Source organism: Aulonocara stuartgranti (assembly GCF_965226115.1).
Source record: "Aulonocara stuartgranti genome assembly, chromosome: 5".
Taxonomy (NCBI): Eukaryota; Metazoa; Chordata; class Actinopteri; order Cichliformes; family Cichlidae; genus Aulonocara; species Aulonocara stuartgranti.
The window spans coordinates 40,639,281-40,711,369 of NC_138943.1; the positions used below are offsets into that span (position 1 = coordinate 40,639,281).

The following is a 72,089-nucleotide window of genomic DNA, read 5'->3' on the forward strand; positions in this document are numbered from 1 at the left end:
GGAGTTTTAGGAAACATGGACATGTCTAAAAATTGGGCCCATTATTTTGTAAGAGTGCACTTAAAGAAAACCTGTCAGGTGATTTTGATTTTGTTTTTATGAGCTAACAATCAGCTCTATTTTTTTTTTCATTTCTGTTTTAAGCAGGCCTGCAAGAGTGAATAACGGCGCTGAAAATTATCGGGAAGAGCAAATATAAGGGGGCTTTCCAGATTACAATTGGCTGAGGAGAAAGCTACCTGGGGACTATTCAGGTCGTAAGTCCCTGTAAAAAGGATTTTATGCGAGTCAATCCAGTCCAAAAGCATAAAGAAATATTTTCCTATGGAAAATAAAAAATGACTGAGCTCATTTTGCTGAGGGTGGAGAATCTGACGCGGGAAGCTCCACTATTAGCAAAAATATGGAGTGAATGTGTGAGTGAATGTGAGGATGAATAAATGTGGACAAACAATTTGCTTTTACCAGAGAAAATTTCTGTTTTGTTTTGTTGACTGGGGTTAGATTATGGGATTATAGTATATTGTTGGGAGAATGCCAAATGCTAAAGGGGAAATATTTTTTGATGTAACTCAGTTACCATTAATTGAAGAAACACATGACTGATAACTGTTCTGTTTTAAGTTTATTTTTATGACATAGATTGGAACATGAGTGGGGAAAACTGAGCATTTTTAAGTTTTGTATAGTATCTTGACACATGAAATGTATCAAGATAAAGGGGGGTTTAGGGTTTAATAATTTAATTGTTTAATAATTTAGGATCATTTTAGGACTTTTGGGGTTTTTGATCATTTGGATATGGTATAACTGAAACTGTTATTTTTATGTTAAGGTTAAAGGATTAAAGAACTGAATCCTGTTTAGAAGATACAATATCAGGGTTCAAAGCTGTGAATAAATCTTAGAGGGAAAATTAGTGAGGGTTGAAGGAGTAGAACAGGTTTGATTTCTTTTTTGATCTTTAGAAGAAGTGGTTATAATGTAGGCTTACACAAACAGATATTACACAGAAACACACATGACAGTATTGATTCCAGGCAAAAGGCCTCAAATTCATTTAGCTTTTAACTGAACTTAAAGAAGGACCAAAGAGGAAGGAAAGCATATATTTTGGTTAAGTCTGATAAATTAGAATTAGAAGGTATTGTTACATTAAAGGGAGCAAATGAAATAAAAAGGCTATACCAAAAACGGGTTATAACATAGGAAATGTGAGGTTAAAATGAAGTTAACACATAGGAGTTGTTTTTAGGCAGCATTTAGCTATGATGAAATGTATACAGGAGTAATTGCTTATATGCTTAAACTTAATTGATTAAAGTGGTTGTTTTCTTTTGGATCTTTTAGAGTAGAGGAACTTGCAGCAGCGACAATTTGTGCACAGGATGTTGATGATCAGATAAGGGAAAAATAGAGCGAGCAACCGGACGTGAAAGCAGGGCTTAAAGAGTTTTAAAGTGATGAGGAACGTTGAAGAATATATATAAATACAAGTCAATAAGTTAAGAGCATAATTAGGATCAGGCTTTTGATTAAAGAGTCCCAAATAGGATAAGTTAGGGAGATGCAGGAAAAGGTGTTTTGTTTCCTTTGCAGAAGATCGATCTCGGCGACCACAGGAGGGGCGAGGATCCTGGAGATCTCGAGGCCTGCTGAACCACCAGAGAGGGACTGAGAAAACCAAAGCTTACACATGGAGTGTTCTCGAATGGGAGCTGGTTGAGCCAGAGGACGGCTAGAGAGGGTCTGAGCGAGGACACAATGTATTGCGACCTCTGGTGTTCCAGAGGTCGAGAGAGGGAGTGTGGAGCAGGGAAATTATTTTACTGCTATGGTTAAATAATTGTCATCATTACCATTGCATTAATAATATAATCTGGAGTTTATATTGCATTCAGGGGTTGAACAGTGTGTGTCTTTCAGAAAGGCTAAAAGTAACAGGACAGGAAACAGGCTTGGAGAGTTTTGCAGAAGTGAAAGTTATTTTGAGCAGCAGGCTAAGACGAGGCTTTAACAATGTAACAGATAGCTTTAAGAAGGCCTTAAGATGTTATGCATACAGTTATTATGTTGACCTTGTATTTCAGGTGCAGTTATGACTATTTTATACACAATGCATATCTGTGCTTATTAAAGAGTTGGAGCTCGGTCAATTAATTGGGGGTCGGAAGCTTTGTTCGGCGCGATGTCCGGACAATCTATTGTGCAAGTGACTTGGAGCCATAGAAGGAATTGCAGTACATGCTTACAAAACACTTATATATCAGATCATTTTATATTAAGCTTTTAAGTAGAGGTTCTTGGTTAAAACATTTATTTAGTAGAAGACATACATATAGTCTCAGTGAGCCTCTGGTCTGGTGAAAGGTCAGAAGTGCAACAGGTGAATTGAGAAAGAGCATGTGAGGTCGTGACACACACACATGAGTTAAATTTATTTAGAGGAGAGATTAGTCATGTCTGGTTGTAACTGCAAAAGTGTCTCGGTAAAAGAGGAACCGTCCTTGTTGTCTCGGCAAGAAAGAGGAACAATTTACTTTAAGACAAGAACGGAAAGTACCAGCCATGAAAATAGAAGATGATCTTCTGGGTTAAAAGCCATTGTGGTGTTGATCTGATCTATGTATAAAATGTATCTGTGACGCATGAAGGGGCGTCAGTAAATCAAACCCTGATGCTATAAAATATCTGTTCATGCTTTGATTAAGTTGGAGATCACTTGCTGTCGGCGTACAGAGTGTTCTTCCCACATGTGTGTAGTCATTAAAATCATTGTTTGACCAAGACCTTCTGGACCATGGGTGGTTTGTACTCTCCCTCCTCAATTTTGAACCTTAACAATACCTAGAAGTGGTAGTGCCAGCCAGATGTTTGTAGCTGTGGGTGTCTGGACTTTTAAAGCACTTTTAAGAAAGTTAATGTTCAATTTTAGAGAACGACTGGATGGTTCGAGTAACAGTATAATTTTAGCACTCACAGATCCGACAGTGAGTGGTTCCCGTTACTCATCCAGTCTCAGAAAGCACTGGTTAAAGTGTTTGTGTACTTATTGATTTATTTTAAGTAATTGTGTTTTATGTATATTATGGTTTTATATTTTTACAAATGCTTTATATACTTATTTATATACATATATATATATTTAATGGTTTATACCTTGTGTGTGTGTGTGTGTGTGTGTGTGTGTGTGTGTGTGTGTGTGTGGGAGTTGTGTGTTTTTTTTCTTGTCTTGTTTTTATGGACATGAAGTCTGCCAATAAAGATTTAATTGAATTGATTATGAAGTTATTGAGCTGCACATACGTTACGACCTGCTTAAGTTCGAGGTCACAGCGTCTGTAGAGCAGCTGGAACATAATGAAGTCTACAAGGTTAAAGTTTTCTCTTCAGTTATTGTTCTTTCTGCTGCTTGGTTTGATGGATCTGAGAGCTTTTGTTTTTATTATTGTTATTATAATTATCATTAATATTTTACTCTCTAGAAGCTTTAAAATAGTGTTTGTGTTTGAAAAAATTGATTTAAGAATTGAACAGAAACATCTGTCCTTCTGAAAATCGCCCAAAGGCACGGAGACAAAGTCAAAGGATGCAACCTGTAACTTTCTCGTCCTTCATGTCAGGACCATCATCCATGATTTATATAAAATGCATATAGCAACAGTAGCACTTTAGTTTGGACTTTATGATTTCTGTAACTGGAAAATATTATTTTGTTTAAAGACAGAAGTGACCGCATAGTTGCAACATCAAAGGGAAATATTAATTAATTAGCATCAAGTATATTTGTTGCTTAAGCATTTGCACTATAACTTAAGTAGGATTATAACTTTTAAGGAAGGAAAGATTTCAGATATTTAGTTCACTGTTTCAGTTATTTTATATGAAATTAAAACATTTACGTTGGTCAAATATGATGCTCTAAATCAAATAAAAGTTTGAAAATAAATGATGTATTTTTAAATGCTGCAACAAATGTTCACAAAAAGTAACTATAATTAAAACCAGTTAAACAAAATCAAATGTTTGAATCATGCTTAACCAAATGCCAGGCTGGAGAGCTGAACCTAAAGTATACGTAGAAAGATTTCAACATGTGAGCAGTTTTTAATGTTTTTATCACATATAAATGTCACAGCAGTGGGTCCTGGCCCAATGCTTTGTGTTTTTGGTTTTCTTTGACTCTTGTTTTTCTTGGTTTTTGTTCTTCTTATTTATCAGGCTCTCAGTAATCTTAGTTCTCCCTCCCTCAGTGTTCATTTCAGCCTGTGTTTAGTTTCTGTTCCCGTGTCCCACGTTTCATCGTTTCATGTCGAGTCAGCCCTGTCTCTCTGTTTCCTGTGTCTCCCCAGTCAGCCCCGCCTCCCTCGGGCACTCATGTGTGATACAGAGTAATAAACCTGACTACATTTGCTACACTCTCTTTATTACCTGTTACTTTAAAATTCATACACTAATTATGTCTGCCCATCTCTCTAATGTGAAGGTCAAAGGTCAACATCCCAGTGACATAAGAATAATCCCAAAGGGGCAAAGGCAGCGGTTAATTTAGCACATTTAGCATTAAGGGTACAGCAAGGATATACTTTTACTTATTGTGGCAGGGGTGTGGTCTCTGGCCTGCTGCAGTGGAGGCTGGTGGCGGGACGTTGGACGGCACAGGTGAGGGTGATGGAGCTCATGACTCTCCCCTTTATAGTGACGGAGGAGACTGGCGTGGGGGAAGCGTGTAGTGGAGGAAGCCGAGGAGAGAGCTGGTTTCTGGCTACAAAGACGGCGTCAAACCAGAAAAGATTGCTCGTGGTCAAATAATGTGTCAATCACCTGTGAATCAAACTGTGTGTGGCTCAGTTCATGTCACAGTGTTGTTTAGTATATCTTCACTTGTCTCACTCTCCTTCTGTTCTGTCCATCAGGACGATCCTCAGCGCTTACACAGATCCTCCATCGATGTTTTGGATCCAATCAGTGATCAGTTCTACGAGGAGGCCTGGATGTTCACCAGAGCTCGCTACACCTCTATCTACCAGAAGGTGAGTGTACTCCTTTGTACTCAGATTAACATTTTACTTCTTAAAATACATTTTCATATATGAGCTTTCTATTATTTCATGGCCATTTAATCAATATTAAAATTACAAGCATATCAACAAAGGTGAAGCTGGTTTTTTCCACTTGCTGTCACACAGTCATGGAGGAATACAATAAATACATAATCAGTCATAGATCCTGAACAATGACATTAAAAGAAAGTCTGTGGCTCTAAAAACTAAACAGTATAAAGACATGCTCCAAGCTGCTGTTTCTCTCCTACTCCTCTAGGTTTTCCACTGTCGGCCATCCAGCGATGCTGGAGGGCTACCTGGCCAATGGTGGCCTACACAAAGAGGTCCCAGCTCGGAGGAGCTGAAGAAGATCCTTGCCTTCCTCGTCAGTTTCCTCTTCAGTTCCTATCCCAACAAAACCTTCTTGCACCTATTAGCTCCAAAGAGGCTATGGTGCCCGTGGAGGTCTGGACCTGAGGCCTGTGCTCATCACGTGGATAGAAAACACTCTGACACCATTCTGGAGGTCTGATGGGACTCTGACCAAAACACAGATGAAATAAAACTTGTGGCTGGAGCTTTTAAAATGACTTTTTCACCTCATAGATTAATGCTCATGATTGCATGTTAGCAAGACAGCATCTCCCCAAGGTGAAACTCTCAGGAGACATTTACTCTTAAACTGTAATCTGGTTGAGACTACTTGAGGAGATCTTAGTAGCGAGTATGTGGATTTAGTCTCTTCACCAACAGCAGACAGACCCATGCCAAGAAAGCAGACATGTTCTCAAAGAAAGCCGAGAGCAGAGATTGGAAAAAGCTCAAAAGAAAAAGCTGCAGCTTCAGACAACTATCTGCCTGTAAGGCTGAAAAAGTCCAGTTACGCTCTATTTTGGAAAAGCTCCCAGTTTTGGTAACCTGGACTTTTATTTCCCCTCTTCTGCTACAGATGTTGACTGTGACCTCAGAGGCCAACTGGACCACACAGCTGCAACAGGAGTGAGGGAGAGGAGTCTTCATCCAGCTTCAAAGAAAACATCCAGGTAAAGTGACGTGGATCAGCGGATAAAGCCGTCTCCACTTTCAAAGGAGATCCTCTGAGAGAGAGACTCTCTGAGCCATTTTAGCCTCAAATTATAGGACTTTATAGTACAGCAACACTTTTAAAGGACAAAATTAACATAAACTTTGACTGTAATACAAACAAAGTATTGCATGTGTTTTTAAAACTGTTCCTCCGATGGGCAGGATATCACTATTAGACTGTCCCACCAGCCAACTTCAACAAGAGACCACAGCAGCATTCAGTGATCAGCATAGATGTTCCTCTAACACTCAGCATCTGATCCCTGTTGGTCTGTGTGCTTCTGCTTTTGCTCAGTTAGAAACCCTGCAGCAACCCGACCCAAAACTGTGTCTTCTTGTTGGCCTCAACGTTGAAGTGTCAAACGTCCAACATCTGGAAAGGAAACCACGCCAGTGTACTGTGATGTTTCACCAACATGTGGCAGACGCTGGTCCTGCCTTTCATGCTGACATCAGCAGAGAGCCCCGCCTACCTCAAAGCCTCCCCTGTCATGTACTGATCAGGATGATTATGAAGATGAGCGAGTGCAAATAAGACTGTAAAAGTCCACGAGCAGAATGTTTGGATGCTTTCTAATGATTCATGAATATCATGAGAGTGTTTGTGTGTTTTGTCTTTTCTTTGCTGACGTTTCTTACTAACAAAGACAATTTACGCTCTGTGTGTGTTTTCATCCTTACCAGCCACACTCTAACTGCAATGAAGGAAACAAACTGTAGAAATGGTCGACTCAGTGACTTCATAAAATATTGAAGTGGTTCAGGTAGAGCCAGTTTTTAAATGACCATGAACACTGACCGTATTGTATCTGTACAGCATGTTTTTCTATTAGACAGATTTGTAACAGAGGCCTTGCTCTCAGTAAGTTTGAAATCCTTGTCTGATTTATTTTGTAATCTCTGATCTTTGTGTATCCTGCTCAGTTTGCATGCTGCCTGTAGGAGTTTCTGTCTTTGTATTTGAAGATAATTAATTGAATATACTCAGCTGCTTCCCTTTGGTGCCTCACACATCACTGAAGTTTTTCAGTGTCCAGTTATTTGTTTTTAATAGCTGTTTGAATTCTCTGTATGTTTGACCCTGTAGACTGTTTAATGGACTGCTCGTCTTCCTGTTTGTAACCACTGCCTGTTTAGGACTAAAGATTTGGATTTTTGACTTTAACACAGCCTCTGCGTGTCGTCCCTTTGTGTCCTCGTCCTCTGTGAATGTGTCACAGATGTTTCCATGATAATAACACAGCTTTCCCACAGTGGCTTGCAGCAGCATTTATTCACAGCACATTTGAGAAAGGTTCAGATTAACTCGATGAGTTTATATTCAGAATGATTCTGACAGTGGGCCACTGTGAATTGTGATCTTTCATCAGGTCAGTGTTTAAGTTCAGTATTTCAAAGCAGGAGCTATGAACAGTCATCATGTTGGCATTAGAATTATTATTATTAATCATTATTAATAATGTCGTTACTCATGTATAACCTTGATTAGTATACATGAATTTTATCAATAGTGAAAAATAATGAATAATTCATGTATAACTTTTATTGTGTTTTGTATATTAATTATATTTAAATAGAGATGTTGACACTGTCTCTACAGTAGCATCAATGTAACATACATTATTGGTCCAAGCTGTCATAAATGGGGAGCCTGATCCTTTATTATGAAAACATGACGAGTATTTTTCTTGTCAGTTGGGAAGAAGTTGGTCTTTTTTTCCTTCTTTTTGCTCAGTTTGTCTTTTCTTTGATAACTGAAACTCTGATCAAACCTACTCATGTTTATAGCATGTAAAAGCAACTGACAGTCCGTGGCATTGTTGTTTGTAGAGGTGCAGTGTAGTGGGAGCATAAATCAAAAGAAAACAGTAACATTTATGCAATAAAACATTTGAATGAAAATGAACAGGCCCTTTATGAACTTCAAAGGGATCTGAAAACAACACTTTTTAAAAGAGTATCTTGGGGTGTAGGTGGTCAAAATAGAAAACTGAGCTGAGACTTTAAGTTCAATCCATCCATTCGTTTTTACTTAGGAGGAAGAAATGTCAGGCTGGTGCAGGCTGGTTAGGTGCATGTAGTTATCTTTACCTAAATGAGTTCACTTTGTGGCTGCCAGGTTGGGCAGAAGTACCTGTCCCCTGTTAGGCTTAGTTAGGCTGTTCTCTTCTAATCAGACAAATAAGGCGATGACTTTCTGTGAACAGTATTTCTTATAACTCAGCAGTATAATGCATCATAAAACAATATCATTCATTCACAATAAATCAGCACTCTAATGCAAATCAGTTTAATAAATGCAATAGTTATCAGCTTCTTCTAATTCAGGAGAATAATGCAAACTAAAACTACATAACAATTCACAATCTTTAATTAGGGGTCTAACATGGCATAAGGTAATATTGTAATCCCACAACGGAGATATTTTTCCAAACTGCACGTGTGGACGGGATTAAAAACAAAGAAACAAAAACGGAAACTCTGTGTTTTCAAAAACACCCGTGTGGATGTAGCCAAAGAGGCGGAGCTCCTCTCTTCCATGAGGCTCCTCCAGACTCCGTCCTGCCAAAGTCTGATGGCATTTAAAGAGCTTAACATTAGGACTGTCTGGGGAAGGGAGTGAAAATATTCTACATCTGAAGTCCATGTCAGTGCTGACCACATGCACAGCAGCACTTTGATTGGCTTCTGTGCCGCCGTCTTATTCTGCGAATATGCAGGAGAATTCCAGAGCCTCAGAGTCTGAAAGAGAATTTGATGTTTGCTCTGAGGACAAGTTTGAAGTGCAGCAATGGAGCAACGTAAAAGTCCTTCAAACAGCACTGCAGAGTTATTGTACACAGCAAATCCAGCATGTCCAAATTAACACTGTCGGATTTGATTTCAACACTATTAAAGTGTCTATATGGGTCCACACCAGAGAGTGTTAATTTAACTCCTTTTGGAGAGTTGGTACGTTAACTCTGATTTAGTGTTAAACACCAAATCTGTCTGGAGTTGATAATTTAACACTTGGTGTTAAGAGTTTATATATTAACTCTCAAAGAGTATTTTAGTTTAACTACGTAAGAGTTATCTTCTAATTCATCTAAAAAGCGGTAATTTTACTGTTCTGAACTTATAGAAATTTCCTTTGGAAATAAACATTTACTAAAAAGACGCAATGGTTTTTGAAAAACATTTATTCTGAACTGTGCACCACAATTTCAAAACATTTTCTGAAAGATGTAACAGTATACATGTTCTCACTTTCATTAGAATTTTGTTTATCAAAAGGTCTGACATGGTAAATGCAAATAACAGCATCTCATCACTTATTTCTTCAATACAATATGCATGTCCTTCATTCATCACTTTGTGGAACTTCAACGCACTTCTGCTCTCCCCCATATTCCATCTTCACAAGCATATCCTGTACGGAGATTGAATAAAAATTAGTTGACACTAATTAATGGCACAAATAATCCAGTAAACAATTGCAGCACAGTAAAAAAAAAAGGAATCCTCTTTGAGCCATTACTTGTGTAAAGTATTTTCCCAAAAGACAAAGACACAGGCAACAGGTAATACTGAACTAAATGTAAAACCTCAACCTTTTTCATTTTTACCTAAACCGTGTACACAAAACTCTGGAGGGATCTATGCTAACGTAGAATCCAGTCAGGACGCCTGCTACTGCCATTTGCTCGTTTTTTTTTTTATGGGCGATCGTTTTCAGGCTTCAAGTAGCACCATTATACCAACATTTCACATTCTAGACATTGTTTTAGGTGTATTTGACCAAAGGTTTGACTGGAAATTCACATGCAAGCTTTTTTCAAGGCTGTGGTATTTGCCCGCAGACAATACCTTTCAGCTAGCTAAAACAGAATATTATGCTATCACCGAGCAACATGGCTAATGCCTTTCACACAGCTTTGTCTCAACTCCAAAGAGCCACAGAAGTAAAAGCTCATAATAATAATTGAAACAATCTTTGAAAAAATGACTTACCAAGCATGGCAAACAACTCAAATATGTAGAGCAAAATGTTCTGAAACGGCTTCACTTCAGCTTCGATTGGAGCCGTGCTGGGGGCGGAGTCTGTGAATTTACTCTGTTGGTGTCATAGCCCCTGTAGGAGTTCAGAGTTAAGAGGTCAAGAGTTAATGTTTCCATTGTAACACCTCCAGATTTGACAGAGAAACAATCATTTTTAACACTCGATTTTAACTACTATCATTTTACACCTCAGAGTTACATTAAAAGAATGTGACTCTGCTTAGAGTAAAATTAACTCTACTTTTGCAAGGAGACTATTAACACCAAAAAATTTAACACTTTTGAATTTGCTGTGTAGGGATGTTTCATTTGATTTGATGGTACTTCAGTGGTGACCTGTCCTGGGTGTACCCCGCCTCTCGCCCTGTGGTGGGTGGGGTCGACTCCTCTCTGACTCTGGTTGGATGATAAAGGGATAATAAAAGAAATTAAAAATGCGCAGTAAGAGTAACGTATAGTTGCTCTGACTTTATATCTCCATGATATCAGCTGTTTGTGAGGCTGCAGCACATGAAAAATGAACTCTGCGTGTGTTTTTGTATTGAAGTACCCGTCAGATTTAGTTAGTCGTTGACTCTGTTCCGGATCCTTCTGGTCCTCGTTAAACCCGGGGTCAGTGTTTTCATTGTACTGCACTTGGTTGTGTTGAGCTACAGTTGAGATTTTTATGCAGGCACTGACAGAGATCCTCATCATGATTCAAAACTTAACAGGTTATTATCTCCACTTATTGACTCCAACTTGTGAAGAAAATAACACAAAACTATCATCGACTTCATATTTGGGTGGCAGAAACAGACTTCCACAGTCAGGTCGTGCAGTCTGCAGAAAACTGGAAGCACTCATCTTTGGCAAATCATTTTCCAAACTATAAAACAATAGAGACATAAAACTGTGGGCTCATGTTGCTGTCCACGCATTTTATTACAATAAATCTGGCTGGGCCATCTCTCCTTTCAAGTACAGCGACGACTGATAACTCCATTAACTTTTCCCTTATTATAACAGCCAGATCTCCCAGCGATACGACTGTAATCTCATTGAATACAGAATAAAAAGTATTATTTGGGTCACATTGCAGCAATAGTTCTGAATTTGACACATAGTCAGTAGTTTCAAAGAAAATGTAACCTGCGTGACCTCAAATGAAACTTCACAAGCTTTCGTGTTGATCGCTTTGAGAGACGGGGCCGGTCTGGGATCCTTTTGTGTGGTTTCAGCTCGTTTGCACAGACACATTTGATTGTTTGATCCTGTTTCCACTGTTGAGATCCTGATGAAATTTTCTTCATAATGACCCGGCAGAGTCATTATGAAGCAAATTAGCTCGGCAATAGGAAGTTGAATTTTTCTTTCAGGGTTCAAACAGAAAACCACAAACACATTTAGACTGAGCTCAAACCAACAGAGGGCTTTGGTGAAGATGAAAAGATTTTCAAGCACCCGAGCACACCGTGTGAGTCTTTACAAAAATCAAAAGCAACCCTCTTGACCCTGGAGGTCCCTCAGTCCTCTAAAACAAAACCACGTTAATCACATTGTATTTCATGACAAGCTGTCAGAGGCATTAAAACCATGATATATCCACAGACTGTATATGAAAGATGGACACAATCACTGTGACATCACTCGCTGGGTTTGGTTTCTTCTTAGAGCACAAAATATGTGAGCAGTGCCGCTGCTGGTCTGCACTGTATGAATGTGCACTATTTACTAGAGATGGACGATCCGATAATACAACACGTTCTCACTCCCAACTCGTCAAACGTGTGACGCATGGTCAGGCTCCCTCTGCTGCACTTATGGACGCGCAGGGTACCCCTCTCGCGTCGGGAATTGACGTGAAGGGTCCTCCGATTGAAGAGATTGCCGCGGAAGTGCCTGCTGTCGGTATATTTAGACATTTTCCAAATCACATTGTAGTGACGTATACTGAACACAATAAATTATATAATGTAAACAACTACCTGAAAAACAGGTAGAACGATACTTTTGTATCGTTTATTGCATTTACGGAGGGAGTGATGTATGCTGGGTAATGGCACAGCTAGCTACTGGGTGACTTTATTCACCCGCTTCGGCTGTTATCAGTCCATACAATGGGCGTTATTAGCACAAATCAGTCCCATAGATATGGGCCATCTCCTGCTAGATTGTTCAGAAGGTTGTTCTCATCCATCCAGATGGAGGATCACTAACAGGAGCGTGGAAGACTCCAGAATCCACTCTGGCTGGAACCCGGTGGATATGCAGTGGGTACAGGTAAGACCATTTAAACGGACAGCATTTATAGAATGACTATTAAAAGTCAGCGAGTGTCAGTAATGTTAATGTGGTTATCTTAGTAATACACCGAGTGCTAATATAACAGCTTTAAGATGCATTTGTAGATGTTATTACGTGTTTTACCGTCTTTATGGTGCTAGCTTAAAGTTACGGTGTAAATGTTAGCTTATATTGGAGGAAAGCTGTTACTGTTTAAACGATGTTAGCACAGAAATATTAGCTTCTGTCATGACTGATGAAGTTACTAGTTAATAAAGTTTCCAGTAAAGTGTTTAATCGCAGCCACAGATTGACAGCAAATATCTCGATTAGCTTCAGTGCATCTATAATAAATATGTGCAAGTTTCAGTGCTTCGTTTAAACTGTATGTGTCTGTATCATGGGATGGATACACCCTTAACAAAACAAAGAAAATATTACAAAACCAATTTTCCCCTCATGCTGTCGGACGCGCCTCGAGGAACCAGCTCCATTTAAAACATCACAGTCAGCTGTAAAGTGTCGTTTCAGTTTTTATACAACGTCAAAGAGCTTCATGTTTGAACAATCAGCTTATGAACAGGAATAAGATCTGCACGGTCTGGTTCTGGTTGGATGCAAACAAACAGCTGTGTGTTAATCCAGCAGCAGGACATGCTGGAGGATGGAGCTCAGCTGAAACGACCCATGAAGTCCTCACCGGCTCTCATGTTTACCATCAGGACCAATCCCTGCAACTGAAATATAATCTACTAAATATCTGAGTTGAGAAGGTTGTGTTAGCGTGTGGTGAGTGCAGGATGGGGAACTCCATCCTAACGACAAATTTCATTTCCTTAAAAAGGCATCAAGAGAAGCTTTGAAGGTAAAATGAAGGTTTTAGTGTGAAACTGTTTTATCACAGCTGCAGGAAGCTGCAGATTTATGAATACAGAGAAGGATGTAGTTTCACATATTTCCAGACAAAGCCATAAATGCTTCTTAATCAATGCCAGTAATATACTGCTTCCTGCTTTTAAGCTTGGGCGAGCCGTAGATGCTGAAATATTGCACCATTCTTACAAATAAAGCAAACAAATGAAGAAATGTATTTCTATGATCTTACTCCATGGCCACGTTCATACATGTGAAAGTCTCCATCCTGTGTCCTTCACTTATCTTTATCCCAGGTGTGAATTGTTCACAGGACTTAAAAGAAGGACGTGTCTGTGGAAAAGGCTCCGGTCAACCTAAACTCCTCCCTCATCAGGACACAGAAGAGCCGCTGAGGCAGCGCCTTGGAGTACGCTGCTGGTCGCGGCACACAAGATCTCCCGGCCTGCTGGAGGAGGGAAGTCTGGTACTCTGCTGCTTCCCCCAGTTTGCTTCTTGTCAGATCCCAAGTCCTTATCGACGGGCGCCAGAAGGGCAGCCTAAAAGGGCAAAGGTCAAATGTTAGCAAACAGCAACTGATTCTGAAGAAATGTGCTGTGTGAGGTGGACACGTGGATATTCAGAAGTACTGTAACCGAGTCTCCCACAGAGACCTGATCCAGACTACAGCTCACAAACACAGCTCCTCTACTAACACCTCACTGCAGCTGCACGCTGCTGATCCTGTCTGTGATTAGAAATGATTTCAATAAAGTAAAACAGAGGCTCGTTTTCTATGAGCGTAAACAGGGATCTCTTTTTCAGTCTCAGTGTAACAAACATGTTTACTAGAGCAGGGCGATATGGCCAAAAATATTTATCACGATATATATTTGAAAATTTGCGATAACGATATAACTGACGATATAATTGATGCGAGACAAAATACAACTCCACAACATTACTAGCGCAAAAAGACAACCTTCCATTTATTTTCACTTAAACAAGAAGCTGGTTTTTATGTACATTAAAGCTTTATAAAAATGTAACAGTGCAAATGCAAATTCCTTGCTGAAAGTTTAACCAAAAGGCATTTCCAGTAGAAATGGGCTGACATATCCTGAGCATAACCATGTATAATATCCACTGAAGTTAAAAAGAGCTGCTTTGCAACATTAAACTGCAGTGTGCAGTACGTAGTTTTCGGTGCACGGGATTATAACGCACATTAAGCGAAACAAAGCAGTCAGATAAATCAAACTTTATTAAACTCATTCTTCCTCCACTTCTGTACCATTGATTCATTAATGTTGAATTCTCTGGCAGCTGCTCTATTCCCATGTTGTTGCAGTATATTAATGACTAACCTCGTATTGTGGATGGATTATCTCAGTTGTTCTCCTGACTGAAGTTTGGTCCGTTTACAGCATCCTGCCATGCGATTGTATTTGTCTCTAACCATCAGGAACCTTCACGTTAACTTTTATAAGTGGAAAAGTGTTAGTGTTCGTCCTCCAGCTTCACTGTTTATGTTATGCTAACATAGCTGTGTCGCTAGCGATCACGTAGCACATCATTATATACACCAGCTAGCCCAACTTCAGTAACCCTACAAACGTCACTGCTGTTTAGTTTCCTGTCTTCATTTATGTTGGAAGTGGTAGCAGAGCTGTACGTTTGAATTTTTTCAGAAATCTCTCAGTCAGAACATGCTATATCATGCTTAGGTAACTAGCGAAACTAGCGAGCTAACTTCCGCTAGCTTCCTGCTAACTTCTAACTCCGTTAAATGTAATAACTTTTGTTTTCATGGATGCCTGGAAGTTAAACTTCATAGTTACACCTGGTAAAGCAGCAATGCTGATCGTTTTATTAAAGATGAAAGAATTTAGACAGTTTTTAACGCTCAGTGATGCTGCAGTGTTTGTTTGACCTGAACCATATGGAGTTTAGGACCCAGATTACTCCCAGATTTAAGAGCATCTTAGTCCGACAAATACGACAGTAACGACGGCCGCTTGCATGTTCTGCAAAAAAAATGTGCTTTGTTGTGTATCTGACGGACAAACACCAAACCAGTTCCACATCACTGAAGTTGCACCATTTTTACAAACCAATTCTGGTTCATCTGTTTCACTCAACAATCGGCCATGTGCGTATGAAAACAAAGGCACTGCGCATGCGCGTTTTACTCATATTCTATCGCGATATTTCATTTTCCTATCATTGCCTAACATTATACCAGTATTACCGTGAACGGTATAATATGGCCCAGCCCTAATGTTTACTGAATAAGTCTTTCAGTAAACATGTTTTTGTTAATTCAGTAAAATCTGCAAAGATGACTTGTACTGTTGGCAGCAACAAACAGAGACAACAGAGTGTGGGACAGACAGGAAGTCAGGACACGTCTATGTGCTTCACAGTGGGACTAGAACATGAACCACAGGCAGCAAGTGAAACGTGCAAACCTCCACGTCACCAAAAACACCCTGCAGGTCCCATCAGAGCAACGGCAGAGAAAACAGATGAAACATCTGTTAGAGAGAAAAACGCTTCACTGCTTTCTTACCTGTATGACACCAAAAGGGTTTTGTTTTTTTAATAATAAAGGCTTCATGTTTTACAGTTAAAGGTAAAGCTCATGCAAACATGCAGGCTTATTTGTCTGATCAATGCAAAAGTTCAAACATGTCTCTTTCAAGCCTCATTATCAGCTGAGATCATAGTAAAGAACAGACAGGATCCTGATCCATCTGTTCTTTATATAATTACTGTTTGTACTGTAATGTAGAATATCATGGACATAATACACAGACTGCAGCCTAAATACTGCTAAAAACAGCCCTTTTTATTTTTAAGGTTTTACGTATTAACCTTTTATTATAAAAGTCACCTGATCCTTAGCAGGTGTGTATACAGAAATACACCAGGTCATTATTTAAGCAAAGCGAAGCCAAACTGCTCCTGTGTGACAGATGAAGTCCACCTTTAAACAGCATTTAGATGCTGCTAATGAAACTCGATTAGTGGCAGCACTGGTCTGTGGGCTGGGAACACTGGTGCCACCAGTACAGCGCGCACTTTTCACAGCGCCATCATGTGGATCAAACTGTATTCTGGGTCAAACCTGATGTTTTATCATTTACACTGAACAAAAATATAAACGCAACACTTTTGTTTTTGCTCCTGTTTTCCATGAGCTGAACTCAAAGATATGAAACATTTTCTACAAACACAAAAGACCCGACACTCGCAAGCAATGTTCCCTCTAAGCTGCGCGCGTGCACAATTGCGCGCTGCTGGCACAATTGTGCACTGCTGGCACGGGCTCTGCACAGAAAATCTGCGTTGCGCACAAAAAAAAAAAAATCACCTGAATTGAAATTAAAATGAAAACTTTAACAATTCTGTTCTGCAGTGTTAGTCAGTGACTGGCTGCTCCCGTATGGGATCAGAACGAGGCCACCTTATCCCGTAGTCCAGCCAATCACACGATTCACATTCGTATATACGCAGCTGATCAACGTGGCTGACAGGCTATGACAGCGTCCTTATGTGCGACACCGGTGTTTTAGCAAAGCGGCTGATGTGGCGTGTACAACCATTGGAGACGTGAGCAGGACAGACGGAACAACTGACGGACAAAGTGTGGACTTTATACCAGTTTTTAAATTGTGTTGATCGGCCGCGTAAAACCAGAGTTATGATAAAAATATCTGCAATGTTTGTTTTTCTTCCTGAATACTGTCGTTGTTTATATTTACTGCGGGAAGAAACGGTAAAAACGCCGTTTTATAAGGAAAACGCTCGAAAGCCTGTGAGCCAAAACAACACCAAAACAAACCCCCACCAGCCTTTCCTATTGGTGGAAAAATGCACCATGTCGACCAATCAAAAAATGATATGGCAACATGACATTTAGTTGTTTAGGAAGGGGGAAGTTTTAGGAGTGACGGCGGTGTTTGAGATGCGATTGCCAAGTTTAGCACAAATCTTGTGTAGTTAGTGTGTAGTGTAGTCAATAGTTTTGTTGTGGGTGTCAGAACAATGAGGCGACTGCTGAGTGTTACAGGTGTTACAGCAGTGATACATCTCCTGTTGTCAGGCCTGCAGGTATCAGGCTGTTGTTCTCCTTCATCTCATAGTGGACAGAAATTATTTTTTGGAGCGGCACAAATAATTTGTGTGGCATCAGATTTGATGCAGAACAGCTGATTGTTCTGTAAATAGTTTGAAATGTTTATTTAAAAAACACCTTGGCTGCATTTTTAGGTAAACAGCTGCAAAAAACTCTGTTTGCAAAACTCAGTTACTTTTTTGAAGAAGTAACTATATAATTAATTGCCCAACATTGGTCATTATTTACTGTATTTTGCAGACAGAGTTACAGACTCTCTCTCAGACCACAGACTCATAATACAAGTCAGAGCTTTATTTAAAGAAAGTTGTGTTTTCAAAATTGAAGTTCAAGTTATTCTTACTTCCATTAGTGTTAACATGCTGCACAGGTCATGAAGAAGATTGTTTTAATTTTCATTGTAAGTGGGCTAAAGCAGTTAATTAAAAGTAGTCTAACATAAATGTAAATGCTGTAATTTGATTATTTTAATAAACATGTAACTTGGATGCTGGCGTGACCACAGTGCACACGTCTGCTGTTACTCACAGTGGTCCAAGGGACGCGCAGGGAGTTTGTGTGTTCGCTCAGACACATGAAACATTACAGGGAACATTGCTCGCAAACACTGTTCACAAATCTGTCTAAATGTGTGTTAGTGAGAACTTCTCATTAGCTGAGATAATCCATCCCACCTCACAGGTGTGGCATGTCAAGGTGCTGATTAGACAGCATGAATATTGCACAGGTGTGTCTGAGACTGCCCACAATAAAAGGCCACTCTGAAATATGCCGTACATGTGTAGCACAATGACACACATGTCGCAAAACCAGTCAGGATCCGGTTCAGCTCATGGAAACAAAAGTGTTGTGTTTATATTTGTGTTCAGTGTAACAAATACTGAGACGTGTAATAATGTCGTGTGTTGTTCATCTCAGGACGCTGCAAAGAACCAGATTATTTTTATTATCCTGTTTGTCTGTTATGTGAACCTTTAGAGAGGATGTACCTTATAATGACTGAGTGTGTTTATCGCACTATGTTAAATGTAACTGTGAGCGACACGAGGCTTACTGCTCATGGTTACCTCATCAGTGGTGAAGTCAGCCAGCCTGATGCAAGAAACAGGAAGAAGAAAAGGATGAAAGAGCAACACACAGATGAAAAACAAAAACAGACTTTCTAACCGACAGAGCTGAAATCTGAACATGTCACCAGCTGCAGGAGGCAACGCTCTGAACCACGTCGTTCCTCCTCCAGATGGAGCTTTCACTGCCTATAGTCTCTTGACATACAATGGTTGGATTCTCCTATGATACTGTATCAGCTGAGCCTCAAATTCTTATGATCTCGAGCTTCTTCAGTCTCAGTGAATCCTTAGTTGGCTCAGATGCATCATCTGGTGTTTGAGTGTAACAAGGTGGTTGTAACACAAAAGGAGTGTAAACAGGTGAGTGTGGTTTGTAGTGTAAACTAAAGCAGCGTGTCTAACCAACCACATCTCCATCGCTCCACAGCTGCTGAGGGAGCTACAACCCTCATTCAGCCTTTCACAGACATACGGCAATGAACTGTATGAACAATAAACTTTATTCATACACACAAATCCCTTTAAGGTTGTGTCAGCGAGGGCAAACGTGCCACATCAAATACATGGAGCTACAAGCTGTGGTGACCCACTGTCAGTAAGGGAGCTTTATTACACACACACAGCATCACAACAACAGTTACCTCAAGCTGCTTCTATGTTATAAGGCAAAGACCCTGCAGTTACACAGGAAACATTAGGTGACCGTCTGTGAGCGACAGTGGGAACCAAAGCCTCTAACATCCATCGATAGATGAGGGGCAGACGGACTGAATGCAGAGAGGTCTACTAACACATGTTGAGTGAAGAAGAAACACCCAGTGCATTATGGGGAACTTAGACCTATAACTTAGACCTGTGAGCCTTAGCATATGCTACTTCCAGGGCATAGCGCTTAGTTTCCGGTGTGATATTCGCTCCTTGTTCACGGTCGGGTTTTTCAACCAAATGGACGAATCCAGTGGCGATTTACATTTCTCGAGATGTCGAATGTATCTGTAGATGATGTTGATCGACTTGTCGATATTTTTTCCCCCCGCGCCTCAGAGAGAGACAGGATTCAAATTTTATACTTCTCAGTATTTGTATACAGCGCTCCCTCGTTTATCGCGGGAGTTACGTTCTAAAAATAAAATGCGATTGGTGAAATCTGAAGTAGCCAACTTTATTTTTTACAATTATTATAGATGTTTTAAGGTAAAACCCCTCACTACACACTTTATACACTCAGACAGACATGAACATTTTCACACGTTTCTCTCTTGTTTAAGCTCTCAAAGTTCAAACCTTCGTAGACAAATAAGTCCAGTATTACAGAAACCAAAGATCAAACCGTGTTTTCAGGTCCAGCACATGAGAACAGAGCAGCTGAGAGATAATTCAACATCAATGAATCATTAATGAATCAATGAATCAGCGATTCTGTACTGTACAGGAGAGACGGCACGGAGGAGATCAACAATAGTCTGCAGCCAATACGAAACAGCGAGGCCGCGTTATAGCGAGGGACCGCGGTAATTTTGAAGGTACGTCACAACATACCCTTCGTAAATACTCATGCATAGAGACCCTTACCACGGTTTGTTGACATGCTGTGTAGGTGTGTACTTGACTAGCAGGGAAACCTTTGACTATTGTTCACCTGTAGTTTGAATGCTGAACATCTGCCTGTTTAAATCATAAGAACTGTCACTATACATGTAAATTAATCAGAATGGTTTTTTTTGTATGTAATTTGTATAGTATTTTTTTCTCTCTTATTTCTTTTCTAAATGTACTTGTATATTGTTCACATGTTGAAATAAATTACCAATCAATCAATCAATACAGAGATGTGCTTCTGATTCTGTAATGCAGTTCTGCTTGTGTTGAGTGATGTAAACCACCAATCGATCTGCACGCTTCAAACCTCAAAACTGATCATTTGATTTTTTTTATGACACAGCAGTGGTGAGTGTTCCCACCTTCTGCTCTTTGTAACTTAACGCCATCTTTCTGTTTTCATATTTTGGACATGATTTTGGAGTCCATCTTTGCAGCAGCAATTGACCGCAAAGTAAAGCTACCGGAAATGTACAACCCTGCATCCGATCTTAAAACAGGAAGTTAGCATTTTCTCGTGCACAGGGTCTATTGCAGACTAATTAAGGTTGCTGATCCAACCCTAACTATGTGCTTTATCAAAGAGGAAAGTTTTGTCTGTCACCTGAATCCAAACTGGAAGCTGGTTCCACAGAAGAGGGGCCTGAAAACTGAAGGCTCTGCCTCCCATTGTACTTTTAAATACTCTAGGAACAACAAGTAGGCCTGCAGAGCGAGAGCGAAGTGCTCTAATAGGGTGATATGGTACTACAAGGTCATTAAGATAAGATGGGGCCTGATTATTTAAGACCTTGTATGTGAGGAGCAGGATTTTGGATTCATGTTCCAGTTGATGCATCAGAGTCAATCTGGGATCCAGTGTGGAGCACATGGACACTTTTAAGGCTTAAAGAACAAACCGATGATTCGATTAGATACTCGGCTCCATCTCTGGAGTCACGGCCACCAAAGCTTTGTTTCTGCTAACACTGTAAACATATACAAATGCACATTAATAGTTGTTACTGCAGAAAGAGAAAAAGAAGCGTCAAAGACAGGAAGGAGATCTGCTCCACTGTGGAGAGAGCTGCACAACTTTGTTCCTGCAGAATTGTCACACAGTCAAACTGATAATTCTTCATTTTTCATTGATAGTTAAACAGACTGGTTCTTATAGCTCTGAACGTGCTTCACAGCACAGCAGCAGCAATTGTGTGTTTCAGGAAGAAACAACGTTACAATAGAGCAGACTCTCCTGACACTGACAGACAACACTGCGTCTTTACATCAGTGCTGACCACGTCCTTCCAGTTTCATCTACATGAAGTATATACACTCAACAAAAATATAAACGCAACACCTTTGTTACTGCTCCCATTCCCCATGGGATGGACGTAGAGACCTAAAATTCATTCCAGATACACAATATAACCATCCCTCCCAAACAGTGGTCACAAATCAGTCCAAATGTGTGGTAGTGGGCACATCTGCTATATTGAGATAATCCATCCCACCTCACAGGTGTGCCACATCAGGATGCTGATCTGACATCATGAGTAGTGCACAGGTGTGCCTCAGACTGCCCACAACAAAATAAAACAGCGCTGACTTCATGTCTTGTTCTAGGACCGGGACACCGACCTATTCTTGATGCTGATATTGAATAAGTGGTTGACTGGTGTGTGTGTGTACCTCTAAAGATGTCTCTATAGATGACAAATACATGACTGTATACATGAAACTGACAGCAAGACGTGGGAAGGACACGGAGGCAGAGTGAGAGTTACCCTCTGAGCACTGATGAAGAGTCCGTGGATTATACTGCCAGCCAGGCCCTGGCCTGCTCCTGTCACTACCACCTCTGGTTCCTCCAGCAGGGAGCTCACAAACCTAGAGACAACACACAATGTGGAAAATGTTACAATATTCCCACAAAACAAAACACTTAAATAAGAACATGTAAAACCTGAAGACACCAAAACTATAAAATAAGACCACCAACATGAGCGAGAAAGAAACGTGTGAACTGACTGTGATCCTTCAGACGCCGTCTTTGTGAAACAGATTCATCGTGACAACCTGTTACTGACTAACTATCTATAGTGACGGTGAAGACGGTTACATGTTACCAACAGCACAAACAAAGCTGTCAGTGAGCGCAGCTCAAACTCTGCGACTCACTTCTTCAGTTCATCAGCAGCCTCTCCGCTGTCGTCCTCAGGAACGGAGAACTTGGCCTTGAGCGAGCGAGCTTGAGTGATGACTGTCTCCATGCTCAGCAGCTGGTTAATGAAATCCTGCACACAGGACAAGAACAACTGTCTGCTCAATCCTGACAGCATGAGACCCCAAGACTGTCACATTTATACACATACGTGGTTTTTCCTACGTGGAACGTTATAGGCTGAGTCTCGGGGTGTAAAAGGCGTGTTTGGAGTCACAGTGGATACATGGCATACTTAAATGTACTTTGAGAAAGCCAAGAATGCTTTTACACAACAAGACTGTCCAGTCAAGCCGAACTAACATGGTGGGGTTTAGCTGTGCAGCTGTACAGTGTTATTCAAAGAAAAGGGGCTGTATGGATACTGAGTGCTAGTGAGAAGAACATTTTTATATGTGAAGAAGTGATGATTGTTCTCAGACTTTAGGACAGTATTAAAGCATATGTTTAATGCACCTAACGTGTGATCAAACTCAATAATAACAATCTCAGTCTCTGTTTTCGATCACTGATAAACACATCCGATATCAGCAGAGTATAAAAGCTTTGAGCCCAGGTGGGAACAGCCGAAGGAATTACCTAGGTTTAGAAAAAAGTTAGCCATCACTGAGGAAGCACTGGAGTTTGTTACTCCAGCTCCCACTACAATCCCACTGCACCACACCCCTGTTTTCATGGTTCAACCATCAATGGCCATAATAATTATCAGCCAAGTTCTCAGCCATGGTGCACACTGTCCAGTCTACGTACACCTCATGTACAGCACATACTCAACTACAACAAAAACACAGTTAACAATCAATCAATAATGTATTTAAAAACAAAACTTTTTTGGGTGAATCTAATGATACTTTCTTTTAAACTGAATTATTTGTGGAAAGTCCGGTCGAGTTTTCACTGACCTCTAACTTCTTGTAGTCCTGGTTGGGGGACTGCAGGAGCTTGCTCGCTTGAACTGTAGCTTGCTGAATGGTTTTTTGCACTGATGGAATATCTTCAGCAGACTCTGAAAGAGAAGAAATGACAGTGTTTCCAGAGTGACAGAAAGCTGTGATTAAAAGAAAGACCTGCCACGTTTGTAACCTCAATTACTGTTAACATGAGAAAAAGCCTAAAATTGAGTAAACCTGCAAACTATTATCTTACTAATACAGATCCTTTTGAAATAAACAAAACCTTCACAACATTTTATAATAATCTTTACAGAGATTAAAACATATCCACAAAGTCTTGATGGATTATTATTGGAGTTAATTAATCCAGCTATTTCAGAGGATCACAGAACACATCTGCAAATAGAAACTAAGCCTTTTGTCCAGGAATATACCCACATGTGCTTTGGCACAAGGAAAAACTCCCTTTAAACAGGAAGAAGCCTTCAGCAGAGCCAGGCTCAGGGAGGGGCGGGGCCATCTACAATAACCGAGTACAATAACCTCAGTTTGATCTGAATTAAGAAGCAGAAAGTTAGCGGCCATCCAGGTCTTTATGTCTTTAAGACATTACTGCAGTTTAACTCATTGGTGTGTGTTATCTGGCTTCATGGACAGATAGAGCTGGGTGTCATCAGCATAGCAGTGTAAATGTATGCTATGTCTTCTAATGATGCTGCCTAAGGGAAGCATGTATAATGTAAACAGAATTGGTCCTAGCACTGAACCCTGTGGAACTCCATAATTAACCTCAGTGTGTGAAGAGGACTCTCCATTTACATGCACAAACTGGAGTCTATTAGATAGATATGATACAAACCTTCACACATTCACGTGTTATCAGCACGGAGCGTCTCTGTCAACCTCTGGAAGTAAAGCTTTTAGTAAGTGTCATAAGATCAAAATACATTTTTTAAAGAAGTGAAACGAGGACATTATTGTTGCTATGTTTTGTATTTTGTAGTCCAGACTTAATCAGAATTAATTTGCATACAACCTGGATATGCACCAAAGCATTTCTGACCTGCTGAAACATTCTGGGATATTACAGAATAAATGAAAACTAGCTTTCTGGTTTAATTAGAGAAAAGGTCTGAGTATCACAGCAGGACGTTAGCTGATTGAGGTTTCTCCAAAGTACTAGAAAACTCTCCTCAGTGATGTCCTTACTAGTGTCTCTCATTGGCTGTCTCTAGACTCAGAACTGGTCTTAGCAGTATACCGTCAACTTAGAGACGATCCAGAAACTAAGACCTGTTATAATTATACGTGAACTCTCATTAGCTAAATTAATGGTTGCACTGCAGGTGTCAGGGAACAACAGCAACACGACTGAAAGATCTTTAGCTTCTTCTAAAAACCAATTCAAATTATGCCCTGCTCCAGATGTGACAGTCTGAAGACGAAATCTAGACTTTTCTGTATCCTGGAATAATTATCAATTTATTGTGTGTAGAATAAAATAAAGAGTGGGTTTTATCTGATTTCTGATCATTACTGGAGAAAACTTGACTGAAAGAAATTCATGTTGGGGAAACTTTCCAGGCTCCTTTCACAGTGAGGGTTGGGTAGCTAGTTAGAGTAAACAAACTAAATCACATTTACCTGCATTTTAACACCAGGGTCATGTTCTACCCATCATGCCTACGCAGCCCTGAAAACATCACGTGTCCATCTCTGATACTTATAAGAGCTCAAAACTGGCCCAAACCCTGATGGAGTCCAAGGGCCTGCAGTGCAGAACACATCTTGAGCCCAAATCTTGGGGGGCTCAGGATTTGGGCTTTTTCTGCAGCTCATGGGCTGCATTCACTGAACCGACCACAACTCATCTGTGCACCAAAGTACACAGTGAGACGTCCTTTACCCTCACATCACTGGACACTTCCAGGTTCTGGGTTCCATTCACTCTATACCAGTGGTGCCCAAATCTTTTTGCATCACAGCTGTGATACAGAACGGCTGTGTGGGCGGAGCCTGTTTCGCTTCAGTGCCGAAAAAAAGGGGTTGTATTTTGATGTAATGACTGTGTCGATGCAATCAGTCATTACATCACTCAGCTCAGGACTGAGCTGTGTAGACGCCAGCGTGTATCATACAGTGCATCCACTTGCAGCCCTCCTCGTTTCCCAGCCGTCGCGCCCCCGTCTGCACATCCCCACACAGTCCTCACGTTTCACAGTCAGTGATTGTAAAGAGTTCCTCTGCAGTGGCTCTGCCAGGAGCCTGTCTGCAGAGAAGTCATTCCTTTGTCCACCTGCAGAGGAAAGCAGCTACCATGCACCTTATCATTAAGCACTCGATAGGCAACTTTACAGGAGCAGAGCACAGACGCAGTTTTAGCAGAGACACTGTTGAGCACGACGGTTTAGAAGTGTGTGTCTGAAAAAGCCCTCTGACTTGTCTTTGTGCTCTGGATGTTTGGCGTCTTAGCTTGTTAAGCTTTAAACTGTCACAAACTTGCACTTTAAGACAGACACGCTGCGGCCTCTCCTCATCACCCACCGCTGCGCAGGTATGCTTCATCTTATCTTCTTTGGCTTGGAAACATATTTGGTGATGCTTCATCCTCTGCTTTGTGTTTGTGTGCGAGCCCCGTCAAAAGGCTGTGCATTATGCTGGCAGCGTCCAAGATTTCTACTTTTTTATTCATGCAGCTTCTGTTTTTTTTTTCTCCATTAACATCTCGGGTTGCATTTCATTTTCTTAGTACTTATTTTAATATCTTTAGTTTTTTGTATTTCGGTCTTACTGTAATTTACCTGCTGTGGGCTTAGAGTTATTTTCCCTGATTTTATTTCATATAAACGTGTTTTTCAACCAAACGGTGAGGACTTACCTTCTTCCTTCAGAATAGTTGCATGAAGTATACAGGGCAGGAGGTGACGGGCCAGGTCTGCAGGTTTCTGCATCGCCATGTAGTGCAGAACCTAAAGACAAACCCCCAAAAAGTTTAGTTTGCCTGGCTTCTGTTTTCCTTTTGCTCTTTCAGATCAACAGAATATTTTTGCACAGCCAACAGGCTGCCTCTGAAGAAGACTCCAGATAAACGGTGACCTTTCTCTATGATGGTTATTCACAGAGGGACCAGTCATACCCAGATCTTTAAATCTGTCATAAGACTATCAGTGAGCATTATTTTTAACTTTCTCTTTTTGGATAAACAATGTCTTTAAAAGACAGGCAACATTTTCAGTGACGGTGCAAACTGGAGCTCCGAGCTCTGCTTTCATATGTGCAGGAAGAACATGCAAACGCTTGGCAGGGACCTGCCCGGGTCCAAATCCAGGACCCTCTTTGGGTGAGGAAACAACTAACCCCAGTTACTGTTTGTCCCTTTCCCATAAAGCCGACCGGATCATTAATAGAAGCTGGTTTAAAGTTGTTCTTCATTTAACACCATCACACCACAGAGAGCTGCTGTGTGTCAGTTAAACATCGTGTGTGACAGCATCAGATCCTTTTTCATCAACATGTGAAAATGCTTCAACATGTCTGTGAGCACAGATCTGTGTTAAACTGACTTCTTCAACATACATGAGCCAAAACGGTCCCATGGCACAAGCGGATCCTGAAAATCAGCAGAAACATTCATGAAAACACTTTGTGATCCACTTAGTAAACACGTTTGGCTTAAAACACGCATGTGGCAAAACGAACGACCTGCTTCAGACCTTCTCGGCCTCCTTGGTGTCATCAAAAAGTCTTTTTTGGCGTCGTGCAGGTGTGACCCTGGCAGTCTCCCAAGCCTCCACCCACGTGTTGCCTGGGATCTTCATCCTGGGACTGAGTGTCCCCATCACCATTGTGTTGACCTTCTCATCAACCACTTCCTCTTCTACGTAATCCCGAGGTGAATACCAGCGCACAAAATCCTCCAGGACACAGCCGGGGTTGGCTGCCTGTGGACAGAGACACAAACTCGTACTTTAAATGAAGTAATGTGTAAATATATTCACTGACACCTCATACTGGCACTGACGACTCGAGCAGGGCCCACTCACGACACCACTGCATTCATGGACCCAAGCACACCAGGCTGTCACTGAACATAAAATGTCATTTAGGCATCAAAACGATTTCCTTCTGTTCAGGACTGGAAGTAAATATGTGTGATCTGGCAACAAAAATGTTTTACTTTTTTGTGTAAGAGTAAATCTGAAAATCTATGAATAACAAATCAATTGTATTTTAGTATTAAAACCAGTTCAGACTGAATAAAGAGCTCGTCCACACTGGATCAGAAACAGAGACATGGTGGGAATAACCAACACTGTAGATTCAGGGCAGCTGCAGCATGACTTACACTGTGTGCTGGTCATTATCACTGCATTACTGCCTCAGGTCTGCAGGTCTCTGCAAAGACAAGGTTCAAATAACCTCTGAAGATGATTTATAAAACTGCAATGAGCTGTTTGAAAACTGACGACCACGTGATCGTCTGGTGATCAGAGGTTTCTGCACTCACGTAGCTTCTCCCAGCATGACTGCATCCATCATGCCACACGTGTCAGTGACAGAGTCACAGCTTTCCACAGCGTAGGCTGATCAACAGTCCTCTTATTCCACACTAGTTTACTTGTAAAAGCCTACATGACATTTTTTATTAATTCATTAATATCCCATTCATTAACTGCACAGAGAAGACGGTTCCTGAAAATGAAACATGATGCACAGATATCAGACTCAGTCAGCTTCAGCTGAGGTTAATGACATTTCTGTGAACCACTTATATGAGATCTGCTTTCATGGTTTTGTCACACAAAGGTCGCCTCTGTACTGTTACAACCGCTTTCTTTTAGTTCTAATTATTAACTGCACGTCTTTGAACATGGAGCGAGTGGGGTTGGGTTAACTCTGACTCTAAACTGCCCACAGGTGTGAATGAGAGCATAAATCAGAGGTGTCCAACTCCAGGCCTCGAGGGCCGGTGTCCTGCAGGTTTTAGATGCGTCCTTGATCCAACACAGCTGATTTAAATGGCTAAATGACCTCCTCAAAGTGTCTTGGGTTAGGGCTATCCTTTGTTGCTAGTTAGTCTGACCTGTATCCCCAATGTTAAGTTTGTACATGGTATGTATGGTCGATTAGGTCATCTCAGTTGCAGGCAACCAACAAATAAAGCTTATCCTTATCGTGGAAGTTCTCCAGAGGCTGAACTAACCATCTGATTCAGGTGTGTTGACACAGGGTGAGATCTGCAGGACGCCGGCCCTCGAGGCCTGGAGTTGCCCACCCCTGGGTTAAATGTTTGTCTGTCTCTCTGTGTTCGCCCTGCAACTGGCGACCTGTCCAGGGTGAACCCCGCCTCTCGCCCTATGGTATGGGATAGGCTCCACCCCGTGTGACCCCGACTATTATTTTCAACATGCTGTATTTGGAATAAATAACAGCATATGATGTGTTTGCACAGTGAGGCAGTGACTCTGACCTGTGAACATAGAGAGGCTCTGCAGAGTTGAGCAGAGTCATGTTGTTGTGGGGGTGCAGCCTGCCCTCAGCTCTGCCCTCAGCTTGTGTCGCCTCAGTCTCGCCCTGGTCACTCAGGCACTCGAAGAATTCCTCCTCGCTGTCACTCCACGAGTCCCAGGATTTTCCTTGAGACATCTCTCTTGTTGAACTGGAAGCACTGGTTGCACACTCTGGTCCTTGGCGGCTCTTCTGGCAGGCACCTGAGACCCTGTGTTCCTTTTCTTTCCCCTCGGGTACCTTGTGAGATTCATCTCTGGCCTTCTTCCTTTCGATACAACAATTCAGCATCTGTCCAGGAACAAAAACTCTTTTCACACATGGAAACATAACACTGCTACTTGTGTTCAACAGACAACACGACATAAACAGGTGTTTGGGAGTTTGAAGATGCTGTATCACACTGAGCATCAGCTCTCAGAATTCATTTTTCTCTTTATCACCTAAACATCGTTCCAATTATCAAAGTTAACACAACACTTTTGATAAACCACTGGAATTAAAGTTGCAAGTCTACAAATGTGCATGATGTTGTTTTTTGTCTTTTAAATCGTTCGATTAGTCCTTGCACTTTGTGCACTGTGTGGCTACCTGGAACTTCTGATGCAAAAGACAACAGCGAAGATCAGGAGCTCCACCTGCCAGCCTGCAGATTAGGAAGCACAGAGATGGATATGAGTGAACACCAGTGTGTTAACAGAGAAACAAATACTGCTTAAACAATTTCAAGCAAAGTTTTAGTTAGAGCACGGCACAAACACTGCAGGGGCTTTTGTGCCTGGTATTATGTACTTGGATTTTTACATTTTGGTCATTTGTCTGTTATTAGAGACGGACGGAGATCCAACATGACTGACAACAAGACCAAAGCCCGATTCTAAAGTGTCGGCTCAGCTGGACAAAGTACAGACATCCAGCATTTGACTTTATTTATATGGCACAGGATAAGAACCACAGAGTGCTTCACAATAATATGAAACAGCACAAATCTAGTTCAAAGCCAGGCTAAATAAATGAGTCTCAAGCTGCTGTTTATAAAAATAAATGCAATCAAAGCAACATAATGATGGAGGCAAAGCACTCCACAGCCTGGGGGCCCCCACTCTGACAGATCCATCTCCTCTGGTCTCAAAATGTGTTTCTGTCTTCTGTCTGTGTCCAAGTCAACAGTCTAACGAGGTCCCACAAATGTCTGCAAATAGGTTCTGCTCTTCCACGAAGTCCTTTGAGATCCCGACTGAAATCGGCTGGTGCCAATATCTGCTGAGTGTTGGCCACGAATAAAGCAGCAATAACAGAGTTCAACGAGAACAACAACTTTTCATTATCAGTTATTCTTCACTCTCTCCACAGCTGATGGACCAACAGCAGCAGCACACAGAGGACAGTGGTACCAGATACTTTGTATGCCGTCACCATCTGACAGAGGAGCTCCAGGGCTGAAAATATATCCTCAACCTCAGGTTCAACTAACGAACTGACCCAGTCACAGACTTCCAGGGAGGCTTTGGAGTATCATTCCCAAGTTCAAGCTCAGCCCCTAGTCCCACTTCTTAGAAAGGGAAACCGCTACTGTAGTCTGCTTATCCCGAGGTGGGAAACCAGGACAGTCCAACAACATCCACAGACTCAGTGGGACTCGCACCTCCAGCCCAGGAGTCCTGCCACCAAAGAGTCATGTAACTCGTCACAGACCTCGCCAATTAATATCAAATCAAATATCAGCTGGTTCAGTCCCAACTGATGGTCTCATTATTCAGGTTTCACACAAGAAACGTCTCATGACGGGTAAAAACAACGAGCTCTCTCAAGACTTTTGCAAAACATGCTGGTGGCAGTGGTCACAGTAGAACTACTGAAGGTTCCAGCGCACTTTTGGTAAAGTGGAAAGAATATTATTTCACCATAAATGGGCCACGACCAGGTGCTTCCCACAAGATTTCACACAGACCAGTGAAAAGAATTATCAGAAGAGTCAAGGCCCAGTTATGAAGAGCCACAGAAAGGCCTGGAATCAGCAGGTACGACTGTTTCAAAGAAAACAATATGTGCGCAAGAGCCACAGAAAAAAAGAGAAGCGTGAAGTGTGTTTAAAGTTTGCTGAACAAGTCTGTGAAACGCTGGCAGAATATTATCATCTGCATTCATAAAGTATCCACAGGCGTCTTTGCCTGCTCTCCTGTACACTCATGAGTTCACACCTACCTGCCCCTCTAACACCATCGTTACATTTGCTGATGATGCGACAATCATCAGCGGAGAAGACGGCGAACAGGCAGGAGGTTAAAAACCTGACAGGCTGCTGCAATGAACACAAGCGTCTGCTCAGCGCCATCAAAACTAAGGAGATGTGACCTCAGCAGAGGGAAACACGTTCCTCTCCACATCAAGCAGACTGTGTTCAGCGAGTGTCCTCGTTCCTGGGGACTCACGTAGCTGAGGACCTCTCATGGTCCAAAGTCAAAGACTCCACCTCAGGATGCTGAGGAGGAGGAGGAACCATCTGGAGAAGAAAGTCTTGGTGGCTTTTTTACCACAGCACCATAGTGTGTCCCCACCTACTGCTAACAGCTTGGTATGCTAACTGCTCAGTGGGTCATTAAGACAGCACAGAAGAATAGTGCCTGTCCCTTTCCTTCCCTGGAGGACATGGTCAGCACTCGCTGTCTCAGGAGAGCCAATCAAATCTCATCTCATCCTGGACAGCACCTGTTCAAGAAACAGGACAGCCAGGCTAAGAAAACAGCTTTTCCCCTGGACCATCGATCACTGAACACTAAGCTCAGTGAACGGACCGAGTGAGCCTCCCTCCTACCTGAGACAGTCCTGTGTAACATTCAGTATAATGTTCACTAATGCTGCCAAATGTAAGCTTACATCTAATACAAAACACCAGCATAACACGGGACAATTACACCCTCCCTCCATGGCTGCTGCCATCCAACCAGTGCAATACTCCTCTGGTTAAATGGTAAATGGACTGGTTCTTATATAGCGCTTTTCTACTCTTCTGAGCACTCAAAGCGCTTTACACAACTTGTGCATTCACCCATTCACACAAGCACATTTTTCTAGGTGCTTTCTAAGTAACATTCTCTCTCTCTCACACACACACACGCGCACACTCCGATGAACGCATCGGAGAGCAATTTGGGGTTAGTATCTTGCCCAAGGATATTTGGCATGCAGCCTGGGGGAAGCCAGGAATTGAACCACCAACCTTCCGATCAGTAGACGACCCGCTCTACCGCCTGAGCTGCAGCCACCCTATTTTATTGCTATTTTATTCAGTTTGACGAATGAATGATGAGTGTAAGCAGGTAAGAATGTATGTAAGCTCTGCTCCAGTGTAATGCATAGGTACAACAATACGCTTTAACTTTATAGTTTGGTCACTTAATTCAATTCAATAAAACTTTATTGATCCTGAAGGCTGACCCCAATGGAAATTGGGTTAAGGCTGCCGACCTTTGCCAGCGCCATCTTACCCTTCTGACCATACATACATGACACAAACATCACATGGGGAAGACAGGTCAGAGAGGCATAACAATGGAAAATGCACCACATGAGGAAAGATAAGGAGAAAAAAATAACTCCCCCCAGACTGAGCTCCAACAGGGAGATCAGTTTGAGAACAGAAAAAAAACACCTCTGCACATGAAAAAACTCTTAATACACGAAAGAAACACATGACAAGCAACAGGGATGGGTAAAGGGTGAGAGACAGCCAGTGTAGACAGTACATCCAGGCCTGCGTGCGCTGGTCTCCTTGATCCACCGTCAGCATCGGAGGGGAATAAGCGTCGAAGGCGTTTGGAGGGGGGAGGAGTGTACATCTGCATGTGTATATATGTCTGTGTAAGCGTGTGCGTGTCCAGAGTTCAGCTGAGACAGTGTCCTCCTCCCTGCCAGGCTAAGTAAACAGTCTTCCAGCCAACCCAGGTGGCCTTGCATGGAGTGGGAAGAACAGTCTAAACACAGTCGTTATCAGGGAGTTGTTGTTCGGCTCCAGCCTTGAGCCCACGGCTGGGGCTGAAGGGGTATCCGCATAAGTGATGGAGGTTTTTACTTTAGTGCGAACAGCTCATATGAATTTCAAAGCTGTTCTAACACTCCGACACTGGTCTCTCAATCTCCCGTTGGAGAGCCGTGAGCTTCTCCATGATGTTATCAAACTTGCGCTCCGTGATGTTGTCATTCTTGTGCTCAGAGAGCCGATTCTGAGAACTCAAAGACACGACGTCGTAGTCTCACTCCAAGCGCTTTATTTGTTACGCCATTTTTCTCCACACCAACAACAACCCTTCGCGGGCAACAGTACTCTCGCAGTATAACAGAAAATAACAAGTTAACAACGACCGCAGTGAGCTTCTCCAAGATGTGATCGAGTTTGCACTCAGAAGTCTTATTCTGAGTATTCACAGCAGCCGTAAGCTTCTCCAAGATCTTATCCATGCTGCACTCAATGAGCTCATTTTGAGAAACTCACGCCTCTTCCCATCGTTTGAATCCCAGCGGGCAGCCTTGTGGGGGTTTGAACAGCCGGTTCCGCTTTCTTAATTCTTCGATAAGTCAGGGCCAAGCCAGCCTCAATCAGCAATAACCCTGTTATCATGGTTCTGAATAGGTAGATATCTTCAGCACTCAGGCTCACCCGAGCCCAGACTTCTCGTTGAGAAAGGGGTGTCAATTGCATTCAGGGACCAGTTGATCAAATCCATAATTCCTCTTTTAGGTTTTAGAGAACAGACTGTGAGAGAGTGTTCCAGGGAAAAGTAATACAAAAAACACGAGAGTAAACAAGGACACAAGAGGCTAAGCAGGGAAGCTAAGGGAGAGGAGAAAAGTGCGACTGCCTTTGTTAAGAGCAAAACTCTCTGAATGCTGTAAACACACCGTGTTTGGGTGGCTGCATCCCAAAAACACCACAGCAACACTGAAGTCTGGAGGTGGGAGCATGATGATTTTGATGTTCCCAAAAAAATGTGTGATTGCTTAGAAAAGTTATGCATAAAAACTTTATAACAAGCTGCAAAAGGGACTGAGCCATTAAATCTAACTCCAGGAAGGATGAATGGAGACATTGTTGATTAAAATCTGCTGCCATCTACCAGGATGATGAAGATGAAACAAGGATGGATGTTTCAGCAAGACCATGATCACAAACACAGCCAATGGAAACTGTTGGTTTCAGAGGAATCAAGTAAAGCTGCTGGAACGGCCCAGCCAATCACCTGAGCTGAATCTGTGGGAAGGATCCACGGAGCATTCGGGATTTATAGACTGTTTGTGTGGTGAGTGGGTCAAAGTCATGAGCAATGATGGGACTGGTTTCTCCATACAGAAGCTGCCATGAACTGTCATCACCAACATTTGTATAAAGTAATAAATAAATGTCTGTGTGTTTAATGTCCCTGTGTTACCGACATCTGGTGATAATTTCACATCAAAGCACCTTTAGAAATATATTTGCTTAGAGAACTGCTGACGTGTTCAATACTTATTTTACCTGCTATAAAATGAAAATGTTAATATGTGTGACATCTTTAAAATCAAAGCAGCACGAGCCTGTGAGGTACCCACCCACAAATAAGATGGTTATTTTCCCACCGGTAACGCAACTCAAGGACAAACTCCTGCCAGAGGTGTCCAACAGCCCGCAGCCCACCGTAGTAATAGTTGACCAGACACACACACAGAGCCAGACGGTAGGTCAGACTGTCACTGGGGGCTGACTTCAGCTGGTGGAAAAGGTTCTACAACGAGGGAAAAGACCAGCATGAAATCAAACAGCAGGACACCAAATTTAATACATTCTAATAAAAATCCTGACAAAGTACTGACAGCACTGTGCCTGTCTTCACTCTGAAACTTATATTGGACCTGACCTGAGTGTAACCTTGAGTGTGCGAGTGGTGAAGAGGCAAACATACATAATCAGAGGTTTTCTCTTGCTCCGATGTCCCACTGGAGTTGGACAGCTGAGTGTTATTCTTAAAGTCAGACTTCTCCACAGCAGCATCTGGAAACAGATACTGAGACACAAACACAAATAAATAAGTCTGTCATTTAGAAACTCTGTTGTTTTATAGATGTTAGAAGAATTAAACAAGTGGAGCTCACGTAGTCATCACTTCATGATAAAACACAGGATGCTGATCGCTCAGTGGCAAAAGCAGGATGTGACCAGAAGTAGACAATAAAAATAAGAACGCTGCCTGATATCCTGTTTAAGATGACGCTCTTGTGCTTTACTGAGCTGCTGTCAGATGGGATCAATATCTGTGGCCAGCACTCTAAGACATAAATGCAATTACGGCTGTAGTTTTAAGATTCAAGGCTGTCTTAGCTCGAGCTCGAGCTGCTGAGTGTGACGGGCTCAACAGTGACCAGGAAGGAAAAACTGTTTGTGAAAAGAAGCAGAGGAGCCACATCAGTACGAGTCAAACTACCACACGGAGGAAGTAGGAGGCCCACACAGAGAACAATGAGGAAAAAAAGACACTTTATTTGTCCTTGATTATGTTCTTTCTATCGGTAGCTTGATTACATCCATCTTATCTGCTGCGTATCATTTGGTGCATGAATTTTAGCCTCTTGGCTTAGAAATAGTTTCCTCTGTGCTGTTCGGACAAAAAACAAAGCCATAAAAAGTCTTCACACATCACACAACAATGTGTATGTTTGTAATGGATCCAAGTGTATTAGCAACCAGAAAAATACAACATTAAGGTCAGTGCACTTAATGCACTGACCTTAATGTAGTATGTAGCGGTGTGTTTGAAATCTGTACTGACTAGTAAAACCTCTGTGGTCAGCCCCAAAGCATCATGGTCTCCGTTCCTGAGTGTCCCACTGATCAGTTTAACTTACCCAGTAAACACTGAGGATTTTCAGCCGTCCTGACTCGAACTGACCAGTGAGGAGCTTGAAGAGGGTCGAGGTCACTGTTGGGTGATAAACAGAGTAAACAGTAGAGGAGAGTTTCTGATACACTTTTAGTTAAAGGGTTTTTATAAGTAATGAGTCATGTTTGATTACATGTGACGTAGTCCTTCACCAGTAATCAAGATAATTACACATGTAAGCATTTCCTTATGTCACACTCAGTTTGTCCCTTCATGCTTGTTAGACCTGTGCCAGCTCTGTTTGGGCCTTACAATCAAACCCATGTACGTTTACCCTTTTAATAAACTGCTCCACCCATTTCCTACTTTACGAGTGAAATATGAAGCAATGCAGTGTGTACACGGATGCAACACTCAGTGCTCAGCGCAGCGTTTTGTGTGCTATAGTGCAAGTGAACAGCTCACTCCCATCAAAGCTTTTCCATTGGATCGTTAACACAAACACCAAATGTCAGGAGGACATGCGCCTCAAACTGGAGTTGTCTTTCTAGCCTGGGTACTGTGTTATCCTTGTCTGTATACCGAGCTTCTTATTAATAATCAGCTCTGCACAGGAGCAGAAGCAGAGTCCAGCCTGTTGCTCTTACAGTATAATACTCATAATAAAAGTACAGTAACCGTGGTTAGTCACTGAGCAGCCCGGTGCGTTTCTCTTGATTTCTTTAGTCAGGGTAAATTCATTCACCTGCACGGGTTAGCTAAACGAACTTTACAAAACAAGTTTCCCCGACAGCCGAGTGCTCACCTAAGGACCTAAGTTACGGATTAGCTTACACACACATTTAACTTACCGAAAAGAATACGGTGGGGCCTCAGGTCCTCCTGTCTGGTAGTCCAATTTACTGAAGAACACCTCAGGCTGTCACTTTGAAATAGCCGGTAATGTAAACGCTGGACCTCTCAGCATCTGCCATTCCCGAACAGACACATGCAAGTTTGTCCGTGACCGCAGCCGCGCTGTACATTTATTTCAGTTTCAATATTTTTTTCAGTTTCAATATTTTTTTCGGTTTCATTTCAAGGTGGCATCGTTCTGATCCCATACACACACAAATTGATTTACAAGTACAAAATATTTATGAGCACAATTTGAGCCCATATACTCTCTCTACCACAGCTGCCTTTGAACTTGCCTGGCCAGGTCTGAGTCCAGCTTTGCTACTCCTGCGGGGTCACATGACACAGGGGTGTGCTCTGATGTCGGCAGGCAGGTCAGTGGAGCCCTCTGGTGGTGGATATATGGCAGTGAAACAGGAGGAGGCCTGAGAACAAACAGGAGGAGGCCTGAGAACAAACAGGAGGAGGCCTGAGAACAAACAGGAGGAGGCCTGAGAACAGACAGCAGGCTTAACTAGCAGGACAAAGTAGCATGTAGTACTTGAAGGGGTCATCAAAGCCAATCAGCTCTCAGGAAAATGGAACATCACATAAATATTTCTCTTCTTTGAGTTTCATCAATGTATTTCCTTTGATAGATTTTCCGTCAACACTTCTGCTTGATTAGAAGCTCATAGGCAGTTCCTGTCACTCTACAATAAAACAATGTAAAGGCTGCGCTCTCTGCCCTCCCTAATTTGACATATTTTGTTGTTTTGTGTGTGTGTTTGTCTGTGTGAAGTTTTGATGTGTATGTGAAAAACACAATTTTGAAAACACTGGAAAAAGACCTCAAGACATGTTTTCCTTTACTTTCTATGAAACAACAATTCCCACCAAGGCTTTTCAGTGTGAAATTTAGTGTATAGAAAATACCTGTGCCAGGTTGTCTCCATCTAGTGGTGAACATGGCCTCACCACTACATCAGGTGAGCTTTTCACTGTGCACAGTGACACAAAAGTCATTTAACAATTTTAAAAAAAGCAATGTTACAGATTCAGTAAGAACTGAAGTTTATCATAATCCTTCAAGTTTCACTCAGTAACAGCAGCTTTTTAATATTATTGACTATATTTTAGAGTCACATTTATATGAAATGTCAAACAATCACAGAGTGACACTGAACTAAACAATCAATGCCATGTGAGTTGTTCTTGTTTGTTCTTTATCTCAGATTTATTGTAAGCAGCGGGAGTAGAAGCTAAAGAAAAATAGTAAAGATATGAATGAATCTCTGCTCTTACAGCTTTTATTGTGCCATAATGTCTGCTTTGAAACTGTCCTCTTGCTCGTCTCTTGGATGCTCACCTCTTCTTCACCTGTTCCTTTCACCAAACTGCTGCACTCTCGTTCTCTGCTCTCGCCTCCTCTTCTGGTTATAATTAGGATGCAGTCAGCATGTGCCAAACAAACTCCCCCCAAATCGATCATGTTTGATATGATGATGACGTTTTTAACATCTTATTTATGCACTTGTTGGGTGGGAAAGAGTAAACAAAGATGGGGCATAGAAGCAGAACTGAGTCCTACGTGTGGAGGGACAGTAACTGTGTGTGTATGTGTAAGCATTTAAACACTGCAGAGAGTCAAATTAACAGTAACACTATTTTGTCTAAGTCCGCCATTGTAGAAATTCATTTCACCGAAACAATAACATGGCGCACAATGTGACAATAAACGTATAAAACACAAATTCTTACCTAGCAGGAGAATAAATAATCAGTATTTTAAGGCTACTGCATGTATAGATGTCACTGCTGGCTCACATAAGCTAGCTCTGAGACCCGCCAGAGTTTACGCCACAGTTGACTGTCGCGAAAGAGTCGTAAATCACCGGCATTGTAAAACTTAAAATGATTCCAGGGCATGTTATAAAACACCCAATAGATGTGCTGGATATTAAACGGTATCAAACAACTAAATGAACACAGGGTTACAATTACATGCTCACGTCGTCACATCGAGAGTTTATTCATTAATCATCAGAGTTCAACAATGTTACATCCAGTTGAAAACAGCTTCACTAACGCCAGCAAAACAGGCTAACAGTATATAAGAGCACAAAAACAGCCGTGCTTATCAACAGCTCGACATATCCTCAACAACTCACCTCAGTATGTGTAACCCGTTTCATGTGTTACGCCTGTTGTTCTTGCGTTGTGTTCTGGCGTGAAAGTAAGAGGCAGGAGACAGTACTGGGTCTTTGGCTCTTTACTGCACATCTGCAACACAGAAACATGTGTCTGATCTGTGTGTGTCACGCGACTGCCAGTACACCTCTCCTCCGGCCATGCTGAAAGCAGCTGTGTCTGCAGCTTCATTAACACTACAATAATATAATGAATCAAATACAACAAATTGTTTTAAAACATTAACTTGAGCTCTCAAAAACAAAAAGCACAAAATAAATAATATGTCACTGAAAAAAACATCAAAAACAACTTATAAGAACAATAAACAAAATAATTCAAAAACAAATAAACAGTCAGATAAATACAATTCAATAACCAGGACCCAATATTCTGGTACTTATAGTTCAAACATTATACTTCAGTACAATTATATTAATAACCGCCATCTAACAGGCAGTACAACACTGTACTTATAAAAACAATGACTGAAAGACTGCATCTCCAAAACATAAGAACATCTCCATACCTGCAACACAGAAATATGTGTCTGATCTGTGTGTGTCACGCGACTGCCAGTACACCTCTCCTGACGAAGGAAAAAAAGAGTGCATGCTGTTAAAAAAAGACTGCCGCGAGTAGCCGCTAGCAATCAGGCTAACTTAGCATGCTAGCATTTTAGCTGCGTTCTCGGCTAAAACTCATAAGCGTATATTAGTGAACTCCGCCCTCCACAAAACTTATCCCGAATGAGTCTCTTAATGACAAACAAAAACGCGGCGGTTTGGCTGTATTCACATTGCAGCTTGGGATCTGAACAAACTTTAATTAGCTGAGAGCAACGTGGCAGTGACTTACCTCCGGCCATGCTGAAAGGAGCTGTGACCGGGGCACACATGCACGCGCCTACGTCACCACGCAGCGCACACACACATGAACGCACTATACACATATGCAGCATATTTATATTACTTGGTTTTAGAGTTGGAGTATTTACATATTGATCTGAAATATTTTGCTGCTGAACAGCAGAGCTCCAAAGCGTCCCCCTGTAACCATGGTTACGCAGATGCGTTCCGACTGTCACGTCACCGAGGAGAACCTGTTTCAAATGTATACCTGGATCAACCTGCAATCAGTTTGAAAAGTTTTCTGCTGAGATCCGCAGCTCGACTTCCTGGCACCCCGGGATAAGATGAGTTGCTGTGTTTTTCACGGAGAAAAAATAACGTCAGTGTTAGATAAAAAAAAAAGATGCAAGCAGAAGAGGACAGCAGATTGAGAAGAGATTTCTTCAAACGGTAAGGAGCTTCTAACAAGTGATATCTGATAAGCTTAAAACTTAAATCTTAAATCTAATGTCCAGATTCATGCTAAACTTTTCTGATTACTCCGTGTATCTGCACCGTTAGACTTTTCATCGCCACTTTACGGTAACATACTGGTGTCACTGCTGCCAGCGTCATATCGTGACGCCGTGTTACGGTAGCTTACCTTTCTGCAGGATGATACCGTTTTTTGCTGGTGTGGTATAATACTTGAAGGAAACTGTTTCCAGGGCCTACTCCGTGGATCGGCTTCCTCCGAGGCGTGGACGTCTATCAGCAGAGAATGTACCTTCACCTATCAGCAGAGAATGTACCTTAGTCTGTAACACAGTCAAATATATTCTCAAGTAATATTCAAGCATGCCATTCAGCGTGTTAGTACGAGCAGCTCGGGAGCAGCTTGGGAGAACAAGAAAACAGAGACTGCTTTAGATTGTCTTCCCAAAGTGACTCAACTTTATTCACAAGTACAACAGTTTATATAGAGGGTAAAATTCATGAGACAGCAGATTTATCAGTTTAAACCAGTACAGACCAAGATAAGGCAGCGTCTTCCTGCCCTTGGGTGAAGAAGCATCCTTTGTGTAGTTTATTAGTTCAGCTACAATTGTGATTATCTCAGCGACATATTTTCAAGGCACAAAACGAAGAGTTCTTTCATTAGTGAAATCTGAAACAAACCATTTGGCCTTCAACAGGCGTCTAAAAGATTAAGAAACTAATGTAGCTGAGGGAGTGATCTCTGTGGTATTTCAACCTTGTACCAGCCTGTGATTCTCACACATCAATTCTTGGGTCAAAGAGAAAAATAACTAAAACAAAGGGGCCTTATTGAATGACAGAGTTTTCCTGCATAATGTCACTATAAAACAATATCCAGTAAATGCTACCATGGTACTAAAATACCTAACAATACTCTTGGACAAATTATGGTAACGCACCGTAGCCTTTTTTACGGTATCTCACTGGCGACAGTTATGTCAGTGAGATACCGTTATGTCGTTATGTCGTAAATTACGTCAACAAAGTAACATCATACTGTGATTAAGAAATTGGTATACTACCGTTTATTCACGGTATGTCACTGTAAGCCCGCTGCAAGGTAATAAACTGCAATATATTAACCAGTAACTTACCGTTGGTACGCATCATCAGTACCAAAAATATTCATCTCTGCTAGAGGACACCGTGTCCTAACAGGCGGTCATTTACTCTTTTAAAAGGTCGTAATTTACCGTAATTTCAGTTAACAGTAACATACTGTAAGAGACTGGAGGGTTCCAAAAAAGTTGGATGGATGGATACACACACACACACACACACACACACACACACACACACACACACACACACACACACACACAAAATATAATTCATGTGCTTTACACCACTTTATTTCAATTCTGATTCTTCCCTGCTGAAATACACATTTCCAAAATCAAAAACTGAAAAGAACTGAAAACATATTTTCATTGAGGAAGCACTTGTTTTTACTAAACCATGTAATCCATTATTTTCTCAGATGGTTGTACAAACAATAACAATATTATGTCATATCCATATCATGGCAGACAACACATGCTCAAGTGTTGGGTTTCCTTACTTATATTTTGTAGGGTCTCAAACCTACAATGTGAAGTGCCTTGGCATTCATTTTGTTGGCACCATACAAACAAACTGAATTGTAATGGATATAATATCAAGCCCCACACGTCTGCCTTTATATACACTTTGTCCAAAATACTGGCTCACACGACCAAATCATTGCACAAAACAGGGTCCACAAGGACATGGATGAGCGTGTGTGGTGTGAAGGAACTTGACTGACCTGCACTGAACCCTGATCTTGCTTTGTGGACTGAGTTCATTGATTTGTAGGGTGAGCCAATACATGTGACAATTAAAGTGTAAGTAGCTGAAATAATTTTTAACAAACGGGTAAAAGAAGGTTAGCACTGTTGCCACACAGCAAGAAGGTCCTGAGTTCAATTCCACCATCAGGTCTTTCTGTGTGGAGTTTGCATGTTCTCCCCGTGTTTGCGTGGGTTCTCTCCGGGTACTCCGGCTTCCTCCCACCGTCCAAAGACATGCAGCTTGTGGGGATAGGTTAATTGGATAATACAAATTGCCACTAGGTGTGAATGTGCGAGTGAATGTGAGTGTGAATGGTTGTCTGTCCCTGTGTGTTGGCCCTGCGACAGACTGGCGACCTGTCCAGGGTGTACCCCGCCTTTCGCCCTATGACAGCTGGGATAGGCTCCAGCGCCCCCCGCGACCCTGAAAAAGGATAAGCGGAAGTGAATGGATGGATGGATGGATGGGTAAAAGAAGGGAAAAAAATCAAAACTGTTGCACTCAAAAAAACCTATTGGACAGAGACAGCGTCTTGCAAGATGGCGAGAGAGCTTGTCTTCATTGTTGCTCGTCTTGTGTAAATGTCCAGAAAGCATGGGCCATGGATCATCTGTGGAGACATGGGTAACAACACATTGGTCACTTAAATTATACAAGAAATTTACTAATTTCCCTAATTTGAAGTTCTCCACTCAAATTCAGTAAGCCACTGGAGGAAAGTTGTGACATGAGGGTTAATGTGAACAACCTTTCGCTTCACAGTGGTCCCAGTCTTCCTGCTTGTCCCAACCTTGGAGGTACATTTTGTTCCCTCTTCAGGGTTTATCCTTACAAAAAACCTTGCACCCGCTGACTCCTGGTATTCCAGGTTCAATACATAGAATGAACCAAAGAAGACTGACATTGCATCAGCACAGGTGTTCTCTTTGTCCAGCTCAACAATTACACGCCCCTCTGCACTCACCATCCAGCAGGTGGCGGTCATTGAACTTTGTCCTTAAATGTATAGGGGCAACATGTTGTCATTATGCAACATAAAATAATTTCAATACTTCACTTCTTCACACTGTCTAGATAGTCATAAAGCAAATACCTACGTACAGTTAATTATTAATGGCCTTGTGTACATAGGTCCATTTTTTAATGTATTTATTTATGCAAGTTTCAAAATTTTTTTACACATTCACAAACAGCGGGACAGAAGAACACAGACAATAAAGACAATAACAACCAAAAAAAACAGAGCAACAAACCACACAACAGGGTACAAGGCCAGCACTTATTAAAAACAGCAGAGAAGCAAACAAAGCAAGTGGTATACATGTCAAACAACTCACAATCTAGTGAGTCCAATCCACAAGATCAAATCCAAAGATCGCTAGGAGGAGCTGATAACAATCATGCAAAAACAGTTATGGGCAACAGCTCAGAATGAAAGCAGTTAAAACAATGTGGTCAGGACCCAGGGCGTGGACTGTCCTTCTTAATGTGGTCTATAAAGGGCCCCCATATCTTCCTGAACTTCTCCATGGAATCAGACGTAGAGAACCGAATTTCTTCCAGGTATAGACAGGAGACCATCTCCTCGAGCCACCTCTTGAAGCAGGGAGGGGAGGAAGATTTCCACTCCCCCAGAATCAAACGTTTGGCAATCACCATACCAAACATGAGGGCCTGTTGAACAGCAAAGGGAAGTGCCAAGGAGTCGCCGGAGCAGCCCAGGATCACCATAAGACAGTCAGGATACAGTTGCCTATCATAAACAGTGCTATAGAAACTAAAAATACTAGTCCAAAAGGCTGTAAGCGTAGAACAGGACCAAAAAAGATGCCCAAGAGTACCGTCCACAAGTTTACATTTATCACATTTGGGGGAAACGTTAGGAAAAATCTTGTTCAATTTGGTTTTGGAATAGTGCAGTCTATGGACAACCTTAAATTGAATTAACTGAAGCCGGGCGTTAACAGAGCATAGTTTTATCCGACTTAACACTTCAGCCCATAGATCGTCAGAGATAACCAAACCAGTGTCCCTTGTCCAAGCCTCTTTAATATGGCAAGAGGGGGCTGCCGAAGAAAAAAGGTTGACAAGCCGAGAAATTAAGTGTTTTGAGGTGGGAGGTTCGTTCATCATATTGTAAAAGACATGCTGTATGGGGATGGTATCTAAATTTGAGAATGCTTGCTTGACATAATTCCTAATTTGTAAGTACCGAAAAAAATGACTTGTAGGGAGATTGTACTTTGTCTGAAGCTGAGCAAAAGAGGCAAAATGATTGTCGATATAAAGATCCTTTATAGCAATTAACCCTTTGACAGGCCATTGTTTGAAAGCAGCATCCATTGTACTAGGCGTAAAGCTAGGATTGTGGCAGATCGGGGCAAAAGTTGACACTACCGGGAGGTTCAAGATTCTCTTAATTTGATTCAATATTTTTACGGAGTTGCAAAGAATAAAGTCATCACATGCACTTTTAATAACCGATTTTGAAAATAAGATAGCTGGCAAGGATGCTCCAGTGTGCTCGATAGCAGTGCTAAGCTCCAATTCGAGCCATTTAGGGCTGGACCTGCATCCCACAGCATCACCAACTATAGGCAGATTCCAGAAGACCCAGGCTCTGGCATTACAGGCCCAGTAATAATGTCTGAAAACTGGAAGGCCCAGACCACCCTCGTCCGAGGGTTTTTGCAAGTGAGACTTCGAGATGCGGGGGGGCTTGTAGGCCCAAACGAAAGGCATGATAATGGCATCCAATGCTTTGAAAAAGGAAGACCTGAGAAAAATAGGAACGTTCTGGAATAGGTACATGAATTTAGGGAGCACAACCATTTTGATTATATTGATACGGCCAATCATTGAAAGTGGGAGAAGTTTCCACCTATCTATCATACACTTGAGCTCATCAGTTAGAACCGAATAATTAAGCCTGAAGAGGAGTTTTGAGTTCCTAGGGATGTTAATACCCAGGTATGAAAAGTAATCCTGGGAGACCTTAAAGGGCAAACTAGACAGGAAATCAGGGCCCAGACCAGACGACAGCGGCATAAGAACAGACTTCTTCCAATTTATGGTGAACCCTGATAGGTGGCCAAAGCTGTCAATCAGCTTAAGAAGTGGAGGAAGGGAGATCTTTAAATCTGAAAGAGCCAATATGATATCATCTGCATACAGACCGATGGTGTACTCTGACGTGCCACAATTTATACCAGAGATATGGGAATTGGCTCTGATGGCAATGGCCAACGGCTCAAGAGCTAAAGCAAAAAGCATTGGAGAGAGGCAACAACCCTGCCTTGTCCCACGGTGTAAGAGGAACGGGAGCGACCTCTCATGGTTGGTAAGGACCGAGGAACGAGGGCAAGCGTAAAGCAACTTAATCATATTCAAAAAATTCGACCCAAAACCAAATTTTTCAAGAGTAGCAAACAAATAACTCCATTCCACTTGGTCGAAAGCCTGCTGGGCATCGAGTGAAATCACCGCAGAATTGGGCAGTGTCGTTGAGTACCATAGGTCCATTTTAACATATTATAATTGTATATAATTGGGAATTATTCTGCACATTAAACACACCTAACAAAGAGTCAGCCCAGTTAAAGTACCGGAGGTGAATCAACTGTATGGTTATTTTGGAGTTTATAGTTTGTGCTGCTGTTAAACTTTACAGTATTGACTTCAGTATTTCTGCTGTTGGTGTAGCTAGACTACTGTTGATCAGTAATATGTAATGTGAAATTTGATATTGTTACTTTGCTGGATTCACTGAGACACATGTCCAACAACCTTGGTTTATAAAGGAAATTACAGAAATTTGAGCTAACAAAACAGAGACTGGATACCTGTGTCCACGAAAAGCTCCTGTGCCAAACAGAAATTTTAATATGGTCTAATCAGCTCTATGTCATAAATGACTTCTTACCAAGCATAATCAGCCTTGGGGTGCTTGGCAGGCTTTTAACATGCAAACTGAACAATATAAATTTGTGTGCACTGAAGCCACAAAATTTAGAAATACACAGTTGCAAAAACTTCAGTGACCAATTACCTTTCCTGAATGACATATTCAATGCAAAAAATAAGAGTATTGTCAATAGGGACCAATTCCCAGTTTTTACATGATCAAAATTATTCACAAAAGGCTTCAATAAACAGAAAATGTGTGCCAACAAGAGAACAGTGCACAAAAATGAAAAGATATTTGAGCTCGACGCTTTAATGGGTTTAACATGACTTAGTCAGCACTCCGCACCGTACAGGTAGTACAAGCACACCTGAAAACACTGACCAGCTAACAGCTTTAAGCATTTGGGCGCAACCTCGGTAGTTCACCGATTCACCTGTTGCAAACGTCCAAGTTTCTATCAAGTCTCATAAATCCATCGGCAAATTACCTAACTAGTCTTTTGAGTCTCCACATTCAGAGATATTGACAATTTGTCTTTAAATGAAAATATCCTGGTAGGGTAGCTTAAAAGTCAAAACAAACAGTACTAAGAACGCATTTCGGACTTCTCTCGAATAAGTGAAAAAAACACTTACCTTCAGACTGATTAGCAGGTTCCGATCCAACTTTAATGTGTCCCATGTCAGTCCGTTTTAGGGAAAAAGTGTTAAGTGGTTTCATTTAATTTTGAGATACTCCCGCATGGACGAGCAGCAATTTGAAGTCTAGCAGAGTTACCACGAATAGCATACGATCTTCAGATATAATCCAATCAACCATGCATTTAACCCGATTGAACATCCAGTTACCTCTGACTACTTCTAAGTTGCACATGTTAACGGTCTCATCATCACTCTGTGCTGCAGCGAACTGTATCTGTGGCACAGAATATTTGATGGCCATGTCGTTCTCCTGCTTTGCAGCTTTTTTTGAGTCTGAATTGCGGCTTAAACGTGCAAAACTAAGAGAAGCAGATCAATATTTTCTTCTTGTTGTTATTTAATGGTGGTTGGCAACCAGCGAAAGGAGCATTAACCACCTCGAGCACTATTTTCTATCCCCAGTGTTGTTTTGAAAGTGAATACCCAACGTGTGCGTCATACGTCACGTTGTACGTCAGGTGAAGGTGTGGTGTCGGCTATCGCACCTGTCGCATTACAAAGCTTTAAAAACGTAACAATCCAACACAACCCAACGCGCTAAACTGTGATAATGTGTTACATTATCACTGAAGGAAACGGCTTCCAGGGCCTAATCCGTGGATCGGCTTCCTCCGAGGCGTGGACGTCTATCAGCAGAGAATGTACCTTAGTCTGTAACACAGTCAAATATATTCTCAAGTAATATTCAAGCATGCCATTCAGCGTGTTAGTACGAGCTCGGGAGCAGCTTGGGAGAACAAGAAAACAGAGACTGCTTCAGGTTGTCTTCCCAAATTGACTCAACTTTATTCACAAGTACAACAGTTTATATAGAGGGACAAATTCATGAGTCAGCAGATTCTCAGTTTAAACCAGTACAGACCAAGATAAGGGAGCGTCTTTCTGCCCTTGGGTGAAGAAGCATCCTTTGTATAGTGTATCAGTTCAGCTACAATTGTGATTATCTCAGCGACATATTTTCAAGGCACGAAATAAAGAGTTCTTTCATTAGTGAATTCTGAAACAAACCATCTGGCCTTCAACAGGCGTCTCCTAAAAGATTAAGAAACTAATGTAGCTGAGGGAGTGATCTCTGTGGTATTTCAACCTTGTACCAGCCTGTGATTCTCACACATCAATTCTTGGGTCAAAGAGAACAATAACTAAAACAAAGGGGCCTTATTGAATGACAGAGTTTTCCTGCATAATGTCACTATAAAACAATATCCAGTAAATGCTCCCATGGTACTAAAATACCTAACAGTTCCCCTCTTTTATTATTTTTTTAAAATAATAACTCAAATAGAAAGGAAAAATCACAAATGTAATAACATAATATAAAAAGCAAATCATAAAATGTAATAGTTCACAGCCTAATGTTCAATATACACACCAGGATCATCATTGGTAACATCTGGCACATCCTCAGGATCAATTTGTGCTAATTGCAAATACATTGAAGTAGCTGTACTAGGTGGGTGTCTTGCCAAGTGGAGCATGAGGTATTGTCAGCAAAATGTGGCTTGTAGAAATGTGAACAGGGTTGCAGTTTACAATACAAAATAGTAAATAAAAATCCTAAGGTTAATGCAGTAGATATGATTAATAATCTAAATATATAAAAAAACACAGTTCTTCAGTCGTCTCCTGGCCTGGTCCCAGGTTCGAGAGACCTAAGCGTCGTGTGATGACAATGGGCATTTCATTTTTTCCATTATCAGGATGAAACGAGTCTATCTTTATCAGGTTAGACATTGTGTGGTACTCTAGGCTTTCTGTTCCTGCTGGATGTTCGAGTACCTTGTTGTTGTTCAGGTGGGGGATCAAAGGGCTTTCTGAGTCTTGGCTCTTTCAGGCGTTGTGTGTTAATCAGTGATTGTGCGTGTGTAGGTGTATTGAATCCGGGCGCTGGCTCGCCTGAGTCGTCATCTACTTGATCCGACGCCTTAGGTGGTTTGGTGGGGCTGGTCTTAACCCTGCTGGCATGAATCCACTGAGGTTGTCCGTCTGTTAGGATGCTGGTTCTCGTCACTGCAAGTACAGTCTGGGGGCTGGAACACGCGGCCTCCCTGAGTGCCCTTGGTTTTAGCGACTTCACCAACACCGCATCTCCTGGTTTCCACGGATGGGTTGGATCTGTGGAAGGGAGAGGCTGAGAGAGACAAACTTTCTGATAGTTATTATTCAGTGTTTCTACCAGGTTATGAACATAGTCAGACAATGCAGTGTCTATGTCCCCTTCCAATAGCGGTGCCCCTCTGGAGGCTGACCATGGTGTTGGAAACGGTCTTCCCATGATTATTTCAAATGGAGATAATTTGGTTGCTGCGGATGGAGTCATTCTAATCTCGCAGAGGATTTGAGGAAGTAGTTTGATCCAGGTCATTCCTGTTTCTATCATTGCTTTAGTCAGGCGATTTTTTTATGGTCCTATTCATTCTTTCTACAACTCCTGAACTCTGAGGATGGTATGGCACATGATATTTCCAGTCTATTCCTAGAGTTTTAGCACACTTTTGAATTACTTCTGATGTGAATGAAGGTCCTCTATCACTGTTAATTTGGTGAGGTATTCCAAATCTGGGTATTATTTCATTGCACAACTTTTGACAGACTACTTCTGCAGTTTCTTTTGATGTTGGATAAGCTTCTACCCATTTACTAAATTGGTCCACTATTACCAGTAAGTACTTGATGCTTCCTTGTGCTGGCATGTGTGTAAAATCAATTTGTAATGTATGAAATGGGAAATCTGGTTGTGGTAAATGCTGATGTTTTGCTTTTGAGCTACCTACATTAGTTCGTGCACATGTTAGACAGGTTGCTAATATGCGTTTTACTGCGTGTGATGTTTTCTCGATTACAAATCTTGATTTTATTGCTCCTATTACCCCTCTTTGTCCGACATGACTCACACCGTGAAAATGGCGGACAAGGATTGGCAGTAGTGAAGATGGGAGGGCAATCAAACCCTCAAGGTTTTTGTATAAGCCGTCTCTGTTATCTAAGGTACAATCATTACTTTCCCAGTAAGTGTAATCTAAGGCAGAGGCTTGCTCTTGTATGAATTTTAGGTCAACATTTGTTTCTAAATAGTCTGGGAGTGCGACAAGTGGCAGCTGTAAAGGCAAAGATAATACTTCCTTTCTGGGTGGTTGCTGTGAGGCAGCAGCTGCTTTCGCGGTTACGTCTGCAAGAGCATTTCCCACTGCTTCGTCTGTGTCAGCCGTGCTGTGCCCCTTCGTTTTAACAACTGCAATTGCCGATGGCAGCTGTATAGCCTGCAAAAGTCTTTGAACAAGATCAGAATTAGCGATCGATTTTCCATCAGCAGATGTGAAGCCTCTCTGTCTCCACAATGTGCCAAAGTCATGCACCACACCGAATGCATAACGGCTATCAGTGTAAATTGTTACCCGCTTATCCACATGTAACTCACAGGTGCGTATTAAAGCCATGAGTTCTGCTTTTTGTGCTGAGTGAAATGGTAATGAGTGAGCCTCTAGTATGATGTCAGGCAATGTCACCACCGAATAGCCACAAAGAAATGAGTTGTCATTTGGTTTTGAACAGGACCCGTCCACATAAACAATGACTGAGTCTGGTATTGGTGTCTGCTCTAAGTCTGGGCGTGGTGCTGTGGATTCCTGTATACGTGTCATACAATCATGATCGTCAGGGTCGTCTGAACCATCCTGTCGGTCAGAGGAACACAGCATACGAATGAGTAAGTGTGCTGGCGAATTGGGTGTGCTGTTTGCTTTTATAGTGAGATTTGCTGTTGAAGTCAGTGTAGCTTCATAACCTGAGCGACGTACATATGTTGTGTAGTTATGTTTGCTAGAATGGTCGTGACCTGGTGATTGGTGTGTAGAATAGTGTCATGTGAGAGTGTGAGCTTCTCGCAGTCCCTTATCATGATAGAGCAAGCTGCTACTGCTCTCAGGCAGGCCGGCATCCCCTGAACTACTGCTGGCAGCACCTTTGAGTAGAAGGCTACTGGACAGTAGCCACAGCCATGCTCTTGGGCCAATACGCCTGCACAGGTTGTGCCGTTCTCTGTGACGTACAGGTGGAACGGTAAGTGGTAGTCAGGCAGACCCAAACAAGGGGCAGAGGTCAGCGCTCCCTGTAATGCATTGAAAGAGGCAGTCATTTCTGTTGACCACAGTATTCGAGGAGGCTTGTCTTTTTTGCAGCATTCACGCAGAATGTGGTCATGAAAAGAACAGTCTGGTATCCACTGTCTGCAATAGTTCACCATGCCTAGGAAAGACAGCATTTCCTTCTGTGTAGTGGGCTTAGGGACAGAGGTCACAGCTTTGACCCTGTCTGTAGTCATGGAACGTTGTCCGTGAGACAATGTAAATCCCAAATATTGAACAGAAGTCTGACAGTACTGCATTTTCTTTGCTGATGCTTTGTGGCCAGTCTGTTGGAGGTGCTGGAGTAGCATATGTGTGGCAGTTTGACATAGTTTTTCACTTTCAGCACAGAGGAGGAGATCATCCACGTACTGGATCAAGGTACAGCCCTCTGGAGGAATGAAGCCGTCCAGGGTAGCACGTACCACCATTGAGAAAGCCGCAGGGCTGTCTACCATGCCTTGGGGTAAGCGAGTCCATGTGTACTGCTTATCTCTATGTGTAAAAGCAAATATCGGCTGTGTGTCCTCATGCACAGGTACTGAGAAAAAGGCGGAGCACAAATCCACCACAGTAAAATGTGTGGCTGTTGCTGGAATAGATGTCAGTATGCTGGGAACATCTGGGACAAGAGGTGGCAGAGGCATAATGACTGCATTAATTTGCCTTAAGTCTTGTGTGAAACGCCATACGCCAGGTTTGTTAGGCTTTGGCACAGGATTGACAGGAGTGTTATATGGAGATACTGTGGGCTTTATTACTCCAGCTGTCAATAAATCTCCTATGATGATGTCTAAGGCTGCGGCTTTTTCAGCGGAAATGGGATATTGCTTGACATATACCGGCTTGTTGTTTTTCAGCTGAGCATGATAAGGTGTACAGTCGATAAATCCTACATCATTCTCACCTCTTGACCATAATGTCATGTTTTGATATTCAGCTGGCAATGTGACAGCAAAGATAGTACAGTGTATGGGGTAGGTTAGATCTATGTGTCGACATGGTGCAGTAATGTCATAGCCTATGTCTGAGTTATGCGACAAAACCACTGTTTGGCCTTCACTGGTGTGAGCAGTTATCATGCTGTTGAACAGTGTGAGAGAAACAAATATGTGGCTTCCAGGCATGGGGTTACCTGGTAGTGGTGTCTGTACACGTGTTTGGCACAGTGTGTGACGTGGGGTACCAGTCAGATGGATATTGAGTTCATTCTCTGCTGAGGCGTCCAGCTGACACAGAGGCTGTTCCTTCTCCATGGTGTCGGTGCATAGGGCAGAGAAAACATAGCTGTTATCAGTGTCTGCAAACATTTCACCCTTTGTGTTAAATGAAATACACAAGTTCATTTTTGCCATTAAATCTCTGCCTAATAGATTCACAGGCGAGTTTGGAATAATTATGAATGGATGATATGTAATTTCGTCTGGTTTTGGGCCCCAGCGTGTTTTTAGAGAATGAGTTTTGGGGCATTGCACTAGAGTTCCGTTTATTCCCATGGTGTTGATGCACACAGAGGAAACAGGCCCACTATAGAATTTTCCAGACAGTGAACTTTTAGTGGCTCCACTGTCAACTAAAAAGGAATAAATCTTTTCACCTATTTCTATATCTAACGTGGGCAAGCTTTCTGTGTTACGGGACAATTGCAAATGCAGCATCGTGTGTAGTGCTTCACACTGTCCCTCGTCTTCACCTGGGCCTCCCTATTGTCGGTCCAGTCTTTCGTTATCATATGGGTGGGGATTAAAATGTGGATTATAAGGTTGCTGCCTAAGTGCAAAAGGGCCATTATTTTGATGTGATTCCTGTCTGCGTTGCCAGTTACCTTGTCTGGAAGAGCTCTGCTGACGCCTAGTGGCAGGAGCTGGTCCTGTGTTTTGTGGTTGAGACCTACGTGCTGCTGATTTGCATTCCCTCCTCCAGTGTCCTATTTTTCCACAGTAAAAACATACGTCTCCACTCCTATCTCTCCTTCTGAAATCTCCCTGCTGCGCTTGTTGAGGGGGCGGGGCCCCTGCATACATCATTTTTTCACTTTCCTCTGAGCCTTCAACATCAAAATTCAACATCATCTTAACACTTTTAGCCTTCGTGCTGTTGGGGAAAAGATCTGCACCAGCTTTTGTTTTGACAAGTGTGATAAAGTTCTTTATCTTCATGTCATAGAGATTATCAGTGGCAGTCAGCTTCAATAGTTGTGAACATTCTGGATGAATATTGTTTAAGAATGTTGTTATGAAAATCTGATCATTTCCTCCTTCAGGCGTGCATGCCTCATTAGTCCAGCAGTGTGTGAAACGTTTGATTTTATCTCTAGACATTGTGAGCAGAAATTTCTTTAGATTTTGAAAAAAGGCTGTGATTTTGTCATCGTTTATCCACAAAAACGAGGTGATGTTGGCTGCTTGGTCATCTTTAGGGTCTAGTTCCTCTACTTCTTCAATAAGCTGAGATTCAGTCACACCTGGAATTCGTTGACATAATATATATCTATAATCAGGCCCACCCAAGTGGTGGTATCTGGTTTTACAGTTAATTTTGATTTTTTATCGGACCCGTCTAAGGTCTTTGAATTATTCTGACCCATGGTCAGTGATTTCCAGAGGGGTTTAGACGCTTGAAGGATTTAAGTTAGTTTTTATTTTGCTGTGGCACACCTGAGGTTACTTGATTTTTTGCTAGCAATTTTATCTTTTTAGTGAGCAACTTCTCACTTTTTAACGAGCAACTTCTCGTTTTATGACCCCAGGCAACTTCCTGTGTCCTTTCTGCTGGTGAGCAACTTCTTAGTTTATGACAACAGGCAACTTCCTGTGTCCTTTCTGCTTTAATTTACAAAACAACAGGCAACTTCCTGTGTTTCTATGTGGGCCACTAAAGAAGGCTCCTCAGCGTATCCCACTTGTTACTATGTGGGCCACTGAAGAAGGCCTCGTCAGCGTATCCCGTTTCTATGTGGATCACTGAGAAAGGCATAACACAGTCTTATAAAATAAAAGACGAGTGCCTACCTTCGTCAGGATCCCACTTCTGACACCAAAATTGAAAGAAACGGCTTCCAGGGCCTAATCCGTGGATCGGCTTCCTCCGAGGCGTGGACGTCTATCAGCAGAGAATGTACCTTAGTCTGTAACACAGTCAAATATATTCTCAAGTAATATTCAAGCATGCCATTCAGCGTGTTAGTACGAGCTCGGGAGCAGCTTGGGAGAACAAGAAAACAGAGACTGCTTCAGGTTGTCTTCCCAAATTGACTCAACTTTATTCACAAGTACAACAGTTTATATAGAGGGACAAATTCATGAGTCAGCAGATTCTCAGTTTAAACCAGTACAGACCAAGATAAGGGAGCGTCTTTCTGCCCTTGGGTGAAGAAGCATCCTTTGTATAGTGTATCAGTTCAGCTACAATTGTGATTATCTCAGCGACATATTTTCAAGGCACGAAATAAAGAGTTCTTTCATTAGTGAATTCTGAAACAAACCATCTGGCCTTCAACAGGCGTCTCCTAAAAGATTAAGAAACTAATGTAGCTGAGGGAGTGATCTCTGTGGTATTTCAACCTTGTACCAGCCTGTGATTCTCACACATCAATTCTTGGGTCAAAGAGAACAATAACTAAAACAAAGGGGCCTTATTGAATGACAGAGTTTTCCTGCATAATGTCACTATAAAACAATATCCAGTAAATGCTCCCATGGTACTAAAATACCTAACAATCACGTATATCAGGACATCTCTTCTGAACCAAGACGAAGTGGTGCTACAAAGGAATTATTTCTTTAGGAGAGCATTTAATAGCAGTCTGGCCTGCAACAAAATGCACCGCTAAAAATACAGTTTCTGCTTGTCCCAGAATTTATTAATTTTGAGAGTGAAGTTGTAGGACTGATGCTGGTTAGTGGTGTAGGTTTCATGGATGTGACACCTTGTGTAAAATGACGACCAGAGCATATTATTAGGTCAGTTCACTGTAGTTAGGCAGAGGTGTCTTAAAAAGTACCACCTTATACAAAACAAATGAAGGTCCAGTATAAGAAAGAATAAGAAGAGAAAAAAAGCAACATCCTGCTAAATGAAGTCATTTTTAAACATTACTCTAAATGTAGCCATTAGTTTTTGTTGCTGGCCATACAAAAATAAGTATACTTCAATTATATTTCCCAAGTATATCTTACCTAGTACGTATACTAATAATGCTTCTTGGGACTATATTGGCCCCCGTTTTAGTACATAACAGTATTCTTGAAATTAACTTTTAGATGTACTTTTTGTTCACCATAATTGTACTAGCATAATGTCATAATGTCTACAAGAGTATAATTAAATATACTCGACTCTATCACAATACTAACCTTACAAGTATACTATTAATTAATAGTATTACTAATGTTTCACATTGTTTGACTAAACAAATGCATTTATTAATATATGAGGTTCCATTCAGTTCAAGGAATTAAATTTTAGTGTGGCTGCAACTTACTCCTTAAGTTAAAAATTATGCTGTATATTGTAGTTTATATGTTATACTGCTTTCACAGTGAATCACATTTTATAGTAATACACTCTGAATGAGGATTTTTTTTTCTCAAAGATATTTTTATTGAGTTGAAGCAACAAAGAAAAGCAAATACACGCAGAATTGTCAAACGCCAAACAAGCAAGTTTCACAGTGACTGTTAAAACTGAAATATCAGAATACAGATTAATGACACACTCACATGTCTTATAGTTGCTTCCAGCAGTTTATCCCCTACCCACAACACTTAGAACCCCTATCCCTCAGACCAGGAAGGAAAAAACCCAACAAACAAAGCAAGAAAAAAGAAGCAAACAAATAAAAACAACTGAATGAGGATTTAAGTAATTACTCTTAGATCTACAGTAGAAAACAACAGAAATCCAGATGGTGTAATAGTATAATCTCAGTAACATCACCAATTGTTACATTTGCTGTATTTTACAGCTGTTTCCATGAGTACGGTGAGTTACCGTAAAAATAGTGTAATCTCATGGAATTTTCCCACAATTACATGCAAATTACAGTACTAAACTGCTAACATCCTTTAGAGTTTTTTACTGTTGATTTTGCAGTACTAAGCTATGGAAATTACTGCAAAGGCTAACAGTGTTCATGTTTTGAATCGGGTAATTTCATGGTGAGAAATGTCTTTGACAAAAAAATGCAGGATTAATTAATAGCTGTATATGACTGCTAGGTTAGGACGTGGTTAGGTGCAAATACTTAAGAGAGAGAGATTTTGCTCTATTAATATTTAATGGAAATCTTTTTCTTCATAAGATTGTGGGCAAAGTCAATAAATTGTCTCCTGGCTTTCAGGTCCCCTTGAGCCAAATTTAGAGTTTTTGCAATTAAGAAAAGAAAAAAAGATTTAAGGTGAAACAAATTTTTTCAATTCATGGAATGATGACATTATCACTCATTCCATATTGTTCCTAAAGTTTGCAGTCTTTTTTTTAGTTAAAAGTTAAAGCAGAGCTTGTTTTTTTAGCTTCTTTGATAATGTAACTCTGCATATGTGTACATGCATGTGCACTGATGTGTGCATGGGGGGTGATTTAACATTACAGTCCCTTGAAATAGCATTCATAGTCCTTGAACTTGTGCACATTTTGTCACCTTACAACCACAAACAAAAGATGTTTTTATTGACAGTTTCAATGGTAGATTAACACAAAGTAGCACATAATTGTGAAGTGGCATGAAAATAATACATGGTTGTCAAAATTCTAAGCAAATGAAATTTGGAAAAGTGTGTCATTCTTTTCTATTCACCCCCTGCTCTTCATAGAGCCACATTTTGCTCCAGTTACACCTGCAGGTCTTTTGGAGTACGTCTCTACCAGCTTTGCACATCTAGAGACTGAATTATTTGCCCATTCTTCACTGTAAAACAGCTCAAACTTAGACAGATTGGATGGAAAGCGTCTCTGAGTCTGTATGACTATGTTTACTGTTTTGTCTATTTCAAACAGATGCCTGTCCTCACCTCTGCAGTGCTGCCGTCTCCTCTAACCCGGCATGTTTCTAAGGTATGTTTTCTTTCTTTTGGATGTTGTTCTTGTGGTTTTTCTTCAGAGATGAGGTTTGCAGTGTCTGTGTGGTGCAGCCGGTCTAGTCTAGGGGTAATGTCAGAGATTGAAACTTTACTGATAAATTGTCCAACTAAAAAAATACCGGGGTCCACAAATGTCATGTGACAACTAGGGATGGGTACCGGTATCCGGTGCCGTTATGGTACCGGTTCTGACATAAACGGTAGTAAACAGACCGAAAAGCAGCGCACATTTCGGTGCTTTATTTCGGTGCTTTTTTTCCCCTGAGATATCATACACTTTGGATTCTAGCCAATCATTTTACCTTTCCGAGGATAGTAGGCGGGCCCAGGTACGTACGTTCTTTTAGAGCAGAGCTACAGATTAAAAATGCCCAAGGCGAAGCGGTCAAAGTCTGGCTGTATTTCACAGCAAAAGATGCAAACTCAGCAGCCTGCAACAAGTGCTTTAAGGTGATACTGTGCAAAGGAGGTAACATCTCGAATCTGACGACGAACCTGGCGACGCATAGCGTTTTTTTAAAAGCCGAGAAATGCACCATATTTGATAGCTTGCTGCAAGACCTCACACCAAGCACATCTACTGCGGCTGTGGTGCCTGTTATCAGACCCGGAGTTAGCAACATCCCCCAAGAACCCGAAGACGAGAGTCCTGGCCCCTAGCCCTGCCAGTGTAGCGGAAATGATGACGGATGATGATGCAGCAGCAGCCGTTCTTCTCTGGGCGAGGAGCTTAATGTTGTTCGTGTGTAATTTACGTTGAGTAGGCTAACCACGTTATTACATTAATGCATGTAAGGTGAAGTAGCAAACACCGTCGTAGTTACATGCAGCTGTCTTCTTGTTTGATGGCAGATGCTCCCTTCATCCTGGCCAAAAAAGCTAAAATGACAAAAGAAAAAGTGGAAAACAGCTAAACATGAGAGGTTTTTGGACAAAGTTTGTGTTTTTTTCCATTGTTTAAGCACTGCTAACCTAACCTAAACGATACCCATCCCTAGTGACAACCTAATTGGCTTACGGGATGATGACGTCCAGAGATGGGCAGTAACGCGTTACTGTAATCCGATTACTTTTTTTCAAATAACGAGTAAAGTAAGGGATTACTATTGCAAAAACGGTAATTAGATTACTGTTACTTTCCCGTAGGAACGCTGCGTTACTGCGTTACTAAAACCGTGATTTTTTTTTTGCGAGAATGTCTCATGACAGTGACGTAAGCGAGTGCCACATTTGTGACAACAGCTGCGTGCAGATCAACAATGGATCATATATCGAGTGCGGGAGAGAGTATGAGCGTTTTCCTTTACTTTCTATGAAACAACAATTCCCACCAAGGCTTTTCAGTGTGAAATTTAGTGTATAGAAAATACCTGTGCCAGGTTGTCTCCATCTAGTGGTGAACATGGCCTCACCACTACATCAAGTGAGCTTTTCACTGTGCACAGTGACACAAAAGTCATTTAACAATTTTAAAAAAAGCAATGTTACAGATTCAGTAAGAACTGAAGTTTATCATAATCCTTCAAGTTTCACTCAGTAACAGCAGCTTTTTAATATTATTGACTATATTTTAGAGTCACATTTATATGAAATGTCAAACAATCACAGAGTGACACTGAACTAAACAATCAATGCCATGTGAGTTGTTCTTGTTTGTTCTTTATCTCATTTATTGTAAGCAGCGGGAGTAGAAGCTAAAGAAAAATAGTAAAGATATGAATGAATCTCTGCTCTTACAGCTTTTATTGTGCCATAATGTCTGCTTTGAAACTGTCCTCTTGCTCGTCTCTTGGATGCTCACCTCTTCTTCACCTGTTCCTTTCACCAAACTGCTGCACTCTCGTTCTCTGCTCTCGCCTCCTCTTCTGGTTATAATTAGGATGCAGTCAGCATGTGCCAAACAAACTCCCCCCAAATCGATCATGTTTGATATGATGATGACGTTTTTAACATCTTATTTATGCACTTGTTGGGTGGGAAAGAGTAAACAAAGATGGGGCATAGAAGCAGAACTGAGTCCTACGTGTGGAGGGACAGTAACTGTGTGTGTATATGTAAGCATTTAAACACTGCAGAGAGTCAAATTAACAGTAACACTATTTTGTCTAAGTCCGCCATTGTAGAAATTCATTTCACCGAAACAATAACATGGCGCACAATGTGACAATAAACGTATAAAACACAAATTCTTACCTAGCAGGAGAATAAATAATCAGTATTTTAAGGCTACTGCATGTATAGATGTCACTGCTGGCTCACATAAGCTAGCTCTGAGACCCGCCAGAGTTTACGCCACAGTTGACTGTCGCGAAAGAGTCGTAAATCACCGGCATTGTAAAACTTAAAATGATTCCAGGGCATGTTATAAAACACCCAATAGATGTACTGGATATTAAACGGTATCAAACAACTAAATGAACACAGGGTTACAATTACATGCTCACGTCGTCACATCGAGAGTTTATTCATTAATCATCAGAGTTCAACAATGTTACATCCAGTTGAAAACAGCTTCACTAACGCCAGCAAAACAGGCTAACAGTATATAAGAGCACAAAAACAGCCGTGCTTATCAACAGCTCGACATATCCTCAACAACTCACCTCAGTATGTGTAACCCGTTCATGTGTTACGCCTGTTGTTCTTGCGTTGTGTTCTGGCGTGAAAGTAGGAGGCAGGAGACAGTACTGGGTCTTTGGCTCTTTACTGCACATCTGCAACACAGAAATATGTGTCTGATCTGTGTGTGTCACGCGACTGCCAGTACACCTCTCCTCCGGCCATGCTGAAAGCAGCTGTGTCTGCAGCTTCATTAACACTACAATAATATAATGAATCAAATACAACAAATTGTTTTAAAACATTAACTTGAGCTCTCAAAAACAAAAAGCACAAAATAAATAATATGTCACTGAAAAAAACATCAAAAACAACTTATAAGAACAATAAACAAAATAATTCAAAAACAAATAAACAGTCAGATAAATACAATTCAATAACCAGGACCCAATATTCTGGTACTTATAGTTCAAACATTATACTTCAGTACAATTATATTAATAACCGCCATCTAACAGGCAGTACAACACTGTACTTATAAAAACAATGACTGAAAGACTGCATCTCCAAAACATAAGAACATCTCCATACCTGCAACACAGAAATATGTGTCTGATCTGTGTGTGTCACGCGACTGCCAGTACACCTCTCCTGACGAAGGAAAAAAGAGTGCATGCTGTTAAAAAAAGACTGCCGCGAGTAGCCGCTAGCAATCAGGCTAACTTAGCATGCTAGCATTTTAGCTGCGTTCTCGGCTAAAACTCATAAGCGTATATTAGTGAACTCCGCCCTCCACAAAACTTATCCCGAATGAGTCTCTTAATGACAAACAAAAACGCGGCGGTTTGGCTGTATTCACATTGCAGCTTGGGATCTGAACAAACTTTAATTAGCTGAGAGCAACGTGGCAGTGACTTACCTCCGGCCATGCTGAAAGGAGCTGTGACCGGGCACACATGCACGCGCCTACGTCACCACGCAGCGCACACACACATGAACGCACTATACACATATGCAGCATATTTATATTACTTGGTTTTAGAGTTGGAGTATTTACATATTGATCTGAAATATTTTGCTGCTGAACAGCAGAGCTCCAAAGCGTCCCCCTGTAACCATGGTTACGCAGATGCGTTCCGACTGTCACGTCACCGAGGAGAACCTGTTTCAAATGTATACCTGGATCAACCTGCAATCAGTTTGAAAAGTTTTCTGCTGAGATCCGCAGCTCGACTTCCTGGCACCCCGGGATAAGATGAGTTGCTGTGTTTTTCACGGAGAAAAAATAACGTCAGTGTTAGATGAAAAAAAAAAAGATGCAAGCAGAAGAGGACAGCAGATTGAGAAGAGATTTCTTCAAACGGTAAGGAGCTTCTAACAAGTGATATCTGATGAGCTTAAAACTTAAATCTAATGTCCAGATTCATGCTAAACTTTTCTGATTACTCCGTGTATCTGCACCGTTAGACTTTTCATCGCCACTTTACGGTAACATACTGGCGTCACTGCTGCCAGCGTCATATCGTGACGCCGTGTTACGGTAGCTTACCTTTCTGCAGGATGATACCGTTTTTTGCTGGTGTGGTATAATACTCTTGGACAAATTATGGTAACGCACCGTAGCCTTTTTTACGGTATCTCACTGGCGACAGTTATGTCAGTGAGATACCGTTATGTCGTTATGTCGTAAATTACGTCAACAAAGTAACATCATACTGTGATTAATAAATTGGTATACTACCGTTTATTCACGGTATGTCACTGTAAGCCCGCTGCAAGGTAATAAACTGCAATATATTAACCAGTAACTTACCGTTATCACGCATCATCAGTACCAAAAATATTCATCTCTGCTAGAGGACACCGTGTCCTAACAGGCGGTCATTTACTCTTTTAAAAGGTCGTAATTTACCGTAATTTCAGTTAACAGTAACATACTGTAAGAGACTGGAGGGTTCCAAAAAAGTTGGATGGATGGATACACACACACACACACACACACACACACACACACACACACACACACACACACACACACACACACACACACACACACACAAAATATAATTCATGTGCTTTACACCACTTTATTTCAATTCTGATTCTTCCCTGCTGAAATACACATTTCCAAAATCAAAAACTGAAAAGAACTGAAAACATATTTTCATTGAGGAAGCACTTGTTTTTACTAAACCATGTAATCCATTATTTTCTCAGATGGTTGTACAAACAATAACAATATTATGTCATATCCATATCATGGCAGACAACACATGCTCAAGTGTTGGGTTTCCTTACTTATATTTTGTAGGGTCTCAAACCTACAATGTGAAGTGCCTTGGCATTCATTTTGTTGGCACCATACAAACAAACTGAATTGTAATGGATATAATATCAAGCCCCACACGTCTGCCTTTATATACACTTTGTCCAAAATACTGGCTCACACGACCAAATCATTGCACAAAACAGGGTCCACAAGGACATGGATGAGCGTGTGTGGTGTGAAGGAACTTGACTGACCTGCACTGAACCCTGATCTTGCTTTGTGGACTGAGTTCATTGATTTGTAGGGTGAGCCAATACATGTGACAATTAAAGTGTAAGTAGCTGAAATAATTTTTAACAAACGGGTAAAAGAAGGTTAGCACTGTTGCCACACAGCAAGAAGGTCCTGAGTTCAATTCCACCATCAGGTCTTTCTGTGTGGAGTTTGCATGTTCTCCCCGTGTTTGCGTGGGTTCTCTCCGGGTACTCCGGCTTCCTCCCACCGTCCAAAGACATGCAGCTTGTGGGGATAGGTTAATTGGATAATACAAATTGCCACTAGGTGTGAATGTGCGAGTGAATGTGAGTGTGAATGGTTGTCTGTCCCTGTGTGTTGGCCCTGCGACAGACTGGCGACCTGTCCAGGGTGTACCCCGCCTTTCGCCCTATGACAGCTGGGATAGGCTCCAGCGCCCCCCGCGACCCTGAAAAAGGATAAGCGGAAGTGAATGGATGGATGGATGGGTAAAAGAAGGAAAAAAAATCAAAACTGTTGCACTCAAAAAAACCTATTGGACAGAGACAGCATCTTGCAAGATGGCGAGAGAGCTTGTCTTCATTGTTGCTCGTCTTGTGTAAATGTCCAGAAAGCATGGGCCATGGATCATCTGTGGAGACATGGGTAACAACACATTGGTCACTTAAATTATACAAGAAATTTACTAATTTCCCTAATTTGAAGTTCTCCACTCAAATTCAGTAAGCCACTGGAGGAAAGTTGTGACATGAGGGTTAATGTGAACAACCTTTCGCTTCACAGTGGTCCCAGTCTTCCTGCTTGTCCCAACCTTGGAGGTACATTTTGTTCCCTCTTCAGGGTTTATCCTTACAAAAAACCTTGCACCCGCTGACTCCTGGTATTCCAGGTTCAATACATAGAATGAACCAAAGAAGACTGACATTGCATCAGCACAGGTGTTCTCTTTGTCCAGCTCAACAATTACACGCCCCTCTGCACTCACCATCCAGCAGGTGGCGGTCATTGAACTTTGTCCTTAAATGTATAGGGGCAACATGTTGTCATTATGCAACATAAAATAATTTCAATACTTCACTTCTTCACACTGTCTAGATAGTCATAAAGCAAATACCTACGTACAGTTAATTATTAATGGCCTTGTGTACATAGGTCCATTTTAACATATTATAATTGTATATAATTGGGAATTATTCTGCACATTAAACACACCTAACAAAGAGTCAGCCCAGTTAAAGTACCGGAGGTGAATCAACTGTATGGTTATTTTGGAGTTTATAGTTTGTGCTGCTGTTAAACTTTACAGTATTGACTTCAGTATTTCTGCTGTTGGTGTAGCTAGACTACTGTTGATCAGTAATATGTAATGTGAAATTTGATATTGTTACTTTGCTGGATTCACTGAGACACATGTCCAACAACCTTGGTTTATAAAGGAAATTACAGAAATTTGAGCTAACAAAACAGAGACTGGATACCTGTGTCCACGAAAAGCTCCTGTGCCAAACAGAAATTTTAATATGGTCTAATCAGCTCTATGTCATAAATGACTTCTTACCAAGCATAATCAGCCTTGGGGTGCTTGGCAGGCTTTTAACATGCAAACTGAACAATATAAATTTGTGTGCACTGAAGCCACAAATTTCGGGGCCTGGGGAGCGAACACCCGCACAAAGGGTGGCCAGGCGGCCCGGTCCGGGTTTTTTCTTCTTTTCTTCTTTCTTTCACACGCCTGGTGGGCGGTGCCACCCGATCACAAGGGCTGGCAAGGCTTTCGGAGCCTGGGGAGCGGACACCCGCACAAAGGGTGGCCAGGCGGCCCGGTCCGGGTTTTTTCTTCTTTTCTTCTTTCTTTCACACGCCTGGTGGGCGGTGCCACCCGATCACAAGGGCTGGCAAGGCTTTCGTAGCCTGGGGAGCGGACACCCTCACAAAGGGTGGCCAGGCGGCCCGGTCCGGGTTTTTTCTTCTTTTCTTCTTTCTTTCACACGCCTGGTGGGCGGTGCCACCCGATCACAAGGGCTGGCAAGGCTTTCGGAGCCTGGGGAGCGGACACCCTCACAAAGGGTGGCCAGGCGGCCCGGTCCGGGTTTTTTCTTCTTTTCTTCTTTCTTTCACACGCCTGGTGGGCGGTGCCACCCGATCACAAGGGCTGGCAAGGCTTTCGGAGCCTGGGGAGCAAACACCCGCACAAAGGGTGGCCAGGCGGCCCGGTCCGGGTTTTTTCTTCTTTTCTTCTTTCTTTCACGCGCCTGGTGGGCGGTGCCACCCGATCACAAAGGCTGGCAAGGCTTTCGGAGCCTGGGGAGCGGACACCCTCACAAAGGGTGGCCAGGCGGCCCGGTCCGGGTTTTTTCTTCTTTTCTTCTTTCTTTCACGCGCCTGGTGGGCGGTGCCACCCCATCACAAGGGCTGGCAAGGCTTTCGGAGCCTGGGGAGCGGACACCCGCACAAAGGGTGGCCAGGCGGCCCGGTCCAGGTTTTTTCTTCTTTTCTTCTTTCTTTCACGCGCCTGGTGGGCGGTGCCACCCGATCACAAGGGCTGGCAAGGCTTTCGGAGCCTGGGGAGCGGACACCCGCACAAAGGGTGGCCAGGCGGCCCGGTCCGGGTTTTTTCTTCTTTTCTTCTTTCTTTCACGCGCCTGGTGGGCGGTGCCACCCGATCACAAGGGCTGGCAAGGCTTTCGGAGCCTGGGGAGCGGACACCCGCACAAAGGGTGGCCAGGCGGCCCGGTCCGGGTTTTTTCTTCTTTTCTTCTTTCTTTCACACGCCTGGTGGGCGGTGCCACCCGATCACAAGGGCTGGCAAGGCTTTCGTAGCCTGGGGAGCGGACACCCGCACAAAGGGTGGCCAGGCGGCCCGGTCCGGGTTTTTTCTTCTTTTCTTCTTTCTTTCACACGCCTGGTGGGCGGTGCCACCCGATCACAAGGGCTGGCAAGGCTTTCGTAGCCTGGGGAGCGGACACCCTCACAAAGGGTGGCCAGGCGGCCCGGTCCGGGTTTTCTCTTCTTTTCTTCTTTCTTTCACACGCCTGGTGGGCGGTGCCACCCGATCACAAGGGCTGGCAAGGCTTTCGGAGCCTGGGGAGCGGACACCCGCACAAAGGGTGGCCAGGCGGCCCGGTCCGGGTTTTTTCTTCTTTTCTTCTTTCTTTCACACGCCTGGTGGGCGGTGCCACCCGATCACAAGGGCTGGCAAGGCTTTCGTAGCCTGGGGAGCGGACACCCTCACAAAGGGTGGCCAGGCGGCCCGGTCCGGGTTTTTTCTTCTTTTCTTCTTTCTTTCACACGCCTGGTGGGCGGTGCCACCCGATCACAAGGGCTGGCAAGGCTTTCGTAGCCTGGGGAGCGGACACCCTCACAAAGGGTGGCCAGGCGGCCCGGTCCGGGTTTTTTCTTCTTTTCTTCTTTCTTTCACACGCCTGGTGGGCGGTGCCACCCGATCACAAGGGCTGGCAAGGCTTTCGGAGCCTGGGGAGCGAACACCCGCACAAAGGGTGGCCAGGCGGCCCGGTCCGGGTTTTTTCTTCTTTTCTTCTTTCTTTCACACGCCTGGTGGGCGGTGCCACCCGATCACAAGGGCTGGCAAGGCTTTCGTAGCCTGGGGAGCGGACACCCTCACAAAGGGTGGCCAGGCGGCCCGGTCCGGGTTTTTTCTTCTTTTCTTCTTTCTTTCACACGCCTGGTGGGCGGTGCCACCCGATCACAAGGGCTGGCAAGGCTTTCGGAGCCTGGGGAGCGGACACCCGCACAAAGGGTGGCCAGGCGGCCCGGTCCGGGTTTTTTCTTCTTTTCTTCTTTCTTTCACACGCCTGGTGGGCGGTGCCACCCGATCACAAGGGCTGGCAAGGCTTTCGGAGCCTGGGGAGCGGACACCCGCACAAAGGGTGGCCAGGCGGCCCGGTCCGGGTTTTTTCTTCTTTTCTTCTTTCTTTCACGCGCCTGGTGGGCGGTGCCACCCGATCACAAGGGCTGGCAAGGCTTTCGGAGCCTGGGGAGCGGACACCCGCACAAAGGGTGGCCAGGCGGCCCGGTCCGGGTTTTTTCTTCTTTTCTTCTTTCTTTCACACGCCTGGTGGGCGGTGCCACCCGATCACAAGGGCTGGCAAGGCTTTCGGAGCCTGGGGAGCGGACACCCGCACAAAGGGTGGCCAGGCGGCCCGGTCCGGGTTTTTTCTTCTTTTCTTCTTTCTTTCACACGCCTGGTGGGCGGTGCCACCCGATCACAAGGGCTGGCAAGGCTTTCGGAGCCTGGGGAGCGGACACCCTCACAAAGGGTGGCCAGGCGGCCCGGTCCGGGTTTTCTCTTCTTTTCTTCTTTCTTTCACACGCCTGGTGGGCGGTGCCACCCCATCACAAGGGCTGGCAAGGCTTTCGGAGCCTGGGGAGCGGACACCCGCACAAAGGGTGGCCAGGCGGCCCGGTCCGGGTTTTTTCTTCTTTTCTTCTTTCTTTCACACGCCTGGTGGGCGGTGCCACCCGATCACAAGGGCTGGCAAGGCTTTCGTAGCCTGGGGAGCGGACACCCTCAAAAAGGGTGGCCAGGCGGCCCGGTCCGGGTTTTTTCTTCTTTTCTTCTTTCTTTCACACGCCTGGTGGGCGGTGCCACCCGATCACAAGGGCTGGCAAGGCTTTCGTAGCCTGGGGAGCGGACACCCTCACAAAGGGTGGCCAGGCGGCCCGGTCCGGGTTTTTTCTTCTTTTCTTCTTTCTTTCACACGCCTGGTGGGCGGTGCCACCCGATCACAAGGGCTGGCAAGGCTTTCGGAGCCTGGGGAGCGAACACCCGCACAAAGGGTGGCCAGGCGGCCCGGTCCGGGTTTTTTCTTCTTTTCTTCTTTCTTTCACACGCCTGGTGGGCGGTGCCACCCGATCACAAGGGCTGGCAAGGCTTTCGGAGCCTGGGGAGCGGACACCCGCACAAAGGGTGGCCAGGCGGCCCGGTCCGGGTTTTTTCTTCTTTTCTTCTTTCTTTCACACGCCTGGTGGGCGGTGCCACCCGATCACAAGGGCTGGCAAGGCTTTCGGAGCCTGGGGAGCGGACACCCTCACAAAGGGTGGCCAGGCGGCCCGGTCCGGGTTTTTTCTTCTTTTCTTCTTTCTTTCACACGCCTGGTGGGCGGTGCCACCCGATCACAAGGGCTGGCAAGGCTTTCGTAGCCTGGGGAGCGGACACCCTCACAAAGGGTGGCCAGGCGGCCCGGTCCGGGTTTTTTCTTCTTTTCTTCTTTCTTTCACACGCCTGGTGGGCGGTGCCACCCGATCACAAGGGCTGGCAAGGCTTTCGGAGCCTGGGGAGCGGACACCCTCACAAAGGGTGGCCAGGCGGCCCGGTTCGGGTTTTTTCTTCTTTTCTTCTTTCTTTCACACGCCTGGTGGGCGGTGCCACCCGATCACAAGGGCTGGCAAGGCTTTCGGAGCCTGGGGAGCGGACACCCGCACAAAGGGTGGCCAGGCGGCCCGGTCCGGGTTTTTTCTTCTTTTCTTCTTTCTTTCACACGCCTGGTGGGCGGTGCCACCCGATCACAAGGGCTGGCAAGGCTTTCGGAGCCTGGGGAGTGGACACCCTCACAAAGGGTGGCCAGGCGGCCCGGTCCGGATTTTTTCTTCTTTTCTTCTTTCTTTCACACGCCTGGTGGGCGGTGCCACCCGATCACAAGGGCTGGCAAGGATTTCGGAGCCTGGGGAGCGGACACCCACACAAAGGGTGGCCAGGCGGCCCGGTCCGGGTTTTTTCTTCTTTTCTTCTTTCTTTCACACGCCTGGTGGGCGGTGCCACCCGATCACAAGGGCTGGCAAGGCTTTCGGAGCCTGGGGAGCGGACACCCTCACAAAGGGTGGCCAGGCGGCCCGGTCCGGGTTTTTTCTTCTTTTCTTCTTTCTTTCACACGCCTGGTGGGCGGTGCCACCCGATCACAAGGGCTGGCAAGGCTTTCGGAGCCTGGGGAGCGGACACCCGCACAAAGGGTGGCCAGGCGGCCCGGTCCGGGTTTTTTCTTCTTTTCTTCTTTCTTTCACACGCCTGGTGGGCGGTGCCACCCGATCACAAGGGCTGGCAAGGCTTTCGGAGCCTGGGGAGCGGACACCCGCACAAAGGGTGGCCAGGCGGCCCGGTCCGGGTTTTTTCTTCTTTTCTTCTTTCTTTCACACGCCTGGTGGGCGGTGCCACCCCATCACAAGGGCTGGCAAGGCTTTCGGAGCCTGGGGAGCGGACACCCGCACAAAGGGTGGCCAGGCGGCCCGGTCCGGGTTTTTTCTTCTTTTCTTCTTTCTTTCACGCGCCTGGTGGGCGGTGCCACCCGATCACAAGGGCTGGCAAGGCTTTCGGAGCCCGGGGAGCGGACACCCGCACAAAGGGTGGCCAGGCGGCCCGGTCCGGGTTTTTTCTTCTTTTCTTCTTTCTTTCACGCGCCTGGTGGGCGGTGCCACCCGATCACAAGGGCTGGCAAGGCTTTCGGAGCCTGGGGAGCGGACACCCTCTCAAAGGGTGGCCAGGCGGCCTGGTCCGGGTTTTTTCTTCTTTTCTTCTTTCTTTCACACGCCTGGTGGGCGGTGCCACCCGATCACAAGGGCTGGCAAGGCTTTCGGAGCCTGGGGAGCGGACACCCGCACAAAGGGTGGCCAGGCGGCCCGGTCCGGGTTTTTTCTTCTTTTCTTCTTTCTTTCACGCGCCTGGTGGGCGGTGCCACCCGATCACAAGGGTTGGCAAGGCTTTCGGAGCCTGGGGAGCGGACACCCTCACAAAGGGTGGCCAGGCGGCCCGGTCCGGGTTTTTTCTTCTTTTCTTCTTTCTTTCACGCGCCTGGTGGGCGGTGCCACCCCATCACAAGGGCTGGCAAGGCTTTCGGAGCCTGGGGAGCGGACACCCGCACAAAGGGTGGCCAGGCGGCCCGGTCCGGGTTTTTTCTTCTTTTCTTCTTTCTTTCACACGCCTGGTGGGCGGTGCCACCCGATCACAAGGGCTGGCAAGGCTTTCGGAGCCTGGGGAGCGGACACCCGCAAAAAGGGTGGCCAGGCGGCCCGGTCCGGGTTTTTTCTTCTTTTCTTCTTTCTTTCACGCGCCTGGTGGGCGGTGCCACCCGATCACAAGGGCTGGCAAGGCTTTCGGAGCCTGGGGAGCGGACACCCTCACAAAGGGTGGCCAGGCGGCCCGGTCCGGGTTTTTTCTTCTTTTCTTCTTTCTTTCACACGCCTGGTGGGCGGTGCCACCCGATCACAAGGGCTGGCAAGGATTTCGGAGCCTGGGGAGCGGACACCCACACAAAGGGTGGCCAGGCGGCCCGGTCCGGGTTTTTTCTTCTTTTCTTCTTTCTTTCACACGCCTGGTGGGCGGTGCCACCCGATCACAAGGGCTGGCAAGGCTTTCGGAGCCTGGGGAGCGGACACCCGCACAAAGGGTGGCCAGGCGGCCCGGTCCGGGTTTTTTCTTCTTTTCTTCTTTCTTTCACACGCCTGGTGGGCGGTGCCACCCGATCACAAGGGCTGGCAAGGCTTTCGGAGCCTGGGGAGCGGACACCCGCACAAAGGGTGGCCAGGCGGCCCGGTCCGGGTTTTTTCTTCTTTTCTTCTTTCTTTCACACGCCTGGTGGGCGGTGCCACCCGATCACAAGGGCTGGCAAGGCTTTCGTAGCCTGGGGAGCGGACACCCGCACAAAGGGTGGCCAGGCGGCCCGGTCCGGGTTTTTTCTTCTTTTCTTTCTTTCACGCGCCTGGTGGGCGGTGCCACCCGATCACAAGGGCTGGCAAGGCTTTCGGAGCCGGGGGAGCGGACACCCTCACAAAGGGTGGCCAGGCGGCCCGGTCCGGGTTTTTTCTTCTTTTCTTCTTTCTTTCACGCGCCTGGTGGGCGGTGCCACCCCATCACAAGGGCTGGCAAGGCTTTCGGAGCCTGGGGAGCGGACACCCGCACAAAGGGTGGCCAGGCGGCCCGGTCCGGGTTTTCTCTTCTTTTCTTCTTTCTTTCACACGCCTGGTGGGCGGTGCCACCCGATCACAAGGACTGGCAAGGCTTTCGTAGCCTGGGGAGCGGACACCCGCACAAAGGGTGGCCAGGCGGCCCGGTCCGGGTTTTCTCTTCTTTTCTTCTTTCTTTCACACGCCTGGTGGGCGGTGCCACCCGATCACAAGGGCTGGCAAGGCTTTCGTAGCCTGGGGAGCGGACACCCTCACAAAGGGTGGCCAGGCGGCCCGGTCCGGGTTTTTTCTTCTTTTCTTCTTTCTTTCACACGCCTGGTGGGCGGTGCCACCCCATCACAAGGGCTGGCAAGGCTTTCGGAGCCTGGGGAGCGGACAACCGCACAAAGGGTGGCCAGGCGGCCCGGTCTGGGTTTTTTCTTCTTTTCTTCTTTCTTTCACACGCCTGGTGGGCGGTGCCACCCGATCACAAGGGCTGGCAAGGCTTTCGGAGCCTGGGGAGCGGACACCCGCACAAAGGGTGGCCAGGCGGCCCGGTCCGGGTTTTTTCTTCTTTTCTTCTTTCTTTCACGCGCCTGGTGGGCGGTGCCACCCGATCACAAGGGCTGGCAAGGCTTTCGGAGCCTGGGGAGCGGACACCCTCACAAAGGGTGGCCAGGCGGCCCGGTCCGGGTTTTTTCTTCTTTTCTTCTTTCTTTCACACGCCTGGTGGGCGGTGCCACCCCATCACAAGGGCTGGCAAGGCTTTCGGAGCCTGGGGAGCGGACAACCGCACAAAGGGTGGCCAGGCGGCCCGGTCCGGGTTTTTTCTTCTTTTCTTCTTTCTTTCACACGCCTGGTGGGCGGTGCCACCCGATCACAAGGGCTGGCAAGGCTTTCGGAGCCTGGGGAGCGGACACCCGCACAAAGGGTGGCCAGGCGGCCCGGTCCGGGTTTTCTCTTCTTTTCTTCTTTCTTTCACACGCCTGGTGGGCGGTGCCACCCGATCACAAGGACTGGCAAGGCTTTCGTAGCCTGGGGAGCGGACACCCGCACAAAGGGTGGCCAGGCGGCCCGGTCCGGGTTTTCTCTTCTTTTCTTCTTTCTTTCACACGCCTGGTGGGCGGTGCCACCCGATCACAAGGGCTGGCAAGGCTTTCGTAGCCTGGGGAGCGGACACCCTCACAAAGGGTGGCCAGGCGGCCCGGTCCGGGTTTTTTCTTCTTTTCTTCTTTCTTTCACACGCCTGGTGGGCGGTGCCACCCCATCACAAGGGCTGGCAAGGCTTTCGGAGCCTGGGGAGCGGACAACCGCACAAAGGGTGGCCAGGCGGCCCGGTCCGGGTTTTTTCTTCTTTTCTTCTTTCTTTCACGCGCCTGGTGGGCGGTGCCACCCGATCACAAGGGCTGGCAAGGCTTTCGTAGCCTGGGGAGCGGACACCCTCACAAAGGGTGGCCAGGCGGCCCGGTCCGGGTTTTTTCTTCTTTTCTTCTTTCTTTCACACGCCTGGTGGGCGGTGCCACCCCATCACAAGGGCTGGCAAGGCTTTCGGAGCCTGGGGAGCGGACAACCGCACAAAGGGTGGCCAGGCGGCCCGGTCCGGGTTTTTTCTTCTTTTCTTCTTTCTTTCACACGCCTGGTGGGCGGTGCCACCCGATCACAAGGGCTGGCAAGGCTTTCGGAGCCTGGGGAGCGGACACCCGCACAAAGGGTGGCCAGGCGGCCCGGTCCGGGTTTTTTCTTCTTTTCTTCTTTCTTTCACGCGCCTGGTGGGCGGTGCCACCCGATCACAAGGGCTGGCAAGGCTTTCGGAGCCTGGGGAGCGGACACCCTCACAAAGGGTGGCCAGGCGGCCCGGTCCGGGTTTTTTCTTCTTTTCTTCTTTCTTTCACACGCCTGGTGGGCGGTGCCACCCGATCACAAGGGCTGGCAAGGCTTTCGGAGCCCGGGGAGCGGACACCCGCACAAAGGGTGGCCAGGCGGCCCGGTCCGGGTTTTTTCTTCTTTTCTTCTTTCTTTCACGCTCCTGGTGGGCGGTGCCACCCGATCACAAGGGCTGGCAAGGCTTTCGGAGCCCGGGGAGCGGACACCCGCACAAAGGGTGGCCAGGCGGCCCGGTCCGGGTTTTTTCTTCTTTTCTTCTTTCTTTCACGCGCCTGGTGGGCGGTGCCACCCGATCACAAGGGCTGGCAAGGCTTTCGGAGCCTGGGGAGCGGACACCCTCACAAAGGGTGGCCAGGCGGCCCGGTCCGGGTTTTTTCTTCTTTTCTTCTTTCTTTCACACGCCTGGTGGGCGGTGCCACCCGATCACAAGGGCTGGCAAGGCTTTCGGAGCCTGGGGAGCGGACACCCGCACAAAGGGTGGCCAGGCGGCCCGGTCCGGGTTTTTTCTTCTTTTCTTCTTTCTTTCACACGCCTGGTGGGCGGTGCCACCCGATCACAAGGGCTGGCAAGGCTTTCGGAGCCTGGGGAGCGGACACCCGCACAAAGGGTGGCCAG

The 72,089-nt window shown here is 43.9% G+C and overlaps 1 protein-coding gene, 1 long non-coding RNA gene and 1 pseudogene across 19 annotated transcripts; 1 reads left to right on the top strand and 2 right to left on the bottom strand.

Moving 5' to 3' along the window:
- The first annotated feature begins 5,099 nt into the window (after positions 1–5,099).
- LOC309706741 lies at positions 5,100–6,624 on the top strand. The gene is made up of 3 exons (XR_014276784.1): positions 5,100–5,905; positions 5,995–6,088; positions 6,427–6,624. It is a non-coding gene; the product is annotated as an uncharacterized lncRNA (long non-coding RNA).
- A 2,643-nt stretch (positions 6,625–9,267) lies between these two features.
- On the bottom strand, positions 9,268–36,579 carry LOC309706281 (rab3 GTPase-activating protein catalytic subunit-like; annotated as a pseudogene). The gene is made up of 15 exons (XR_014280880.1): positions 36,562–36,579; positions 36,406–36,511; positions 35,580–35,653; positions 34,640–34,741; positions 34,290–34,462; positions 29,295–29,349; positions 28,666–28,994; positions 27,439–27,469; positions 26,909–27,136; positions 26,074–26,164; positions 23,205–23,308; positions 22,260–22,375; positions 21,866–21,968; positions 10,125–13,849; positions 9,268–9,543 (listed from the first exon to the last, which is right to left on the bottom strand). The product of XR_014280880.1 is annotated as a rab3 GTPase-activating protein catalytic subunit-like (transcript).
- A 10,592-nt stretch (positions 36,580–47,171) lies between these two features.
- Positions 47,172–59,472, bottom strand: LOC309707024 (uncharacterized protein). Of its 17 annotated transcripts, none has more exons than XR_014276865.1 (7): positions 59,218–59,471; positions 58,352–58,479; positions 57,985–58,049; positions 53,546–57,493; positions 52,360–52,461; positions 51,670–51,781; positions 47,172–49,680 (listed from the first exon to the last, which is right to left on the bottom strand). XR_014276865.1 is itself a non-coding variant. In XM_082534114.1 (4 exons), the coding sequence occupies exons 1-4, from the start codon at positions 59,425–59,427 to the stop codon at positions 48,360–48,362; spliced, it is 585 nt and encodes a 194-aa protein (XP_082390240.1). In that variant the 5' UTR covers positions 59,428–59,436; the 3' UTR covers positions 47,172–48,359. The 17 variants fall into 17 exon arrangements, 1 of the variants encoding a protein (XP_082390240.1); XR_014276866.1 differs by having other exon boundaries at positions 51,670–51,784; XR_014276873.1 differs by having other exon boundaries at positions 51,670–52,461; positions 53,546–56,675; positions 57,439–57,493; positions 59,218–59,425.
- Positions 59,473–72,089: the final 12,617 nt, after the last annotated feature.

Excerpts from the sequence above, each read along its gene's own strand:
- LOC309707024 (XM_082534114.1), bottom strand. The coding sequence starts at position 59,427 with ATGAAGCTGCAGACACAGCTGCTTTCAGCATGGCCGGAGGAGAGGTGT. Across the intron at positions 52,462-53,545 it reads GAAGTGGGATCCTGACGAAG|GACACTGGAGGAGGGAATGC; the intron begins GTAGGCACTCGT and ends GTGGAAAAATAG. Across the intron at positions 48,542-52,359 it reads GCAGAGCTCTTCCAGACAAG|CCTCTCCCTTCCACAGATCC; the intron begins GTAACTGGCAAC and ends TGTCTCTCTCAG.